At 41.4% G+C, this 72089-nt stretch overlaps 1 protein-coding gene across 4 annotated transcripts; it reads left to right on the top strand.

The window, feature by feature from the left end:
* The first annotated feature begins 19453 nt into the window (after positions 1 to 19453).
* On the top strand, positions 19454 to 53858 carry LOC148022115 (uncharacterized). Of its 4 annotated transcripts, XM_087697748.1 has the most exons (6): positions 19456 to 19799; positions 19999 to 20336; positions 20693 to 21995; positions 22089 to 22388; positions 52056 to 52427; positions 53004 to 53832. In XM_087697748.1, exons 1-6 carry the CDS (start codon positions 19707 to 19709, stop codon positions 53775 to 53777), a joined length of 3180 nt encoding a protein of 1059 aa, XP_087553874.1. In that variant the 5' UTR covers positions 19456 to 19706; the 3' UTR covers positions 53778 to 53832. The 4 variants fall into 4 exon arrangements, with proteins under 4 accessions (XP_087553873.1, XP_087553871.1, XP_087553874.1 ...); XM_087697747.1 differs by having other exon boundaries at positions 19454 to 19799; positions 20693 to 21986; positions 52056 to 53858; XM_087697745.1 differs by having other exon boundaries at positions 19455 to 19799; positions 52056 to 53850.
* The last annotated feature ends 18231 nt before the right edge of the window (positions 53859 to 72089 follow it).

The raw sequence follows: 72089 nt of genomic DNA, 5'->3' as shown, positions 1-72089 counted from the left end.
GGCCTAGCGCTGTTTTTTACATGTCTCATGAAAGGAAACCGTGCCTGCTTCCCAAACTGACATGCAGGGCATACATGACCAAAATCATTATACTTGAATTTAGGTAATCCAAGTACTACTTCTTTCTGCTACATAGATTTCAGCTTTTGTACATTGACATGTCCAATCCGCTTGTGCCAAATCTCTACATCCCGAATGGCACTCTCATCATGTGCAAACATGGTTGCTTTAAGTTCAGGAATGGTCGCTTCCAAAGTAAACATCTTGCCATCCCTTCTGCCCTTGGCAATTGGCTTGCAGCCATTTCCATACTCCTCAATGAAACATCCATCCTTGTTAAACCTCACTTGCAGATTCTGTTCTGCCATTTGACCCACATACAATAAATTCTTTGTTATGGTCGGTACATGTAAGACATCATGCAGGCCTTTCTTCTTGCCATCAGGCATCATCAATGGAACAATCCCTTTATGCTTTATGTCATGTTGGGTATCATCCCCAGTACATACATGACCATGTGTACCTGCAACCATCTCATCAAACCACTCTCCATGCGGGGTCATGTGGTTTGACGCTCTAGAGTCAATGTACCATTTGTCATCTCTATCATATCTCGATGCATTTTTAGATACATGTTGCATGGCAAAGAGTCTATCAATTGACTCATCATGAGCACCATTGGAAGATGCATAGTGCCCATGATGTCTGCCCTTTGCCTTCATATCTCCTTGCTTCTTGTAACAATCCTTTGCAATATGCCTATACCGGCCACAATAATGACAGTCCTTGTCCCTATTGGACTGATCAGACGACTGCCATGAACTAGAACCACCACCTCTACCTCGGGGTGATCTCCCCCTGCCTCTAAACCCACCAGATCCATGCTGGCCTTGTGTATTTGCACCATGCCAATTACTCTGCTGCTACTGCTGTCCATAAGTATTACAAGTGTCACCACGACCTCGAAATGAACCACGACCTCTAGATCCTCTGCCACGCTGGCTAGAGTACAACACAGTGTCTCTACTCTGAGATGCACTAGAACCTATATTCAAACCAAGTTTGACTTCCTCATGCAGCAACAAAGCAACTAGCTCTTCCCAGCTAGGGGGCTCTTCTCTGACAGAAATGGAAGTGTCAAAAGCTTTGTACTCTTTGCCTAAGCCATTCAAAGCAACAGCAATCATATCATCTTCTGATACACTTGAGCCAATAGTAGCAAGTTGATCACTATGGTTTTAATCTCCGTGGTATACGTCTGGATGCTCTTGCCATTCCTTGACATGTTGTTGAACTGCTGTTTCAATTGAATCTTTCTTGCATGTGTCATGGTTCCATAATTTTTCATCAGTATGTCCCAAGCATCCTTCAGAGTCTCACATCCAGTGATTTGAATTACCATAGCATTAGATATACATAAGGAAAACCAATGCAGCACCTTGCATGCTCTTTCATTTCATAGCCTGTAGGTTCTTTTTTGTTCATTTGTTGGATTATGTGCAGGCAACTCAGGAGCAACTTCATCTCCTGTACATAAATCCCAATAACCTCTGCCAACCAGAAAGTTTTTTATTCTGAATTTCCATAATGTAAAGTTCTTATTATCCAACTTCTCTCCAACAATCTGAGTGATATTGTCAGTCCCATGTGCATTAGCCATGATGCAATAGTTTGTCTATCAAGTGCCTGACTCCCTGCAGTCCAATAAGTATGACTGACTAAGTTCAGTCCGTAATAGTTTATGACAGTTTTCTACACTAAATTATAGAAAAAAACCAGGGTATTTCAGCCCACTGACACCCCAAAACAACCCACAAACAAGTGGTCTCAAGTGTAGATATAGCTGTCAATACATAAGCTATGTGTTTGCATCAGCTTAAGCTTATGTAACCTCACTACCAGGGTACATACATGCAGTCTGAAAACTATAAACTGTGAGTAACCAGCAACAATTTCAAGTCCAAAACTGAGTGTGTCAACAAATTCAGTTTCAGGTTGTAGTCAACCAGAATTCATCATACCAAGCTCCAAGCAGCTCCAAAATGTCTTTTGACCATGTCATACATTTACTTTGTAGTGGCAAGTTCAATACATGAGCATCTGAGTAGGCATAGACAACCTATCTTCATTGATCAATGGCATAAACCTCATGAGCTGTTTGTAATTAACCAGGACAGTGTAACTTCATTTATTTCAGCTTCAAAATTCAGTTTTCAATGATGCTCATTGCTTGCTTCAATTCTCCATGCATTCAGCATGTATAGGCCAGTTCATATAGATGATGGAACCCCCAAGATGACTTGTATTGCTTCAGTAATGCCCAGTACTTGTCATTGACCTTGTATGACAGTTTTCAGCCTGTCATTGATTTTCAGATCTGAGTATTCTGAGCAACTGTGTATGACAGTTTTCAGCCTGTCATTGATTTTCATATCTGAGTATTCTGTCATTGACTGTGTATGATAGTTTTCAGCCTGTCATTGATTTTCAGATCTGAGTATTCTATGCAAGAGATCTCAGCTTCAAGACATTTGATCCAATGTATACATGCTTTGACACATTCTTGTGCTCTAAAGATGCCTTTTGAGTGTAGTACAAGGCTCCTGTGTGCCAGTAATGACTGAATGCATGCTGTCCATTCATATTTACAGCAGTTCAGAAATGATTACAGGTCTGTGTCTGTCACTCCAGCTCATAACAGAGCTCCCACACAAGCATTTACTCCTTGCACACTTCAAATACCTTCAATAGTGAGCATACATGCTCTATGAACCTTGTCTAGGTGCCCCACTGAAGATTGACAGGTTACTGTCCACTCAGATCAGCAGGCGCAGATTTTCAGATACAAGTTGCTGTCCATTCAGATCAGCAGGCGCAGATTTTCAGATACAGGTTGCTGTTTTTCAAGAGACAGTCCACAATTTTTAGAAGGCAGTCCACGCTGATTCCTTCCTTTGATTATGGCTTCATTTGCAAGTTGTCATGCCCATTCTCCCACAGCCTCATGGATGAAGCTCTGATACCATGTTCAAAGAGTAGAGAGAGAGAAAGGGAAAGACTCCATGTCCATGAGCCTTCAGGCTCTCAAGCTCATTCCTTCATTTCCACACACTATACTGAAAAGCACACATACTGTCTACAAGATAAAGTGACCTAGTGTAAATGTAGACTAGACTAACTAACTCTAGTCTGGTCCACTGACTGACTACTAACCCGACTTATTTAATGTAGTCACATGTAGACAGTTGTACACACCAGCTGTCATAGATGTCGGTCATAGATGAAGACACACTGATGGTGAGCTTGATTTCTAACAGCTAGAACATTCATACATGCAGCTATAATGGGAGCTCAAGCTCAATTGCTAAGACCCAAGGACCGCTTATTGTTCGAGCGTTCCAAGTGAGCTCTAATGGCTATCTCTCACCTAGCCGATACGCCTTCCAAACTATGAGTGTAGTAAGCTTACCTCGTTCACACACACCAGTAGCTCCACGATCCTAGATGCTAGCTCAATCATCCTCAAGTCTCCCTCAATCAAGCTCCCTCCACCATAGCCGTGTGTGCACAAGAAAAGAGAAGAGGAAGGGAAGAAGAGAAGAGGAGATGGTAAAGAGATTCACCCTCTTGATCCCTCACTCCCACACACTCTCACACTCCCTCTCTCAAGAGCACATACACAAGCAAGGTGATGAGAAGAAGAGAAGGAGATAGGTCTCTTGTTAGCCACACACCAAAGAATGAGCTTTCATTCACTTTTTGAACTTTATATACAAACCCAAAAATCCCAGGGGCACCCATCCCTTTTTACATGACCTGACCATTGTGGCAAGGTCATTATTATTATTTTCCTCTTCCTACTTCATAACTTAAAAGCCTACACCCATCTATTCTTTTACAAATGGCACAGGAGGGATCCTGGCATTGTTTTATAAGAGTTTTTAAAGCTTTTTGAGGCGCCTTCCATTTAAAATTGTGCTTTTTGCCTCAGCTTAGCTTTGGGGCTGCCTCTGCACCTTTGCTCTTTTTCTGTCATTTTTTTGCTCTTTGCTTCATATTTCTGCCATCTTGAACTGAGGTCAACATTACCCCTCTCCAAGATGGGTGCCAGTCCCATGACACTTCAAGCTCTTTGTTGTGGAAGGGTGGGGTCTAGGCAAGTGAGTGGTGGGGTGAGGATAGGACCACATGTGGACTCTTTTGATTGGGAAGCTTGGTAATGATTTAGATGGAGACCCCAAGGTGTGTCAAGCGGATGATGGGGGTCTCTGAAGTTGGCGGGTTGTAGCATCTTATTGTACTTGAAAGGAGAAAGTGCTTGACCTAAGGGGAGTGTCTACCTCATAGTGCATTGCTTTGTGGTCGTGCTAGTGGAACACGGAACTGGGTCTAACCCTAGGTAAGCCTGGGTGATGTCCCATACTTGATGACCATGTTCGTGCAAAGGGAGGTGTGGTATGTATAGCTCAAGGTGACAGGTCTAAACCATAGGTGAGTGCTATCTCCCTTGTCATGCCCTTGAGGTTCCCTAAGTGTGAAGTGGAGAGTCAAAAAGGGCTAGGGGGTTTAGGAATTGAGCGGGCCAACTAAGGTCACCGGACGTGCCTAACTTGAGGACCCCTAGGTGCATGACTGTGAGCTATGTGCCACGACTTGTGTTTGGACATGTTGTGTGCTCCTCTCATTGTTATTTGTTTGCTATCTCTTTTTTTTTCATTTCTTTATTAAAAACTTGCTAAGGTACAGGATTAGTGCAATAGCTAATTGCTAGTTATCATCATTAGAAGGTGGTGGGAAAGGGGATTTAATAGAGTGACTCAAAAATCTTGAGCTCTGCATGTAACCCTTAAGGTTCAAGCGACATGGAGAGAGGTGGTGGAGAGGAATGGGTGGTTACAGTAGGTGAATTTGTTGTCACTCATATCCTCGAGAATAGCTAGGCAGAAGGAGGATAGAAGGCTAGCTCACATAATTAGGTGGGTCATCCTACAGCTATATATGGTGTTAGGATAAAAAAAGAGTGGGGAGAGACCACGTTGTGTTGGGGTGGGATCCTGCTTAAGTAAGATTTTTAATAGCCTAAGGTAGTTGCATGTGGTAATGAAGGTGGGATCGTGACAAGAGGAGAAGTCAGCAATATAGCGGGTCATGGTAGCATCTAGGTTTGTTCAAGGTGAAACTGAGGGCTTGTGCTAAGGTGGTAGTATGGGGGTTATATATGATGGGAAAGTCGTAGCGACCATGGGTGTTTGCATTAAAGTCTACTCCTACCCTACGAGGATACGCCATGAAGGTGTGGTTGTTTCTCTCAAAGGGGAGGGTATTACAAAAAGCCATCGAAGACAACACATTGTTATCGCAAATACGTCTCCGCCACAATGGCTGGCACTCGTATCTAGGCATAAACCAAGGCACTTCAAAAACCTTATTTTGCTAGTACTCAGCATCCTCGGTGTCCTAGAGGGTGGGATTCTTCTCTCTTTCTTCCAGCCATTGTTGGCCTAGCTGACTTCCGATACCAATCACCTCGTCCACTATTTTAAGGGGAAGAACTCTTCACAGGCCGTTGGGAAGGAGGAAGTTGAAGTTAAAAGGTTGTTTCTATTTTTCTTGTCTCTCCTAGACTACGATTTCTACATGGAAACTAGCCAGCAGGTCACCTGGGCATGGTGGAAGAGGTGCGAACGACTATGCCATAAGATTAGCCCTCAATCTTTGTCTAGCTTATTTCACCACTTTCTTTCTCTTCTCCCTCAAGGCGGCTTTTCTCTCCACATATGTGTCCGTTGACTGCCACTATTCTTTAGAGTGGGGTGAAGGGGGTTGTGGGATATCTTCTTCATCGAATCTGCCCATGTCAAATTGTAGTTCAGCTTCACTCCCTGGGAGATCTTCCCACTGTACCTCCTCTACAAACCCCAGTGCATCAATCTCCTAGGGGGTTAGGCCGGCCAACAACAGGTACTTGCGTTGTTCATCAAGGTTTAGCCCAACTGAAACGGATTGTGGGGGCATGTGTAGCGTGCTTGCAGAGCTTTGTGTGCTATGCTTAGCTTCTTCTTTACCACCTCATGGGACTCCCCTTCCTCCGCATGAGTGGCATCCATCAGAGTATTTACGAAAGCTTGTTGTTGAGTATTGAAGCCCACTTGGGCTACATTTGCTCTGCTTTCTGTTAGGACTTTCTCTTTTTCCATGAGAGCCAAGTGCCGTGCCAAGTCCACTATGGGAAATTTCAAAAAAATTTGTTTGTAGCAGTAGAAAGTATCTTCTTCATGCTTCTTTGGCATCTTTCGCTTTCCTTGATCTTGTGTTTTTGATCTTCTTGCATTCTTAGTTGGTCTTCTTTGTCTTCTTGTACTTCCTTTTTCTTTATGTTCTTGTTCTCTGTAAAATCCTTCTAAGCTAGTTCCTCTATTGCATCTTGGCATAGAGTTCCCCAATCTCCAATAAGAGCATCACTATAGTCCAACTACATCCTGTACAAATAAAGCAAGTTCTTTGGATCACAAACCATTGTGAAACCGTCATAGTCAATGATGGAATGATCAGATCTCATATTAGCACACTGTTCAAAATCCATGGTATAGGACATCCCCCCGAGTCAAAGGCAAAGGTCTTCATTCAGATCTTTTCTCATCTTAGTGAGATATTTCAAGGCCTTCTCTGACATAGTGATTGCATGTTTAACACTATGCTCAGCACTTGTGCTGATAGAGCAAGTGTGGTTCAGTGTCCTCCTGAGTAGGCGGAGGCTACTATTGTTTTCTCTTCGAGATGGTAGCCGTATTGCAACAAAGCTGCTGGATAGGTACGAGCCAGTTGAGGCCGATGGCAAGGCCATAAGTGAGCACTCGACAAGCCATAGACACCGCAACATTGGGGGACTTACCAGCATGACAAGACATTGGTGAGGACTCGTTACAACTGTATGTACATCGTGATGCATATAGAAATAACATTATTAATAAGAATTGGGTGAAATATGTGCTAAAAACAAAAAAACATATCGTGAGTTGCAGAATCTAGTGGGACTGTCACGGACACAGTGAGTTTTTGACTATCAATTTCCAGCCCAACAACAATGCCAAGTCATGGGCAAATCGAATGCATACATTCCCAAGACATTCGGGCATCAAGTAGGCCGCATACGGGCATCAAATAGCACAATCGGAATGGAGTGTAAGCAACAAATGCTAATGCCAATGTTGCTGCCCTATTTTCAGCCTATTATGACAATTTATGACAGTCCCAAATATGAAGAAATCAGCCCCGAATGATCAAGACCAATGCCCACAGCTTGAATGACACCAAATATGAAGTCTAATAGCCCTCTTGATCAAGGTAGAGAGTAAGAAGCAATGGCCAAGTGTGGAGCTGAAGTAGACGAGTGCTAACAGCCTGGAAAAATGGTGCAATCTGCCATGTTGGTGCTGAACTTGCTGCTACTCCACGTGGGCTGAAAGGGGGTAATGGGGGGCTCAAGAAGGGCCTATCAAAGGCCTATGACAAGCCTCTTTGAGCCTTGATAGGTGTAAGGCACAATATGAGGGGAATAAGCTTCAAGGGTTTGAAGCCATGGCTGAAAGGGGGTAATGGGGGGCTCAAGAAGGGCCTATCAAAGGCCTATGACAAGCCTCTTTGAGCCTTGATAGGTGTAAGGCACAATATGAGGGGAATAAGCTTCAAGGGTTTGAAGCCATGACTGCCCTTGTTGTTTGCAACCTGTAGATTGAAATAAAACCCTGAAAGAATGATCAAATACCTTAGTACCAATGCCTTGAAAGTGCCTCAATAGGCCGGGAAGGTGCTCGCGGGAAGCCGAGGAGTGACGGGAGCTCAGGGAGATTGGATATGTTGCCGGGATGGAGATCCAATGCATGAAGGGAGTTGATGCAAAGGTAGAGAAGCACCAAGTTGAGCTCAAGCAAGAGGAAGCCAAGCTTTGATACCAGTTGAAAGGTGAGAAGGATCGAAGCTTGCACGCGAGCTATGGCGGGAGAGAAAGAGCAAGAAAGAGAGAGACAAGACATGGGAACTCCAACAGTCACAATGTGTGACCGGGCCTTCCTTTATTTACTAGTCACTAAAATTAATGTAAAGAATAAAGTGACGTGACGGGCGCCCGCCACCTGCAGTGTGCAATGGCGGGTACTGTTAGTGTAGTAATACACGGGGCAGCATGGCGGAGGCGCCTTTACCCCAACAGAAAAATGTCAACTGCTTTGTTTGAGAAATGGACTCAAGAGTTGCAATATAAGTGTATGCATCAATTGCAAAGTTTTGTTGATATGCATGCTAAATTGCAGGTTGAGCATAAATTGTTGTTGGAGAGGTTTCAGCCTCTTAAACATGTTGAAGAGTAGATTTTGAAGAATTTGGAAGTAGATGTGGATGCCCTGGTTGTATTGAAGTCTGAATTTTTTGAGATGCAGCAAGCTTTGATTGGTGATGTTAGAAACAATTGTCAACTGGTGATGGAAAAATTTGACACTTTGGTTTCTAGACATTATAATATGCTTAAAAATGCTTTTGTTCCAGCTGAGTTTGATGCATTAACTTAGGAAAAGGATGCATTGCTTCAGCAAGTTGCAGATTTGCAAGCTGTCAAAGTGGATCTTACTGCTATGTTGTAGTATGCTTTGGATGAGAAGAGAAAAAGTGATGACTATGTAGCATCTCTTTTGCAGCAGAAGGATTTTAAGTTGGAAGATAGGGATGCTACTTTGCAGCAAGTTGTGTATGAGGTGCATGAAGAGATTAAGGTTAATAGTAGTAGATCTGTTGAAGACTATGCTGTTGCACGTTCGGAGTGTCAGATTTCTACTTGCACAGATATTATTCTGTACACTCCTAGTTGGTTTACTACTTGACTTTCATATGTATCTTCTTTTTGCTCATGACATGATGTAATGACCTCTGCTAACACTTAGGATCAATTATGCAACTGCACGAGAGGACTATGAGTATCCTAGAGGGGCTCTACTCATGGTTGCTCAGTGTGGCTTGTCAATGGGTGCAAGGCCTCTAGCAGGGTATAATTGTATTCTCTGGGTTATTTCTTACTTTGTATGCTTTTCATTATATAGCTACATACTTGTGGGTTTGATTCTTGACTGTCCCAGTCATCCATTGGGCTGTGCCAGGTGTTGAGGCTTGAATTGCACTATATTAGTACTTTTATACCTTAGTACTAGCATACATGTAGAACCAACATATGGAAAGTGTCCTAAGATGCCATATGAAGCATTCAGGTTTTTACCTGACATGCATGCGCCTTCCTGATAGTCAGGAGTTCATGTCTTTTGTATTCTTGCATGATGAGAACTGATGTCTTCTTCAGGATGGCGCCAAATTCTGGTCGCTTATGTTTGGTTCTAATAATGTGTATTTGTGTCCTGACTATTTGCATTGTCTACTGCAAGTTATTTGATCAGGAGTGAATATGATGATGATAAACTGTGTGATCGTTTTCAGGACAGTGGTTCAACATTGATGAATAATATGTAGTTCATGTTTGCATATTGTTCTTGAAGATTAAATGTACGACATGGCTGTAAACTGTGTCAGGAAGTTCCCTGCAGTGCAAATTTCCTGCATTTTCTATTATGATCCTGAGGGGCCATAACAGGGGTTGATACCTAAATTCAAAGAAAGGCTTTTCTTGAAAATTAAACAAAAGCAACAAGAGGTTATTGAAGGGAAATCCTTGTAGGTGCACAAAGCTCCTGAAAGTCAAGCAATCATACCAACACCGGTGGATGTGGTATACTATGAGGTTCTAAAAATTCAGGTTGAATATGCTAGAGAAAAGTTTGATGATGTCCAAAACAAGCCACCTTGCTCATATTTGCTATTTGAATCATCATCATCATCATCTTCTTCTATACGAAAAGTAGTAGCAAATTGAGCCTCTTCATCAACAAAATCACCATCATGTCCATCTTTATCCATTAAAATCACGTGTGCTTGTTCTTTGTTGTTGTCGAGACCTCTCCATGATTTCTTATAACTCCACTTACTGCTCATGATTTCAATCCAAATCTCCTCCATCCTCTACTACACATTTACTCATCATCTTCTTCTTCACCCAAATTAGCAGAAAATGGAGCCTCTTTACCAAAGAATTACTCATGTGATCTGCAGAGCAAGAACAAGAGGGGATCATGCATGTTTCTCCATGCTAGCATGATGCCCTATGTTGTGTGAAATAGGTGTCTTCTATCCACATAAAGAGGCCACATCATCTTCATATCCTACATTAGAATAATCATAAACCCCACCTATAGTTGCAAGTGGCAGTGGCCGTGGACGAGATTCTCAGAAATCTTCGTCCAAGTCTTGTGGGAAGTCACGTAGCAAATCCCATGGCAGGAATGCACATGTTACTTGTCACCATTGTGAAAAAAGGGCCATATTAGGCCACAATGCCATGAACTGCGCAATGAAAGGCGCAAAGATAAGGAAAAAGACAAAATGCAGGATAAGTCTTCTGATCGCAGCATAGTGCCTGCAAAGTCCAGTGTTAAAATTGAAGAGATGAATGTTATGCAGCCTGAGGATGTTGATGATGATGATTATATCCTTGCAGCTTCTTCTAGTGCTTCGCATATGACGGAGATATACTCTATGTATGCACAATGTTAGCTCTTGGACTCAGGTGCGTCCTTTCATGTGACACCTTGTCGAGAGTAGTTTCATTTATACCGTACTGTTTCGGGTTCTGTGCGCTTGGCCGATGACAACTCTCTTGATATTGTGGACATTGGTGATGTTAGGCTGCAGTTTCCTTCTGGCGCCAGTTTTGTTATGCAGGATGTACATCATGGACCTGCTTTGACATGCAATCTCATGTCAGCTGGACAGCTTGATGACACAGATTGTCATGTATCTTTTGGAGACTCTCCATGGAAGATCACTCGGCAGACTTGTGATTGCGAGAGGTGCCAAGCCTCTATCCCTTGATTGTATCCGCTTCTTCCCTTGATCATGTTTTTTCTGTGGATTCTATCCCACATGTATCTCTTTGGCATGCCCGTTTGGGCCATATGTCTTTGAAGGGAATGAAAATCCTTTCTGGTTTGTAATACTTACCGCCCCTTGATTATGCATGTTTTGATTCACGTGAGCATTGTCTTTATGGCAAAAAGACTAGGTCTATGCATAAGAAGTCTAGTAGGCCACGCATGAGTGAGCCCTTGGCATTAGTACATTCGGATATCTGTGGGCCCATGCCTTGTCAGTCTATGGGTGGTGCAAAGTCTTTTGTTACGTTCATAGATGATTTTTCATGGAAAGTTTGGGCTTATCCCATTAAGCTGAAATCCAATGTCTTGGCTGTGTTTCAGAGATGGCTTGCATTAGTTGAGAACCAGTCTGGGTATAGGCTAAAATTCCTAAGAATAAATAATGGGGGTGAGTATGTCTCATGTGCTTTTGAGTAGTTATGTGATAAGCAAGGTATTAAGTGTCAATTGATCGCCCCCTACACCCCTTCCTAGAATGGTTTGGCTGAGTGGATGAATAGAACCATCCAAGAGCGTGTACGCAATATGCTTAGCCATGCACGCCTACCACAGAGCTTTTGGGTTGAGGCAGTTATTATAGCTGTGCATGTCATAAACAAATCACCTTCTAGTGGTTTGAATTTCCAAGTTGCAGAGGAGGTATGGACTAGAAAACCTCCCTCTTATATGCATCTCCGTGTCTTTGGATGTGAGGCATTTTGCCATGTGCCCAGGGACAAGAGAAGTAAGCTGGATTCTAAGAGTGTCAAATGCATTTTCCTTGGTTATGGGGATGAAGGCGAGATGGGTTACCGTCTCTGGGATCCTCAGGCATAGAAGTTCATCTGCAATCATGATGTAGTCTTCCATGAAGACAAGATGCATCGACAGCCTGAGAGAGTTGTTGAGATCCGTAAGGTCATATTTCAGGAGGAGCCGAGAGCTCCCGCACAGCCAGTTGGATAGACTACAGCTGTAGCAGATGCTCATGGTCAAGATATTGGACAGGTAGTTGGATAGGCAGTAGAGCCTTGATGGTCTACTAGAGATAGACGTCCACCTGATAGATTTCAGCCCTCGATGCATTATGTCTTGGTTATAGATGCAGGAGAGCCTTTCACCTATGATGAGGCTATGCGCAGGGGTGACAATCACTCCTATGAGAGGGCTATGTAGTCTGAGATAGACTCCTTGCATAAGACTGAGACTTGGGATTTGGTTTCCTTGCCTAAGGGCAAGAAGGCTTTGCCATGCAAGTGGGTGTACAAGCTGAAAAGTACCCCTGGATACCCCAAGCCGGCATACAAGGCTAGATTGGTAGCAAATGGTTTTAAGTAGGAACATGGTGTGGACTTTGATGAGGTCTTTTCTCTTGTGGTTAAGATTACCACCTTGCGCTTAGTCTTGGCTTTGGTTGCTCAGCTTGACTTGGATTTATACCAGATGGATGTCAAGACTGCTTTCTTACATGGAGACTTGCATGATGAGGTTTATATGGAGCAGCCTAAGGGCTTTGTAGAACCTGGTAGGGAGCACCTAGTGTGCAAATTGAAGAAAAATCTTTATAGCTTGAAGCATGCACCTAGGGAGCGGTATCATAATTTGATGCCTTTATGCAGTCATAGGGCTATAGCAGGAGTGCTATGGATCCGTGTCTTTACACGAAGAAAGCCCGTGATGGTTCTTTATTGATTTTGGTACTCTATGTGGATGATATGCTAATAGCAGGGAAAGCTCATGATGATCTAGATGCTCTTAAGGCTCAGCTCAAGAAGAGCTTTGAGATGAAAGATCTGGGACAGGCCACTCACATACTTGGTATGCGCACTAGATGCGACATGCATCAGGGACTCCTCTACTTGTCATAGAGGGAGTACATTCATAAAGTCCTTGAGCACTTCCGCATGTAGGACGTAAAGCCTATTGGCTGTCCATTGCCTTCTTATGTGAAGGTATCACATGCTAATTGTCCACAGACAGATGAGCAGAGGCCCGAGATGGCCAAGATTCCCTATGCATCCGCAGTGGGCAGTCTTATGTATTCCATGATAGCCACTCGTCTAGATATTGCCTTTGCAATTGGTGTTGTGGCAGCTATATGGCTACATCTAGCAAAAAGCATTGGGATGCCGTGAAGGGTATCATGAGGTACCTGAAGGGCACTACAGATATGTGCATATGCTATGGTAGCCAGGATACAAGAGTCGTGGGATACACTAACTTTGATTATGCAGGACATGCAGATAGTAGGAAGTCCACTTCCGGCTATGTATTCACATATGCTGGAGGTGCTGTTTCTTGGATGTCCAGGGTGCAGAAATGCATGGCCGTTTCTACTACAGAAGCCGAGTATGTTGTAGCCATTGAGGCTTGCAAGGAGGCCATTTGGTTGGGTTGTTTGGTTGCTCACCTTGGTATTGATGCTATCCTTACATTGCATTCAGATTCTATGAGTGCTATTCAGTTAGCCAAGTAGCCAAAAATCCGGTCTTCCATGCGAAGACGAAACACATTGAGGTGAGGTATTCCTTCATACGTGGGGTTGTTGAGAACAAGTCTGTTAATCTTGTCAAGATCTCGATTGACCAAAATCCTGCAGATCTACTCACAAAAAGCCTCTTTACAGAACGCTTTGCCTTCCTCAGGAGATTGATGGGCGTGGGATGAGATGACGTCTTTCCTCATCCTGTTGTACATGTGTACATGTTGTACTGTCTTTTTTTTCTTTTTCTTTTTGCTCCTCACTAGGGCAGATTCACCTTTAAGTGGGAGGTTGTTGGGGGTAAAGGCACCTCTGCCTAGCCGCCTGTGTATTACTACACTGACAGTCACTGCCACTGCACACTGCAGGTAGCGAGCGCCCATCACCATCACTTTATTCTTTATTCTTTTAGTGACAGTTTGAATAAAGGAAGGCACGGTCACACATTGTGACTGTTGGAGTTCCAATTTCTTTTCTCTCTCTTTATTGCTCTTGCTCTCCCGCCGTAGCTCTCGAGTGCAAGCTTTGATCCTTCTCACCTTTCACAAGCTTGTCTTGACATTCATAGCAAGAGCATTTTCTTTTCACCACTATTTACCATTTCTTTATACAAATCGTGAGAGGTGAAGCCAACCTAATATTCTATCCTTGCAATATTCTCTATGGTGGGTCTCACTCTCTAACTCTTTATTAAGAAGTCCCATGTACATTTATAGACAAATGCCTTAAATAACGACCTAAACAAACCACCATGCCAATAAAAAAGTCCTAAGCACATAAAGGGACCTACCACTCTATGGGAGTACTACCTATAGTAGAAAAAATTGACTCCCTAGGGATGTTCCCATTTATGTTGAAAACCACTTATGGAGGGAGAAGAGATTTCTTGTAGAATATGAGATGAGACCTAGTTTGATTTATTACTCTCCCCTAATAGTTACCAATTTGCACTTTTAAGCCACTAAAATCCCTCCAATACCCTTAATAACAATCCTCCTAATCCAATCCAAACCACTTCTTTCAGCATAAATTGCTTCGTAAGAGGCCAAGCAAGTTACTCTCCTTGGGGCTAATAGGCATCCTCAAGGAATTCTTTGTAATCTTAGTGCTTAAATTGAGCTTCTCTCTTTGTTGATTCTTTTATATATTTTAGTTTTAATTAGTTTTCCCTTCTTTTTGTGTTACTCTCTTTATTTTTGTTTCTTCTCTTTTGAGGGTTCCCCTTTGAAAGGTCTTTTATAAGGGAATTTAAAAGGTGTAACCTTTTTATCTGGTACAAGTAGATGATCTTAGGGTTTGTAAGATATTTTACTTTTTACTAATCCTGTAACGTGTCCACCTATTGTCTTCAGGACACGTCTTAGCAGTCCATCGGAAAGGTTGTCTAGAAAGCTGCGCTCGGCACTCCCATGGAATGTTACGGGATTTGCGATCTAGGACTTTCCGCGTCTGCCATGTAGTGGAAGTATTCTGGCCGTTCCCACTTAGGACCAACATGAATCAGGGTTTTTTCTATTGGTCATTTCCTAAACGGCAACTAGCGTCGAATCCGAGTGAACTACTTTACGCAGAAACGCCAGGTCCGAAGCGGATTCACGCTGCACTTGGTTCAAGGAGAATGGGAAACGAGAGGGATGCAAGGCTCAACCTCTCTGCATAAGGCATAGTCCCATTTCGTTCCCCTAAAACAACGTAAATCGGGATTATTATAACTTAGACTCTAGGTCAGCGCCCTTGCTGTTTGTGTCCCTTGAAACGATCTTCTTGCTGTCCATCATGATTGACAAAAGTTCCCGACCAACCGGGACTACCCATTCGTAGGACGGACCCATGGCCACATCCACCGCACTTTCCTCAAGTTATTTTAGTTATTTAATTACCTACCACATTTAATTGTACATGCATCAATCAGCTTCCTTAATTAGCCCATTAGGCACTAGTTCCTTCACGTAATCATAGCACTTGACATAGAAAAGCAATGTCAAACATGTTCCTTTTTAACATGTTATCATATTTATCTTTGAAGTATATAAAGTCCAGCCGTAAGCTTATTCATAATTCGCTCGAAGGCTATCCAGCGATCCACATGGATTACTAATCCAAGATTCCGCCAGTAGACTAGTATGCGGGCCTCGAGATCCAATCCCGAGTCACGTTGGCCTCTTCTGCAGGGCTTGAAAGGCGAGGGATTTACAACCAGAGCCTCCTCTGGCACCCAAGCGTCCTCCTGCTCCAAGTATTGCTCAACAGAGAGACCTCTCGCGACAGGTTCGGTCCACCTTCCCGGCGCGGTTAACAACCCCCTTGGTTAGGGTCAGACAGGCAGTCGGGGGTACCCTATTAACCCAACTTAATCAATACCATATGTTATTCCACTTTACTGATTGGTCCTTTGCTTCCAAGCAAATATCTAATCCCCGTATCTTGGTTACTTTACCCAAGAAAGGTACTATATCAGGACAAGTATTCATCCTCTTGGAAGATAAACTTGCGGAAGAATCTGCCAATCTCATTCCGAGGAATTGGCCATTCCCTTGTGATCAAATCACAAGATTATGCGACTCTGCAACTTGTTGCACAAGTGTCGCATCAAAACTGTGGGACTATTTACCCATCGAATGGAGTCTTCTAATCACGAAATCATGATTAGATATAACAATCAGTTCCTGATTGCATTAGGCCGACATTATCGGTCCTAGGGTTCCAAGTTCAAACCGAGTTTCATCTTTTTAACGAGAGATCCTTAGGATAAAAACCCTTGATCATTTCTCGCAAGTATGTCCTATTGTCCCTACATTCCGTGAATGTGGGCAAGTCTTTAGGGTATTGGAGTTTCAGCTTTGGCAATAAGAGCGACTAGGTCACGTTCTCAACGTGTTAAATCCTAGTTAGCTCTTTGGGATATCTTGCATTGAATTAACCCTTCCTAAACGAGTCCCTCACGGTTTTTAGGTGTTTACTTGTCTATTCTTGAAGATAATTACGCTACCATTTGCGTAACCACATGATTCATTACCTACATATGAGTTCATTTACAAACCCTAACTTTTCGGGTTAAGATCAAAGCATAGGTTAAGTTATAGCATAATTCCAATTGATCATCCTATAACATGCAAACAAAATTCATGTTACTAAGCTTTAGGATTTTATGTTTAAACATGCAGCCTTTTTCTACTCTCATTTCTGAATGAATTAGTCATATGCTGAACTTACGCAACCTTTCGTTGATTTGAGTTTTTTAGGCCACTTGCCTAGAGTTAAATCTTCTTCATGTAGCCCTAGCAATTTCCTAAGGTTGCTAGCAACTTTCTTTAAGAATCATTTGGAAAAAGATGTTCAATAATGCGATATGAGGTTTATTCCTTCCATGCTTAATTGAAGTGTACTATCATAATTCCGTTTTGTAAAGATGGGCATTAAATAATCTAATTTCATTACTTTGCAATGCATAAAAACCACTTGCTAGAAATGCATAGAAATCTTATGCTCACTTTATTTTGTTCGTTTTATTGAAAAATACTAATGACCGAATTCTTTCATCGTGAGCTATTTCTTTTAAATTAGTCAAAGTATTTTAATCGAAAAATGCATCTTATCTCCATAAATTATCCATGCACAATTGAATTATAACGACGTAAATCAAAATTAGGAAGAAAAACCTAGACTTGTGGTGAAATGTCCACATGGATGTTAGGAGACGATCCTCCTGCGGTTGCGCCTTGTGCCTTCTTAGGGGCCATCGCGAATTCTGCCTTTTCGCCTTGGACGCAGATTTATGATGTTGGCCAATCTTCTTTGAACGCGAACTCCCTTTGTGACCGCTTGCACCGTCTTTCGGAGTCGGCTTTAAAAGGCTTTATAGGATTCCTCCTTAAACTTCTAGGAAAAAGGGGTGTAAAAGATTTGCTTTGTGAAGGCAAATGGAAATTTTAAAAGATCTCGGGTTAACAAGAACCTGCTTGAGAGGGCAATAGGGAAGGCCCACGGGGAGGGGCTTTAGCACTCAAGCTATTGGGAGCTTGTGGGAAATCCAAGGGGGAAAAAGGGCTTAATGAGCCTTTTTGAAGGCCTAGGATAGGACTCCACGAGAAAGGGGGTATTTAGGGAATTGTAAAAAAAAAGGGGCAAGGGGTGTAAAGGACCTTCTAGAGGGATTTTTGTGGGGGGAGGGGAGAAACCCACAGGAATGGGGTTTGAATCCCGAGGATGGGAAGGTTTTAAAATGCACACGGTGGACAAAAGGGGGGGAAAAGGGTTAAAAAAAAACATTCTAAAGGAAGGCTTTAAGGAAGCCACATGAAGGGGGGCTTAGCTCCTCCCCTTAGAAGCTTCCAAGAAGCTTGCAACACGTGGAGGAAGGGTGGATGATAGTCTAATGGCGGTAGCTGGCAGGTAGACCGGAATGACAGGGCAGATGGCGGCGTGATGGTGGTAGCTTCAACAACGACTGATGGCAATCCCCAGGCAGCTCCACTTCCTCTCTCTCACATGGCATTTGCACCCACGAAGTCTGTTCTCCTTCTTTCTCCCTTCCTCACGGCTAGGCAGCGTTCGTTTCCTCCCCTTCCTAACTACTGACCCCCACGGCATTTATAGCTGAGGGAGGGGACCTTCACGCCCCCACACGGCTCAATGCATGGGATTTACCCCCCTCTGGCATCCAGCAAGGATGCTCAATCATCCTTGCTATATCCCTCTCCTCCACCACGACTGTCGGCTGGGGGAGAGAGGGATAATTAAATAAAAAATTGTCTTATTTCTAAAAAAAATTATCCTTTTGGCCTCCTAAGAGGCGGTTCGTATGAAGAGCACGGGTTTTCAATAATCCATAGTTCTAAGTCTCAATTTAGCCCATGGAGACCGTGTGAATAGCATGGGATTTAGAAATATTATCAAGGAAATATTACAAATCCCTTCAATTTGAAGTTGTTTCTTACTTTCTGTAAAATAAATACCCTAATGGAAAGATCTTCAAGCAAAATGAACTAACAATACACTCTTTACAACTTTAGGCACAATATCAACATAACAAAACTCGAAAGCAAAATGTCCAAAACATGAAAAAGAACAACTTTAAGTTGTTTCCATAACCTTCCATGCACTTAAACAATAACAAAGTAAGAAACATTAGTTACACACTAAGAACTTGACACAACTTTTAAATACACCAAGCAATACTGTGGACTTGACAAACTATTTTTCTATTAAAACAACCATAAAAACAAGAAAAATGACCCTAAATTTAATTAAGAATACAACATGATAACTAAATGGAGAGGCTTAACAAAAAACTTCCTAAAGTGAATCCGCGACCAATACCTACAAGAATGACAACCTAAGGAAGTAATTGGCTCTTGATATACATGAGCTTAACTCTAGGAACACTAAGGGTGGTTACACACCAAATGACAGATGCCCACTTTGTAAGGTTTAACCAATCAAAACAGTTATTTAAGGGTTAGGTGTTCGCATTCCTTTACTCACTAGTTGGTTACTTGCTAAATAGGTGAACTCTCCCCGCTGACTTTTGGATGGGGAGTCTCCCTTGCACACTTTGTAAAGTGACGGACAAAGATGTACTTTTTGCATTCGCAACCAATCAAAAAATTTATAAATTTATTATTTATTTGTAAATTATATCCATTTGGTGTGTAAAAGTATTGTGCTCATATCCTAAACATGCATGCCCACACTCTAAGGAGAGGTTGGACGTCTATCACTTCGTGTATAAGCAGCGTAAAATCTGATGTGAAAATTCTAACGTATCTCCTATTAACAAAAACGCACCCTAACGTGGGAAACAACAAAATGGACACACACCTGAAGGTCCGGAAATACGTAGGGTAGAAAATACACACATTAGATGCGTAAATACCGTGTTGTCAGCGTCACAGTATTTTGGTCAAGCACGCTTCCTTCTCTCAGTATTTTGGTCAAGCACGCTTCCTTCTCTCTCTCTCTCTCTCTCTCTCTCTCTAGCGAGTAACAAACCATCAAATGTTCTCTTCATCATTATAATTTCTTCCTTCTGTTCTTCCTCCTCCTGTTATCTTCATCATCGTCGTCCTGTTTTAATTTCTTCCTTCTGTTCTTCCTCCTGTTATCTTCATCATCGTCGTCATCATCATTTCTTCCTTCTGTTCTTCCTCCTCCTGCTCCTCCTCCTCCTCTTCCTCCTCCTTCGTCGTCCTTAATCTTCGTTGCCCACCACCATTACTATGGCTGGACAGCAGGGGACCATCAACCCTCTTTTCCGCGAGCACCTTACGTCGCTCAGAGAACAATTAAACCTCCGGGAGATCCGTAGCCAGGTAGCATTAATTCATGTCTACTATCATCAATAATCTCATCAAGGTCGCATAAATGGTCACTCCATCAAGTAGATCATTGCAGATTAGCATCATATATTATAATTAACAGTAGCATTCGTGATCTTTCCTGTATGATGACGACGACGACAATGATGGGCTGCTACTGATCAACGAATATCGTTTTGTGACATTGATCCAGCTGCGAGCTGGCGCGTCGGAAACGACGTTCAGCCCGGACGTGGCAAGAGTGCTGACGGAAAGTGCTAGCAAGCTGGCCGGCGTGCTACCATCTCCAGTGGGGTTGGCCCTCCAATCGGTCCTCTTTCTAGCGGAGTCCGGCCTTCAGGCGCATGACAATAAGTCATCTGAAGTGTCGCTGCTCGTCCGATTCCAACAAACGCAAAGGCAGCTTCACAGGCTCGAGGACCTCGGATCGTTGCCTGATACCATTCAAAACGAGTTTGACCGCGTTAACAAGGAGCTACTCGTGATTTCGGCGGTAGTGGATGACCTGCGAAGGCCGACGCCTGCGTCTGGGTTTGTACTGTCCCCCTGATCTGCACCTTCATGTCAAGTTACATGGTGTCGCGCCTGATTTGTGTTCATTCAATTAGTTTCATGCAAGCCCCAAAAACTGGTAACTGTCAGAAGCAGGGGATCTGCAAATATGCTTTCTTTGTGTCACCATTTTTGATTGATCTAATGGCATAGTCTGCTAGCTGCTGCTGAGTATCTATTGGTTATTATAGACTTATGCTTATTAACTTGAATCCGACTTTTGCAGCGAGACAGTGCAAGTATGTTAGAGAGAGAGAGAGAGAGAGAGGCTCTCTAATGATATGCAATGCTAATTGTCTAATGATATGTGATGGTGACGTCGTGTTGTTTCATAGCAGATGGTGGAAATGCACAAGCTACTTGCGTGCTCTGGTATGCGCTAAATGTGATGCGCAAAAACTCCAAGGTGTTGCTGCTAACCTGAGCACGGTTTCGACTAGGATACACTCGATCTTGGACGATGTAATCTCCCTTCGAGTCCCGCGCCCATCTGACAGTTCCCCAGAACTACCGGCCCATCTGGATGCAGGGATGGATCTGCGGATATCGGAGGTGATGCGGTTCCTTAGGACATCAGGGAACGAAAGTGTAAGAGTGGTGGGCCTGCATGGTCAAGGCGGCATTGGAAAGACCACACTCATGAATGCTGTACATCACCATTTGAAGCATGGTACTGTGCCACAGCCGCACAAGATAGCCACCCTAGAGTTGGGGATGACCCCGCCACCTTCCACAAAATTGCAAGAGAGCCTCTTCAGACAGCTCACTCGTGGCTCTAGACTGGAATTCTCCACCCCAGCTCAGGGCAAATCTGAGTTGAAAAGCCTCTTTGCAAGCCACCAATCAGACAAGAAGCCAGTCTGCATCTTCCTAGACAATGTGTGGGAGTGGGAGCATCTGGAGGAGTTGTTGCCAGAGAAGCTTGCCGATGTGCTTCCGGGTGGGAGCTACATTTTGATCACTTCCCGCAATCAGGAGTTGGTGAGACAGCTGGGGCAGATGTGCTTCAAGAGCAAGGAGGAGGTAGAGCGGGGCTACTTGCATTATGAGCTGGAGTTGCTGCGGGAGAAGGATGCGGTGAAGCTGTTTCTGAAGAGCGCGTCCAAGGAAGGGGAGAGCAGGCCACTGTCGAGTGACGATGAGCTGGTGAAAACGCTGGTTCCTCTCTGCAGTGGGCTTCCTTTGGCGCTGGTCGTGTATGGTGGTTTCTTCAAAGACGAGAGCAAGCGTGTGAAAAGTCGTTGGAGACCCGTGTTCGAGAAATTGAGAGCAGCTGAGGACCTGCCGCGTTCGTGTGCAAAGGGCAGGGTGTTCGACAAGCTCAAGGCAAGCATCACGTTCCAGAGCAAGGGGCTCCAAGATGCTTTCTTGGACATCGCTCTATTTTTCAACCGCAACAAGCACTTCAATGTGGACACTGTCAAGTATGCCATGAAGGAAGAGGACTACCTTGAGTCTCTAGTCGAGCAATCACTTGTACGTGTAGACGAGTTCTGGGGAATGAGTCGTTTGGTGGTTCACGATCTGCTGGTTCTTGTGGCCCGACAAATGGCAACGGAGAGAAGCATAGCAATTCTACCTGCGCCAACATCCGAGCATGAATATGATCCATGCGAAAATGGAATGCAGGTGTCACTGGTCAGTTTCTCATGTCCGAGTGTCAATGTTAGTAACCAATGATTTCGTTCATACTAATGACAGAAAACGAAATTTGTCGTGATTTTTTTATAGGTCCGATATTTTAATCTCCAAGAATGGGCAAAGCCGGGTCACTATCCTACCAGTTTTCAAATGAAAGATTGCCGATATCTCATGCTAGAAGATTTAGATTCAAAAGATTTTCCTGTGGACTATTTTTTCGGAACGATCATTAGGCATTGCCACAGAGTACGTCTCTTGCAGCTAGGCAAAGGTCTTTGTGACGAACCACAATTCCAGGAGCTAGTCTTTCCTTGGATAGCAAAGCTCAAAGAGCTGAAAGTTCTTTTCTTGTCGGGTCCAACCACCTTTGCCGTTGCAAGTACCCGAAAGGTATCTCCCTTTATCTGAATACTTTTTTGAGTATCTTAGTAGTTAGGTGTGTCTAAAAGTTATAATGACTAAAAATTTGAAGTCTTGCTTTGACTCATCATATGCATTATAAAAGTCTATTTAAAAGAAAACAGAATCTTGTTTTGTATCTTGTGGATGCTCCATTCCCTCCCATAGGACTATGATGGAATCAAGGATACGTATCCCCTTGACAAGAGCCTTGTGTTCTCTACTTATATACGTGTCTAGATGGCCTCATATGCCAAGGAGAAATTTTAGCTAAATGGAAGAATTTTTCATAGTGATTTAGTGAATATCTTGTGGGTTATAGATCTTCAGGTTGCATAGCAATGTCTTATCCTCGTTTTTATGAATCGGGTTTGTTACTTCTACATTGTTTGGTATTGTGGGTGAGAGCTCCATATGAGAGAGATGCCTTCCACATAGCTAGCATGGGAGGTATGAAAATTTCTTAAAATTCTTGATATAACTCATTTAAAAGAGTCTATCTAGGCCTGGACTTGTACCCTTTTTAAGTTCATCTATAGAGTCATTAAGGTTTGAGGGTGAGAGCGTAGAGTCGTTGCTCTAAGAGGGATACCATAGATGTGAGGATGAGTGTCATGGAGACATGTAAATTTATCACTTAGTTTAATCAACTTGTGCACATGGGAGGTGTACATGTGAAGTGCAAGTTGATTTTGGCACAATGATAGTCCAAAACCCAAGTTGGGCAAAGGGGAACATCAACAAAAGTTGTGACAAGTTATGTCGGATAGGTGCTAGTAGGTGCCTAGTAATAATCTTGATCTTAGACATTGAATAGGCCCTTTAAAATTGAGAATCCAAGGAGCCCAAATTTGTAGGGAGGTTAGTCTACATCTCAATGTGATATAGATTTGTGCAATACAAGTTAAAGAAATACCACAAGGGGTGCCAGCTTTGGGGCCAATCGGGTGTTTGCTATCAAGATTAAAGTACTAAAGTATTTATTTCCGATTTGTGAATTGTTTGCTTGTTGTAATTATTGATGAATTAGGTCATCTAGCACACTATCCAAGAAGAAGAGTTGGCTTGATTGGAATTGATCCTTGGCTTGATTCTCTTTGTTATCCATGAGCAAAGGTAACATCTCTCTTTCTTTTTCTTCAATGGGTCAAACATTTTCTTCGTGGGTTTTTGATCCTCCTTGCCTACCGAGCTCTAATGTAGAGGACTTATCTTGCCTCTATCTCCTCTCCTTGTGGTTCTGCTTGTAAACTCTCGCAAAAGATTTTGTGTTTGCTTCATAGGATGAAGGCATACACGATGGTCATGTTCCAAATTTCCTTCAGACTTTTCTTGACCCAATCAAGTTTGAATAGTCCAAGGTCTCCATGAAACAAGCTAATCGCAATGATTCGGTAAATGTTGGATAGAATCAATTGGCTTGGGTAATTGTCTAGCATGACAATATCCTTAAAAACCTTGAAGAAAGCACTTACATAAGAGGTTAGTATACTAGTTGGCACATTTGCTCTATCTAATGCTGCTTTTTTGAGAGTCTCCCTTGAAGAATTTTTTATAGGCTTGTCCCAACTAGGCTATGGACTGATTTAATATCGAGTCATGACTACTATTTTCCAGCAAATCACATGTCCTACCATATTAAAAGCTTCAATCAGAACGATGGGTATCTAAAAACTTGTTATGAGTCCCAAATTTAATGCCTACTTGAATAGAACAGTTTGCATGAATAGAAACTACAACAAATTCCTCTTCTCCCTCCAAGAGAACAACAATTGATTGATTATTTGCATATTTCAACATCTGAGCTACTATACTTACAAATCCTTGGAGTGGACCCTAATGGGTATTCCATGACTTCAACTTTAAGGAGGTCTATATTTAGGTCCATCTCCACAAGGATTTGAGGACGCATTTTCATGTTAACTTGGTTCATAGGTGTTTGCCCTAGAATTTAACCTAGTGGAGAAGCTATTAACTTTAAGTAAGACTAAAAGTGCATGGACATGTTTTGGTATTTCACCCACATAGATACCCTTGTAGGTTTAGGGCCATTGTGATTAAATTTAGGACACCCCTTGAATAAAGACAAGGGGAAATTTCTAAGCATCTAATAACCAAGGCTAAATTTCTTAAGTGCCATTTCCTTTGTTTCAAAAAGGAATAATTGTGCGGTAAATATTAAGCAAAGATGATCCTTTTTCACAAGCCTTCCTAGTTAAACTTCATCCCATTCCTTAAATATTCTACACGGGGACTTCGCTCGTCATATATCCCAATTAAAGCTTTGTTTAGAAAAGCAAAAGCCCAATGATTAATACCATTCTTGGTGATGGTTATTTGGAGCTTATTGTTTTGGCTGTGGTCAGGTTAGCATTGTTCGTATAGTTCACCTCTTGGTTGGGACCAATAGCATAAGGATGTGATTGTTGGCTATTGTAATTAGAAGCTCATGGATGCTCTCCAATAATTGTAATTATTGCCATGCCATGGCAATAGCATAGTATGAGCAATAGTGATCGATGTTCTATGGCTGATGCCTTTACTTTTTTCAATTTAGTATTGCTTTGCTTTTGTCACCTTACAATGAAATTGCAAGGATTTCAAGGGGGAGGTTTGTCACAAGGAGGTGTATTTGTAATGCTTAGCTTTAGCATTAATAAGTTGTGCACATGTGAGGTGCCATGCAAAGTGCAAGTTAATTAGCTCAAGGTGATGGCATAAGTAACCCAAATGAATAGTGGGGGTGACATTGGCCAAAGTTGTACAAAGTTATGGTGGACAGGTACTTATGGGTGCTTAGTATCAATTTGGGTGTAGGCCATTAATTGGGCCATTAAATGTCCAATGGTGACATTGTGGGACTAGGCATCACTTAATAAATTAATCTAGCCCAAGGCCAATTAATATTGGAACCATTAAACGCACAATCTAAATTCAAAGGATTAATTAATTAATACTGAAATTTAGATTAGAAGGTTGCAAGTTGCAACTTGTCAAAATTACCCATGCAAATTGGGTGAGAGCTATTTGGGGGATTGATTGAGGGTCATTTCAACCAGTTTGTGCATTGTGGAGGTTGACAGAGACAGAGAGTGCTGCTATAGGAGGCACCAGTAGTCCCAGGGCATTTTCAGCCAGTCAAGAGGTGATTCAATGAGAGTGCGCAATGGAAGAAGGAACTCGAACACAGAGGAAGAGATAGAGACAATCTACAAGAGAAGAAGAAAAGAAACCTGCACTGAACAAGGAACAAATGCTGAATATAGAAGGATTGATCAGTCCTTGCATGCATCCCACAGTGTTAGTGAGCGCACCGGATCAGGCCGATGATGACGGCAGCAGCAAAGGCAGAGGAAGATGATGGATTCCGAGTGTGCACCTGCCAAGGAAGGAGGGAAGATGATAATCTGATTGATTGCTAGGTGGGAAATGGCTATAAATAGCCAAAAATCCCAAAAATTGACTGACTTGAAATTTGGGGCCAAAAATATGTCCGACCAGCATTTAATGTTGATAAAAATACCAAAAATGCTCAAAAAAATCCTGAAAAGGGTGGACAATGTCTGATAGGTAAGGCAGGTTGAAGAATGCAGAAACTGCCCTAGAAAATACACATAAAATCTTGAATGGAGGAGAAAATGCACTAAAATGCAATAAATTGAGTGCTCTAGAATGAGCTACCTCCTTTGTCAAAACAAGTGATAGACAAGTTAGAGCTCCTAAAGTCCTCATCCGACTCAGACTGAGGCTTAGAGACAGGAGATTACAAGGCATGACAAACATGATTGCTAAAACCTTCTCTCAGATCCTAAATATGGCAGAAGGCCAAGGGAGAAATGGATTTTGGGATGGCAAGAGGAATGCCAATGTCGATGAAGTCCGTCGATGAAGATTGCCGATGAAGAAGCTCCTCACGATCCTGGAAAATCCCCTTTGAAACACAAGGGGCCAGGAAATCCATAACCTCATCGCTGAGATCATTCCCCTTTGAAAGGGATGGGGGGGACGAGGGAACCACTGAAGGGGAGGGTGGGGGATGGGAAGGAATCTATGGAAAAGAGGGTGCACAAGTGGGAATGAGTGTAGCGATAGACAATTGCATTGGAGGACCCTATATAAGAGAAGGGGAATGGAGCCTATAAAGCCCGCTCTCTTGCCAACTTGTCACGATAACAACCCCTGTAAAAGAATCCTCAATACAAATGGCTTGCTCGGTGAAGACAACCCGGGTACCAAGCCTAGTAAGGCCATAGTCTGAGAGGAGTGGAAAGCCCAAGTCCTGAACATAAAGGGCCTGTGAAAAGGAGCTCGATGCACGGTCGGGAAATAAAGGCAAAGTGCCAACACAACAAATAAGCACCGAAACAATGTCACCAGCAGTGATTGAACCCTCAGAAGGGCATAAATCGTGCAACAAATCACCTTGTGGAGTCATATGACTAGAAGCTCCACTATCAACCAGCCAAGGCCTCTCAAAAGATGAGGCAACCACTGAAGAAGGCTCCTCCAAGTCAACAATATGAAGGAATATGGGTAATCGTTGGAGTAGAGGTAGAAAATACTATCAATTGCTCACGAAGGATGTAGAAGCACCAAAACGTTGATGTGAATGCAATTGCTTGTTCCTCAAAGGTTGTGTTTGGCTGCAAAAGGTAGTTGCCTGGCCAAGAGACAGTCGTCTCCACCCAATAGGCTCCAGATGATGACGCTTGAGCATTAGATGCAGCCGCAAGCTACTAGGAGCTTGCATTTTCAGCAAACGCGGATGTGGATGGCCTCACGAACTCTGTGTCGCTGTTAGATACCATGCTCTGATGCTGTGTGAGTGCGCAATGGAAGAAGGAACTCAAACATAGAGGAAGAGAGAGAGACAATCTACAAGAGAAGAAGAAAAGAAACCTACACTGAACACGGAACAAATGTTGAATACAGGAGGATTGATCAGTCCTTGCACGCAGCCCACAACATCAGTGAGGGTACCAGATCAGGCTGATGATGATGGCAACACCGAAGATGGAGAAAGATGACAGAGTCGGAGTGTGCACTTGCCAAGGAAGGAGGAAAGATGATAATCTAACTGACTGTCAAGTGGGAAATGGCTATAAATATCCCAAAATCCCAAAAACTAATCGACCTGAAATTTGGGGCTAAAAATATGTCTGACCAGCATTTAATGCTGGTAAAAATGCCAAAAATGCTCAAAAAAATCTCGGAAAGGGTGGACAATGTTTGGTAGGTGAGGAAAGCTGAAGAATGCAGAAACTACCCTGGGAAATGCACATAAAATCTCGACTAGAGGAGAAAATGCACTAAAATGTAATAAATTGAGTGCTCTAGAATGAGCTACCTCCTCTGCCAAAACAAGTGATAGACAAGTCAGATCTCCTAAAGTCCTTGTCTGACTCAAACTAAGGCTCAGAGGCTGGAGATGAAAAGACATAACAAACATGACTGCTAACAGATTCCACTTGCTATAGCCATCGCAACTGCCCCACGGATACCACCCTCTCACAATCCCTCTTTGGCATTGGGGAATCGGGAGGGATGATTGCATCACTAACACAAGAAAGTAGCAGAGAAAGGGGCAACTACACCCTTTCCCTCGAAAGAAGATGGACTTTGCCGCACCTTGACCTTTGCATTTGTTGGAGGGTTCATAGGAGGATGAGGATGATGACTTGTTGGAAGAATTTGTATGCTGTTTTTCTTCTTCTCCTCCTTTCACAATGACGCTAGTTCCTTGCAATTTTTACAAAGACCTTCTTATGGCCACTATGTTGAGATGAAAGCCTCCCTTGCAACCTAAAAAATGCCTCATGTTCAAGCAACATGGAGGACATATGAGTAAAACTAATTGGGGTTGATGATTTTTGGGCCCAAAAAGCATTGGCTACTCCATCAAACTTTGGAGTGAGCTTATACAACATAGTTCCCACAAGATGAGCCTTCAAAGGGTAGATTGTATGTGCTAAAGCTGATCTTGCACATGTATAAGACGAAGTAGAAAATATTGAATAGTATAGTATCCTTTGCTCGAACTTTCTTTTGGCAAAACAAAAGTGATTTATTATATTACTTAGAAGATGTTTACAATGAAGTACATATGCTCAACAATTTGGGTGGAGCTAAAATAGAATAAAAAATTAATCAAATGTACAAACCTCTCAAGGAAGTCTGGGGGTTATGGAGGCAAGAAGACAAGGTGTATATCGCCAACTGGGGTTGCTCGCATGCATCATGAAGAACACATCATGGCTGCCCCATGTGAGTAGGAAATGATGATAGGGCTCATGGCAAGCTCAAGAATCACCTTGCACTTGGTTCCAATGAATGCGGCGAGAGTGGATCATGAAAGTCCAAAGCTCGCCCAAGATTGCATATGCTAAGAGGCACTCACCACCAAACATCAGTTGATAGTGTGCCTTCCAAATGTGCGAGCTATCTTGTGAAGCTCCCAATGATTTCCCATACCTGTGAGTGCTCTAGAGTGGAGTCCAATACCTGGCAACTAGACAATGCAATCAAGGCGACCACAATATAGTGGTCCACCTTGATGAGGAAAATCGTGTCGTGGATCTCAACCTTGTGCAATAGGTGATGGCCTTGGTTGATTGCATGCCAATAAAAAGCCCTCCAAGATATATACACCAAGTTGGGCACCAGCAGACAGTGTCATAATACAGTGTGTCCATTAAATAAAACTTACATACTAAATAGAAATACTATGATTTCATCTGTGTGTCATGACTAGTGTATGGCAGGGAAAATGAAAGTTGATTATGTCTTAAAGACTATACGGGGGTATGAGTGATAGTTTGGGATACATCAAAGACTTGTCAAGTGTAAGACGGAGTTTACATAAGTGTATACTTTAAGTTGGTGACCATGTACTTTGCAAAGGTTGTAAATGGTTAGGACCAAAAGTGTCAAGAATAACTGTGTGCCCAAGATAATGTCTAATGCTCATGGGACAAGGCGAAAGTGTCCAAATATAATGAACATGCAAAGGGTGAGAAGGAGAAAAGTGGGACTCTTGTGTGAAGCCAATCATGGACAACCAAAAAGAAAAAAAACTAGTGTAATTTTTTGGCTTGCTTGTGAAAAAAACGTGGAGAGGATTGGAAGGAGATCTGTATGCTTCTTATGCTCAACAAGAAGCTCCCAAGATAGGGCAAAAGGGGAAGCCATCAAAGCTTGTGATAAAAGGACTTGAAGGAGGGTTTTATCTTTGAAGTGTCTTTATTGTCCAACCAGAACATGGCAAAATAGGGTAGCATGCTATGCATGAAGTTCATGAGCTTCAAATAGACTTCTAAATACATTTCTTGATGGAATAAAACTCTTTAACACTAGAGAAGGTTTGAGTACTATCAAAACTCAAGTTTGTAGTGGATTTATGGGCAGGAAGGAGTACTTTCTTCTTATTGTAATAAAATTGTCATACATGGCTGAAGTGGTTTTTGAAGCCCTGTAATGGATAAATAGTGGCTTTGATGGATTTCAATGCTTGGTATCACTTCCTAATATCAATACGCATTCATCTATTACAGAGATTTGGATGTATGTATGGATTTATGGGATGCATGTCTTTGATTTTGGTCCATGTATAGCAGAGATCTTGATGTATGCCAGAGGATTTTTGAGCTATTGGGCGATTGTCCTAAGTGTGTTTGCATGCTTAGTATCTGGGAATCTTATATGGTTGTATTGAGATATAGTGTTGGACCATATATGGAATAGAATCATCAGATTGCGCCTCTATCATTGTCTTTTACTGCATCTAAACACTTAGTACTCTATATTTCTTCCTATTCCTTGACTCACTCTCTCTAAACTCTTTTGTCTCATACCCCTCTAGTAGACCTTTTACCTCCTTACACGCTTGGACAACGGAGAATATGGCAAACTCCTCTCCACACCAACTGTTTTGCCTCGCATGACTAGAGACAATGCTTTGGAGTTTTTAAGCGGCCATGTGAGCAGCGCTTGCAAATTCCATCCTATTGCATCTTGGTCAACTAGCTCTCAATAGCCAAAACTCCATGGGTAAGAAGCCAAAGGAAATATGATACCCTTCGAGCCTCCAACTATCCCATAGGTTTTGCCAAAAAGTTAGTTGGAAGGCATCTGTGATGCTGTATTCCACCCGATGCCTGTTGCACGAGGGCGCCCAATCCATGTCTTTCTGCATTAAAACATGCCTATCGATCCTAGGTGTGTAGGCTAAGAAACTTTGTAGCTTCTTGGTGGCTACTGCGGCCAGTCAATACCACTCTCTTGGTCCCACTCTAGCTCATCTAAAGGTCAACTCTCCCAAATCTAAAGGTGCCATTACCAAAACTCCACTTAGGATACATAGTATTTCAACCTCCAAATCTTCCCTTGGAGTTCTATAAACCCGAGCCTTCCCCTACTGGATGGATAATAGCTCCTCATCTTGTTGACCTCTATCAAGAACTAGCCATCCACCAACTTGTATTGTGTAGAAAACATTGTGAGGGGCACTATCCACTCTGTCTACTATCTATAGAGGAATGCCCACTGGTGAGAACCTAGCTGCCACACCTTTTTAGGCTACATTGGCTCTTTGATTAGAGGGTCAAACCACTCCTCTGGGATCATTGCATCAATCTCCCTCCTCCTAGCCTCAATTCCACCTGATAAGTAGATGCTTATTGTAAAACCGTGTGATCTGCTATCTTGTAAACCTCTTGCCACACCCTAACAGCACGTGCAAGGCGGGGCCTCCCAACCAGCCCACTGGATGTGAGGGTGCTCTCATATTTGAGTCTTGCCACGGTCTCAGACCTAGGGATTCCAAACCATCGATTGGTAGTCTATCTTCTCTTGACACATTGGGGGTGTCTAAAAAGGGGACTTCCACAAGCCTTGCCACACTTGGAGAGAGCTGTGAAGAAAGGAGAATTTGGGTGGTGTGATTTGAGTTGTTATGAAGATCAACCTTAAGGATTGTCTCCACCCCCCACCTAGCATTGGCCTACACTCTTGAAAGCTCTCTTGGAGAAGGACTTTCCATAAGACTACTTGGTGTAACCGTTGAAGCACTAGCTTGCCTAGTAGGGCTAGACTCTAATACTCTGGGTCAATGATCCCTAGTCCCCCCTTAGAGGAGTGCTAGATGATAGTCACCCACACCACCTTGGTATGGAAATCCCTAGACCCATTTGAATCCATCCAGAGAAAATTCCGCACAAGGGAGTGTAGTTGTCCCACACATAACAAGGAGAAACACTAGCAAGAAGCATTGTACCAAGTTATTTCCAAGAGGACTTGGTTGACTATTAGAAACCTTTTTGTCAGGGAGAGGTGGACTGTGCTTGAGTAGGTTAGCTTTCTCGTGATGGAGTTTAGTATTGGGAGGAATTGCTGAGTTGGAGTAATGTCAAGTCCCACCTGGAAACTAAGATATTAGACGGTCTATCACCCATCTAAAACCCAAGCAGATACACTACTCGATGTTGGAGTCTAGATTTGCAAGAAAACGAAATGACTTTTGTTTGTTGATTTTTGCGCTAGCAACATTGCAAACCACCTCCAATGCTTGGCAAAGAGTCTATGCTTTCTCAATGTATCAAATACCTCTCTCACATGCTATAAATGATCTTCCCTATTCTTGCTATAGATGTGTGTCATCGAAAAATATGAGGACTGTTTTGAACAAGAAAGATTGTAGCACTTTATTCATCAATGCTTGGATTGGCCCAAATTGGCATAACCATAAAGTGGTACAGACCTCTTTTAGTCTGAAAGGCTGTTTTGAACTCATCCCCTCCTTCATGTGTATTTGATGATAGCCCGATTTCAGATAAATCTTCTTGAGCATTTTTGGCATTTTTGAAGTCATCCAAAAAGATAATCAATGTGGGGATTGGGTACCTTATCTTCATGGTGCTCTTGTTGATTTCCCAAACGATCACCAAACATTGCTACAGTATACATCTCTTGTAGCTAGGCAAAGATTTTTTGGACGAACCACACTTCAAGCAACATCTCTTTCCTTGGATAGTGAATCTCAAAGAGGTCAAAGTTATTTCCTTGTTTGGTGCAACCACCTTTCCTATTGCAAGTACCCCAAAGGTATCTCCCTTTGCTTGAATAAGGCATGCCAAATCTTACAGGTGTCGTCAACCCATAGGGAATATTTAATTGACTTTTCATTACTGCGAATAGGGCCATTAATTATGTGGTAAATTGATTAAGAACCATTTGTTTATAACAATAATGGAGAGAGATACCTTAGATTTCCACCAGCAATTTATCTTGGATTAACCATCCAAGGGTATTTGTAGTAATGGTAAAAAATAAGGGGTAAGTGGGCGACTCTTCCTTTTATAAATTGGATTTGTGACTTCCTACATTGGTATTGTGGGTGAGAGCTCCATATGGGAGAGATGCCTTTCACACGGCCAGCAAAGGAGATACGAGAATTTCTTTAAAATCTTGATAATACTCATTTAAAAGTCCACCTAGGCTTGGACTTGTACCCTTTTTAAGTTCCATCTATGGAGTCCTTAAGTTTCAAGGGGAAGAGCCTAGAGGCCTTGTTCTAGGAGGGACACCATAGATGTGGGGATGATTGTCACGGGGACATGTAAATTTATTGCTTAGCTTAATCAAGTTGTGCATGTGATTGCAAGTTAATTTTGGCACAGTGATAGTCCAAAACCCAAGTTGGGCAATGGGAAATGTGGGCAAAAGCTGTGACAAGTTATGTTGGATAGGAACTAGTAGGTAACCGAGACTTTGTGTTTGCGTCAGACCATGTAGAAGCTAGGGAAGGTATACACATGAAGGCCATGTTCCAAGTTTCCTTCAAACTTTTCTTGACCTTGTCAAGTTTGTATAGTCCAAGGTCACCATGAAACAAGCCAGTGGTAATGATTTGGTAAATGTTGGATAGTATCAACCGGATTGGTAATTAACTAGCATGACAATATTCTTAAAAACCTTGAAGGAAGCACTTACATAAGAGGTTAGGATACTAGTTGACACATATGCTTTATCTAATCTTGCTAGTGGTGGCAGTCGTGGCGGACCGATGACCAGTTTATGAATCCAAATCGACCTAGAATCCAGATTCGTCTCCATCGTTCTTTTAAAAGCCAGGCTGTAATTTGAGTTCTAAAAGAGATGCTTGTTAATGCATTTTTATTTGCTAACATTTTATGCCAATACGTTTTGTGCTAATGTTTTATTTGCTAACGTTTTTATGGGAACGAAAACGTAAAACGTTTTAACTAGCACAAAACGAAATACGCACGAAACGAGGCAAAACGAAACGTTTTAACCAGCCGCAACCCAAAAACGTCCACAACAATTGAGAGTCGAGACGAAGCGTTTCGGCACCCCCGACCATCATGCCTTGAAACGGCAGCCGAAACGTTTTCGCAAGGGACCTGAAATGCCCCGTGGCGCTTGACCGAAACGTCTCGCCCCTGTCGAGAGCCCCCCCTTTTGTTTATTGAAGCATGCGAAGAATCTTTTACAGTCTTGTCCGAATGAGGCTATGGATTGATTTAATATCTAGTCATGAGTACTTCCATTCTCCAGCAAATCACACGTCCTACCATATTAAGGGCTCCAATTAGAACAATGGGTATCTCAAAACTTGTTATGAGTCCCAAATTTAATGCCCACTTGAAGAAAACAATTCGCATAAATAGAAACTACAACAAATCTCTCTTCTAACTTCAAGGAAACAACAATTGATTGATTATTTGCATGTTTCGATATCTTTGTTAGCATACTTACGAATCCTTGAGTGGACCCTAATCATTAATGGTTGTTCCACGACTTTGACTTTAGGGAGGCCTGTATTTAGGTCTATCTCCGCAAGGATCACAGGATGCCATCTGAGATTAACTTGGTTCACAGGTGTTTGCCCCAGAATTTTACCTAGTGGAGAAGCTATTAACTTTAAGTAAGGCTGAAAGTGCATGGGCATGTTTAGGAATTCCATCCACATAGGCACCCTTGTAGGTTCAAGGCCATTCGGATTAAATTTAGGAGACCACTTGAATAAAGACAAGGGGGGATTTCTAAGCATCCAATAACCATGACTAAGTTTCTTAAGTGCCATTTCCTCTATTTCAGAGAGAAGGAAGAACTAATTGTGCAACAAATATTAAGCGAAGAAGATCTTCCTCCCAAGCCTTCCAAGTTGAATTTCACTCAATTCTTTGAATATTTTGTAGGGGGACTTGGCCCATTACGCATCCCAATTAAAGCTTTGTTTAGAAAAGTAAAAGCCCAATGATTAATACCATTCTTGGGGATTGTGATTCTGAGCTTACCGTTTTTGTTGTTTATTAGATTAGACATGAGCTTACTGTTTTTGTTGTTTATTAGATTAGACATTGTTCCTATAGTTCAGGCTGGCACTTGCAGCGTAACTTTTGTGGATGTGATTGCTTGTTATTGGGGTTAGAAGCTCATGGACGCTCTCCAAACATTGTTATTATTGCCATGCCATGGCAATAGCATAGTATGAACAACAACAACGATTGATGTTCTATGATCAATGCCTTTACTTTTTCCAATTTAGTATTGCTTTGCTTTTGTCACCTTGTAGTGCAATTGCAAGGATTCCAAGGGGGAGGTCTCTCATGAGGGCGTGCATTTTTAACTCTTAGCTTTGGCATTATTACGTTGTGCACATGTGAGGTGCACATGTGAAGTGCAAGTTAACTAACTCATGGTGATGATCTAAGTAACCCAAATGAATAGTGGGTGACATTGGCGAAGTTGTACAAAGTTATGCTGGATAGGTACTTATGGGGTGCCTGGTGTCACTTTCGGTCTAGGCTATTAATTGGGACATTAAATGTCCAGTGGTGACATTGTGGGACTAGGCATCGAATAATAAATTAATGCTAATCTAAGGCCAATTAATATTGGAACCATTAAATGTCCCATGGGATTAATACATTAATTGTGAATAGGCACTAGCTAGGGTAGGGTCAAATGGATAATTAGTTAGTTTTCAAAATTTAAACCCTGAGAATTAATTGATTAATGAAAAATATTAGATTAGAAGGCCGAGTGGCAAAACAAGCTGCCACTTATATCAAAATTACCTATGGGTGAGAGCTCTTTGGGAGCTCGTTGAGGATCAATCCAGCTAGTTTGTGCATTGTGGGGGTTGAGAGAGATAGAGAGCATGCTGCTATAATAGCTGCTAGCAGCCCCAGGGCATTTCCAGCCAGTTCGGAGGTGATTGTGGAGGCTGAGAGAGACAGAGCATGCTGCTACAATAGGTGCCAGCAGCTTCAAGGCATTTCATTTTGCTATAGCCATCAAGAGGTCAAGGAGTAGCACAGGCGACAAGTTGACTAGACTTTCCAAAGCAGAAAGTCAACATTTTGGGGCTAGTGACAGCCAGCTGGAGATTCTAGATTAGTAGATGAGAGCATTTTTGCTATCCTTGATTAAGGCAGCAACCGGTCTAGGCACTTGTATGTGATAGAATTGAAAAATTTCTTCTTTGTAGCTTCCTCTCTCTCATCTTTTGACAACCCCTCAACAGTTCTCAGCCATTTCCAGCTTGGGGTAAAGAGCAATTATAGAAGTTTCTGTTGAAACCCTCATTTACAGTAGAAATCAGGGTTTCCACAGCCACCTTGGGATCTATGCCTATTTATGAAGACCCACATACTTGGTATAGTAGCTAAAGATATTAATTTGTAGCTGATCCAAGGGGTAGTCCATTTCCAAATTATTGTGGCTGTATGCGAGGGATTGAAGACCCGATTTGAGCTTGGATTGTTCTACAATCAAGGGGAAAATCATGCCCAAGAAGTATTGGTCGATTATGACAGCCATTGCATTGAAGATTGAAGGAGATCAGTCTATATCTTAGTGTACTTCAACCTTATAGCAAGGCAAGATAAATAAATACTTCCAGGGGCACTAGTGGTTGGGGGCGAATCAGGTGCTGACTATGCAAGTTTAAGTCTCATCATAGCACATACAACAATGACCATTAGAATGGACCATGGATACCTTCGTGGTGAGCGATCAAGCCATTACCAAGGTGTCTTAGAGAGAACCTAATGTCAATATTTAATTATAGTAGCTCTTGACAATAATAAGGAGTCATAGTAGCTCTATTGCATCTGCAGTAGTATACGTGACCATGCATTTTCCACCTTTGCCAGACTATTGAAGCATCCTCCTCATGTGAGCCTGAGCTAGGAGCAAATCCCAATCTTTGTTAAGTAAAAAAACCCATTATGAACATGGATGTCAATCCCAACTCCACGATATCAAAACTTGTCAAACTTTGTCGATGTGGAAGGGAAGCGCCTCTTTGGGTCCTTTGTACTTGTATGCAAAGTATAGATGAGGTGCAATTGCTCCACCTCCACCACCCTCTCACACTCCCTCTTGGGCATTAGGGAGTCGCGAGGGATGATTGAATCACTAGTAGTAGAAAGTAGTAGAGAAAGAGGTAGTTATGGCCTTTCTTTTCTCTGAAAAATATGAACCTTGCTATACCTTGACCTTTGCATTCACTGGAGAGTTTAAAGGAGGATGAGGGCAATGACTCATCAGAAGAGTTTGTATCCTGCTTCTTCTTCTCCTCCTTTTGCAATGAGGCTCGGTCCGTGCAATCCTTGCAAAGATGGCTCTTCTTACCACAATGATAACGATGGGCCTTTATCTTCTTTCTTTTTTTAAGAGAAAAGTAAAAATACTATTAATGCACCTCAAAATAAAGTTTTCCAAGGCAAAAAACCAAGTACAAAGCAACCTTGTAAGGGACTTCCATATCAAGAATTATATAACAAGGGGAAGTCTATTACAAAGCTGGAGTTGTAACGTGCTTGAATGAGAAGCCCTCAGTGACACGATTTTAGTGGCCCATCAAGAGATATTCCTAAGTGACGCCACCTAATACTCCTTAGAATAACATAGGGTTTGTCACCTAGGTTTGCTTGAGTCCACTTCACAATGGAAGGTTCTGGCCGTAACCCACAAGGCTCAACTTGAATCTAGGTTCTTAGAGTAGAACAAAGTCACCTATTGGTTCATCTAGCATTGGTCTTTGAGCGTCCATTTTAGACCAGATCACCTAACGACCCATTTCACACTTGGTTCGAAGAGAGTGAGAAACGAGGGGGAATGTAGTATGCCAACCCCTGTACCCATAAGCCATAGTCTTACTCCAATTCCCTAAAACAACACGAAGTCAGGGTTCTACTAGATTTCCTAATTGATCAATGTGCAATTTCCTAACTAACGCAACTTTGAAGAAAATATCTCGGCTAACTAAGACCATCCATCCGTAGGATGGATCTGTCGGGGGTTTTGTCCTCTTGCTTTCCTCGATGGTGTGTTTTAGTTATTTAATTAAAACCTAACACATTTATGTTGACATGTAAAGACAACTTTCTTCACTAGCCTATAGCACACGATTCGTTCACGTAATTTACACACAAACACACTACAAAATCAAACAGCCTTTAGAAGATAATAATGATAATATATTTATCCACACCTTTTCGAAGGTGAAACACCAATCCAATGTTCCGTCCCTTATATTGAGACCCGTATCTGAAGCATCTAGATACTCGTGTCCAAATCCCATGGACACAATCCATAATCCACTCTTTATCTAGTATAGGGTTTTCCAATGTCCAAAGATGCTAGGCCACGAAGGTTTTCCAACTCCATCCTAGGCCCCATGAGCGGTGTCCAAAGCATTCATGACTTGCAAAATGTTCCACGGTGGCCTTCTCACCACTCAACATTTAGACAATGTATCAAGTAGTGTAGTTTCAGGTTCCTTGCCTTTATTCGCATCTTTTCATGGAATGCGATCATGGAGGTGACCCACTTGCGCATCAGACCCTTTTCTAACAAATCCTCGGGACAAGTAAACTCTCCCCCTTAAGGGGTTCTCATGATTCTAACAAAAAGAAGGTAAACAACCTATCTTTAAACTAAAACAAGCAATCTTTTTTCATAACAAGTATACCATCTCTTCAAGACCAATAGAATTCAATTAACTTGAGAAATGATATATATATCAATCACATTTATACTTAGATTGTGAGTTGAGATAATACATTTCAAGCCTTCCCATATAACATAAATCTTCCCACCAACATGTGCAAGTCTTAACCATGCACAATCATTTTCTTATAGCATCACAAGGCATCTACCTTTGCATCTAGTTCAACCTAGGGATCACTTGGTCCCTTGTAGATTCATCTTATGTTTTAGGACATAATCTGGATGACTTTAGATTCTAGTTATTGTTTCACTTATTTCTAAGGGGATCTACGATTTCTTCCCTTTCCAAGTTGAGGTCCTAAGTCGTATGAGAAAAAATCCAATCCTCGTATATATCACTCACCCTTCCAATCCTCTTTTTGTAGGATGATGAGCTTTCAAAAAGGTTGGCACACTTCCTCTCTTGCTCTCTCTCTCTCTCTCCTTCTACCTCCTCTCTCTCTCTCTCTATCTATCTATACCTCTCTCCCTCTCTCTCTCTCTCTCACTACCACTACCTCTCTCTCTCTCTCACACACACACACACACCCTCTCTATCTGTTAGCCTGTCACTTTTAGTGTTAGTCTATCATCTCTTGATTATGAGCTCCTGCTAGAGTCTAATAAAGACATGGGAGCTCTAGAATTTTATCATGCATATCTCTTGTTTTAGGCCCTTTTTTTATGTCTGTTAGTTTGATTGCACCTCTTGTTGGTCATAGATTGTCCAGCATGCCATGACATTATTCATGGCATTTTTCTATGTAGTTGGACTGCATTTATTACAGTCCTATGGTCGGCTTGATCTCGCTCTCACTCTGAATATTGCAACAGCCAGATTTGGACTGCATTTATGCTGGTTGGCCAGATCTGGGAGACTTTAGCTATATATAGCTGGTCCCTCCACACTTTGACCATCATCTTTTTGCAGGCTGCTCCTCTGACTTTGGACACTCCATCTCCGATGCTGCTATTGCCATCATTATCTTCAGCCAGATTTCATGTCCTCATTGACACCTCGAGCTGTGTGCCTCCACACTTTGACCATCATCTTTTTGCACGCTGCTCCTTTGACTTCGGACACTCCATCTCCGATGCTGCTATTGCCATCATTATCTTCAGCCAGATTTCATGTCCTCATTGACACCTCGAGCTATGTGCAAGGATTGATCAGTCTTGTTTGTATTTAGCATTTATTTCAGTCAGTACAAATCTCTTTCTTCCTTCATCTTTTTATTGTCTTCTTCTCTTTGTGTGCCTATTTCTTCTCTTGTTGCACACTCTCACATGGTATCATGCCTAACGAGAGATCATGAAGATGATTTTCATCGCAAAGACCACTCCAGATTGCCAGGCAACCCCCTCCGGATCTGGATTTGCTGCAATGCAACCTTCTTGGGACTAGGCTGTTGCAATATTAGAGTGAGAGCAAGAGAAATTGTGCACAAGAGGGAGAGAGAGCTCAAGTACAACAAGAAGATCTTGCTTAATGAGTTGTTCAGAAGTATAACTGGTATACTCTCCCACAATTTGAGACTATTTAAATAGCCTTTGGTTGGCTAGGGTTAGGGTTTTTCGTTGCCCTCCACATTCATTCACAACCAACTACCCTTATCCACCCTTGCATACATAGGGTTCACGTGCCTATCTCTTAACACCCCCCCTCAATGCTAGAGTGGCATTGGACTATAAGATATGTTAATGTGTCCCCTCATCAAATGGGATGTCTTTATAAATCAGGCTATAAGAATGCTTATGAGTAGAGGATTTATAGATGTAGAAAAGTCAATCATCAGGTATTTTGGAGACAAAGTTGGCCTCGAATTCTACTTCAAGAGTGGTAGGACATTTACTGGTAATATGCCTTGTCCTCTTACACTTTCATTTTGTCAAGATATTTTTTCCAACAGTTGCTGACAAGATGTCTCTTCTTATTGTAAAAGGAGTAGTTGGTGGAGATAGTATGAGCCAAGAGTTGCTCATGGGCTGTTGAAGTAGATGCTTGATTGGTGATGCCTTCTTTTTTATTTCTTTCCTCCTAATCTAAATAAGATAGGATGGTACTTTCCAAGATTGGATTAGGGATATTTGTAAGAGTAGTTACAAGGATTGGGAATATCTTCTTTAAGCTTTCAAGAGAATTGCAATGGCATCTTCATCATGAATTGGGGCTTGCACTGAGGATAGCTCTGTCATGAGCCCCTTTATGTGAGAGATGAAGTTACCTAGGTCTTCTTCTTCCTTATACTCCAGGCTAAACAATTCGATCTGAAGGAAAATTTTAGAGTTCTTTCCTTTAGTGCCATAAAGCTTTTCAAGCTCATCCCATTTCTCCTTGGGAGTGGAGAGATGGTCAATGTGATGAATCAAGCATTCATCCAGATGAAGTATGCTATGGCTTGGATTCTTTTATCATCTTCTACATCAGGTGGGTTTGATAGGTCAATAACCTTGGTCCCTTTGATGAAGGGCTAGTAGCCCTGTTCCATCATTTTATACTTCACTGATACCTATAATGGATGAAAGTCTTTTCCATCAAACTTATGGATTTGAGGCCTAATATCGGCATAGGCCATGGCCATAATAGGCAGGTCTTACCAATTGCACTAGGCAATCATAGTGTCTATCATTTACACAACAACCAATAAGTGCGGAAGCAAAAGAGACGATTAATAAGTAGCAAGCTTAAATATGATATGTTATAAGACGAGATGAGGAATTAGGACAATGGTGTATGTGTTTATAACCTTCTCATAACCTTACAATGACAGTTAAGCACTCAATACATATGCTTAAGATAGAGACTAATCTCCTCAGGATTGAGATTTAGTGTAAAACATCTTCTAGTAATGATTAGAACTAAAATCATGACTATGAATTGTAGCATTAGTGCTTACAAGCACTCATCTCATAGTGTATGTTTACAAGTCGGCTTTCTTATGAGCTTAATGATATCCACAAGGTGCGTTTGAACTTGAGTTGAGTTGAAGCTTTTAGATCTGCAACAAACTCCATAGGACTTAAATTAGTAATTAAAATCACTGTTGATGATTTCAATGAGTGGAAAAATTAAAAAAAACCAACGTTTACACAGTTAGGGTTTTGCTCTGTGTGAGCAGTAGGGAAGGAATTTCAAGAAACCATCAATTCAATCTCCACATTGTCAAAAATTGCACTGATCTAAGAAAACACGCAATGCTGCCTTCCTTGTTGCCCAATGTTGGAGTTTGTCGTGGCGTGCTAAAGCGCCTTGAGTTGGGGAGCAACTCTCTAGAAGAAAGCCAAGTAAGATATGCTCTTTTTTGTTCTCTTTAGGTCCTCCAACAAAGGTAGATATGATTGACAGCATGGAGGTGAAGGGATATTATGAGAAAATTGCATGCTCATGTGCACTTAGTGGGAAATGGAGTTGAAGAAAGCTTGTTGGATTAGAGATGGCTCTGATACCATGTTGCAATATCAGAGTGAGATTAAGAGAAAGTGTGCACAAGAGGAAGAGAGAGCTCAAGTACAAGAAGATCTTGCTTAATGAGTTGTTCACAAGTACAACTGGCACACTCTCCCTTAATTTGAGAGTGACCTCTTGGCTGTCTAAATAGCCTCTGGATGGCTAGAGTTAGGGTTTCCCCTTATCCACCCTTGCATACATAGGGTTCACATGCCTATCTCTCAACATAGGCAACAACATTTGGCTACATCAGACACCCTCTGCTGCCCAGGTGACAGCTCTCATGACAAGATGATAGCATATGGCTGAACATACGTTTTTCTGCTTCCTAGCGATAGTTTCTCCTCGGTGACAGTCCTTGATTGTAGGCGATAGCATCTATGTGTAGGCCATAGCCTTTCTAGTGCAGGCGGCACATCTACATCTTGATTGTAGCTGATTTCCTCTTGTTTCAGTGATGCTGATTGTCAAACAAAGCTTTTCTGAGTAATTACAAGTTTAGAATATGTCTCAATACTAGTTTTTCGACTTTACTGACTCAGAGGATGAGGCCTCTTATCATTTCTTTGAGCGACAGTGAGACTTGGAGGTCAGAGTTCCTCACTCGGACTCCTTGTTCGGAGCACCCCTCTCTTTTTCCCTTGAAGTAGGTGATTGATTGCGGATATGGACCATAGTAGTCACAATCTCAACCCATAAGGAATGGGGAAGTACCATGTGCTCCAATGTTGATCGGGCCATCTCAAGGATGGACCGATTGGCATACTCCACCACATCATTTTTAGATGGTGTTTTTGGATGGGAATATTCCACCCGAATACCTTGATCCCAGTAAAACTCGGAAAATAGGTTAGAACAAAACTCACCACCATGATCAGCTAAAACATTGCGAACTTTGAGGGAGGTTTACTTCTCCACAAACGCTGCTCCACAAATGCCTTCCACTTGCACACATAGGAGTACTCCAACAAGTAGGGCTACAGATGACAACTAAAGTCGTCAACAATCAACAAAAGGTACTTGGCCTTTTCAAAGGGAGGCCATGCCCATCAGTATGCAAAGGTTGGTGTGAACCAACTCTAGTGGTGTAGATGCCCTCCGAGTAGCTACCTGTGGATGAGGTTGCCTATGCTGCTTGCCCTTAAGAAGCTGGGACTTAGTATGTAAATGGGAGGAAAAGGTGAAAGTCCCTCAACCATCCTTCTCCTTGAAGCCCGCCATATAGCATCAAGATTCAAATGCCCATAATGAGCATGCCGAAGTAATCCAAGCTCGTGGAAGACCAGTAGCAAGGGCTCTGAGTGTGTAGAGTCCACCGTCCTGTGTACCTGTCCAAAGAGTAGCTTCTGGCTGAAGAAGAATGTCGATCAGGCAACAAGGGAATGGCCTCCACTCCACGCACAGGCATTGAAGAGTTGCCACCAATGGTTATGGATCCCCCTCTTGATCACATATCTTGAAGCCAATCCTGGCGATAAGTCATGTGGGAAGAGGCCCTAGTATTCTCGATGGCTATTGACTATGCAACGCACTCTAGTCAGGAAGTGGTATTGGTCCAATTAGATGTGGAAAAGGCTTTTGACTATTTAGACTGGTCTTTCATTGCAGAACTTATGTCTACCATGGGCTTTGGTACTCCAATGTCCTGCTTGATCTACACCATTAGTGCTACGGCTTCTTCGCGAGTTATGATAAATGGCGGTGTTACAGAGCCCTTTGTCCTTGCACGCTCTGTGAGACGGGGTTATCCTCTGAGTCCTCTCTTCTTTGCCCTGGCGACTCATCCGGTTCTTTTGATGTTATCCTCCATGGCAGCTTCTGCTCCATTGGCCGGATTGTCTCTTCCTTTTGGTTAGTACTTCATTAGTCAGTCTTTGGCTGATGACAGCTTTATGATTTTACGTGCAGACAAGGACAATATTCACAAAGCATTAGATGTCTGGATGCTCTTTTGCCAGGCTTTTGGTCTTCATATCAATACTTGCAAATCAGCCATTCTCAGTTGCACGGAGCCCGATTTACAGTCACTGGGTTGGTAGGGCTAGGTTATTCCCCGTGGTTCCATTGTCAGGCATCTTGGGTACCCTTTGGATGTTGATGTTCGGCCAAAACAACTACTACAGTGGATTTCACAGAAATTGGTAGTGAAGTTTCTGTATTGGAAGTCGCAAGCTTGGCCCTTCCATGTTCGCCTCAAAGTGGCCCAGATAATTATGTTGCCAATGCTCACATATTTCTTGCCATTGCTGCCTTGGACTCCTACCACTTTGAATGCTCTCATGCGGCCCATTCGTTTCATGTTATGGAAGAAGAAGTCATTGCAGGTAGGTATTTCGTGGATTTCGTGGTCGCATACATGTACTTCCAAACACCTGGGTGGGGGGGCATTTTGGATGCCGAAACTCATATGATGGCCCTTCGTTGGTCTCTTTTTCGTGCCGTGTGTGGAGCATCACCCGTGGGCCGTGATAGCCCGTTATTTTCTTGAGGACCGCGGGCTTCTACATGGTAATACACAAATTCGAAGCTCTTGGTGGCATGTTCTTAATGCAGACTCTCGGTTTTCGAGTTCTTCTTCATCCCTGCTTGTTCACTTGGTTGGCTCTTGGCAATTGGTTCTCTAGAAGGCGTGTTGGCATCCAACGGAGGCCCGCTTACATACTAACTCTTTTCAACTGGAATTGTTGGCAGCCTCAAGATTACTTTCATGGGAAGGCAAACAAAAGCTCAGGCCAAAATTTAATCGCATGGCCCGATTGGGCTTGACTTCTGTTGCAGATGCAACCCTTGCCAGTCGTAATGTCTTCATATCGTTTCGCACTGCTAGGCGGCTTTTCTGAATCCCTCCAAGATACCATGATTTGTGGGAACAGCTTTTGTTAGTCCTCCAGAGCAGGCAACCCTTTCCTGCCCTTGTTGTGGATCGCCCTTGGCAGGATTGGGTCTTGGCAGGCCGGTTGAATTCGGAAAAGGCCTCGGCTAACTAGGTGTACCATCTTTTGATTAAAGATCATCAATGGCTGGTCACTAAAGCCAATACTGTATGGGGGTTGTGGAAATCTCACTCATGGTAGAAGGCAACTATGATGGAGGGTTGGGTAAACAAGACACCTTTCAAATGCAAGGTCTTTCTTTGGAGGGTGATGATTGGTGGTCTTCCTCTTGCCTCGGCCCTTTCCAAGCTTCGAATCTCTAATGGCAATTGTTTCTTCCGCACCACCACGGTGGAAACAACCTGTCATCGATTTATCTCTTGCCCTCTTGTGGTTTGTTAGATGAATTTAAAGATGTGTTTCCATCTGACTTACCTATGTCAGAAGTGGAGCAGCGGTGGAAGCATAAACATGTGCTGAAATAAACTGCTGAAACACAAGACAAAAAGAGAAAATAAAAGAACACGATACAGATGAGAACTCACGGGAAATGGAATCCATATATCTGAACATGAGACAGTCGCATACAACAGTGAGTCACTGGCTGCGTTGGCACTGGCACTGGCACTGGCTCCTCTCTCCACAGAGTCTGCAGATGGCGAAGATGAAGTGACTGACTGAGGAGGAGCCACTGAGTATAAATAGGCTGAAAAAGTGGGGAGCAATAATGCTGGTCGGACATTATTAAAGCTGGCCGACTGGTGCATAAAATGCTCCACTAGCATAAAATGCCACACCAGAAAAATACCTAAAATACCTAATAAAAAATGCCCAGCCCAGATCGAGCTCAGACTCACACATGAGCTGACAAATACTCTGCTAACACCCTCTCTCAGATCATGAGTGATCTGATACAATACAATAGTACAATAAAAAGGGATCAGAAACTATACAACATAGAACCACCAAGTAGAACCATGGATACCCAAGCAGTGGGTGATCAAGCCACCACCAAGGTGCCTCGGAGAGAACCTGATGTCGATGTCGATCGTACCAAACACCTGAAAATAGAGAAGATCATAGAATGTCTCTGTGTCCATCACCAATGTCTCGCAGTAGCATACAAGACCATCCTGTTAAAAATGCCTCTGAACATAGGTGACCATGGATTCTCTGCCTTTGGCCAGACCGCCAAAGTGTCCCCTCATGTGAGCTCCAGACGAAAGCCTCCCGCTCTCTGTCAGATAACTAGCTCAGCATGAACCTGGATGTCAATCCCAGCTCTAGGATTTGATTCCGCCAGACTGAAGTCGATGCGTCAGGGACGTCCCTCTCTGGAACCTGTGCACTGTATAAAAATATAGATGAGGCGAGGTTGCCCCATCTGAACACCCGCTCACACTCCCTCTCTGGCACAAGAGAGTCGTGAGGGATGACCTCATCACCACCACTAGAAAGCAGCCGAGGAAGGGGCCACCAAGCCCTTCCCGCGATCCAAAGAAGAGGATCCCTTCCGCGCCTTGGACTTCACCTTGGTCGGAGGATCGGAGTCGGAGTCTGAGGAAGGAGAGGACTCATCGGTAGAGTCAGCATCCCGCTTTGTCTTCTGCTCCTTCCTGGAAGGCGCTAACTTCTTGCAGGCCTTCCGCAAATGTCCCTTCTTGCCACAGTGGTAACACTGGGCCTTCGACTTCTTCTTCCCGTCACCCCTCTCTGAAGCTACATAAGCCTCACCTCCATAATGTGCTGGAAGCCGCCCCTGTAATCTCAAGGATGCCTCATGCTTATCATCAGTGGAAGTGCACGAAGGAGCCATATGGAGAGGATAAGAAGAGAAGTAGAGAAGAGATGGAATTGAGAGAGGAAACACAGCCAAAACACAAGCACAGATTACAGAAAATGAGAGTTCACATGCAATAGAACCCAAAATCTGATCAATAGAAGACAAAATCTGCTGCAGAAAGACAAAAAATCAGTCAAAAACTGCCAAAAACAGCAAAAACGGCCTGAAGGAACAGCCACCCAGCCGCGAGAGATGCTGAATCAGCAAAACGCAGGCTGTAAACTGGAGAAAACAGGTAGAAAACTGTCGCCAGCAGCTGCAGATGAAAAATGCAGGCAGCAGAGGGTGCGTAGGCAACAGAGGGTGCGGAGGCAGCAGGCGATGGCAAAACTGCAAAAAACGCAGGCTGAAAACAGCCCCAAAACAGGTCGCCTGGCTGCGACAGCAGTCATCTGATCAGCAGGGGTACAAAACAGTCCTGAAATCAGCAAGAAAACACAGCAGAAACACAAATCCTGAAAACTGATACCATGTCAGAAGTGGAGCAGCGGTGGAAGCATAAACATGTGCTGAAATAAACTGCTGAAACACAAGACAAAAAGAGAAAAGAAAAGAACACGATACAGATGAGAACTCAGATGTATGCACGGGAAATGGAATCCATATATCTGAACATGAGACAGTCGCATACAACAGTGAGTCACTGGCTGCGTGGGCACTGGCACTGGCACTGGCTCCTCTCTCCACAGAGTCTGCAGATGGTGAAGATGAAGTGACTGACTGAGGAGGAGCCACTGAGTATAAATAGGCTGAAAAAGTGGGAAGCAATAATGCTGGTCAGACAGCATTAAAGCTGGCCGACTGGTGCATAAAATGCTCCACTGGCATAAAATGCCACACCAGAAAAATACCTAAAATACCTAATAAAAAATGCCCAGCCCAGATCAAGCTCAGACTCACACATGAGCTGACAAATACTCTGCTAACAACCTAGTGGCCTTCCACCAGATAGGGGTGATGGAAATCACCCAATTGACATAGATAGGGATACCCGCCCTGTTTCTTAACCACCTTACATGCTAAGTGAAACACAGCACCAAGAAGTTGAAAGACAAATCAAGGATTACCTTGATAAGGGGTTTATATAACCCAGCAATTCACCTTGGGCTTCGCCAATTTTATTGGTGAAGAAAAAAGATGGTTCTATGCGACTTTGTATTGATTATAGAGCACTTAATAAAATAACGGTGAAGAATAAATTTCCTATGCCCAGAATGTAAGATCTTTTTGATCAGTTACAAGGGGCAAAATTCTTCACAAAGATTAATTTAAGATAAAGCTATCACCAAGTAAGAATTAAGGCCCAAGATGTTCCTAAGACAACATTTTGTACAAGATATGGATATTATGATTTTTTGGTAATGCCTTTTGGCCTCACTAATGCACCAACTACTTTTATGAAGGTGATGAATAGTGTGTTACGACTCTTTCCAGGACACTTTGTAGTAGTCTTCTTGGATGATATCTTAATCTTTAGTAAATCAAGAGAAGAACATTTGGAACACTTACGGTTAGTATTCCAATTGTTAAGAATCCATTTCCTTTATTTGAAGAAAACTAAATGTGAATTCTTCACACAAGAGGTCAAATATTTGGGGCATATTATCTCGAAAGAGGAAATCAAGATGGATCCAAAAGAAGTAAGGGTAATTATTGAATGGCCATCTCCAAGGAACCTGAAAGAGCTACAGATCTTCCTATGTTTATTTGGATTTTATCGTAGATTTATTCGAGATTATGCCAAGATAGCTTTCCAATGACGGACCAACTTAAAGGGAAAGGGAAGAGATTTAATTGGGGAACAGAACAAAACGAAAGTTTTCAAAAACTTAAGGTAGCTATTGCTACAGCTCTAGTACTATTAATTGTGGATCCCAATAAACCATTCTTGGTTGAAGCTGATGCCAGTGATAGGGCAGTAGGCGCGGTCTTATTACAAGAGGGTTGATCGGTTGCTTTTGAAAGCAAGAAATTAGACCGTTCAAAACGGAATTATTCCGTTTATGAGAGGGAGCTGTATGCAATGTACATGCAATGAAGAAATGGAGGCACTATTTTTATGGTGCCAAACTTTTGATCTTGTCGGATCATGAAAGCATTAAGTGGCTTAATGACCAACCGGATCTACAAGGGCGTAAAGCTAGATGGGCCGAACTCCTCCAAGAGTTCGACTATGAGATAAGATATAGAAAATGAAAGTATAATATAGTGGCTGATGCACTCAACAGAATGCCCATCATAAATGAATTGAGTTTTACTCAGTTCAATTCCGATTTGCTTGAATCCTTAAAAGGAAAATGCCAGGTTGATCCGGCATATTTCAACATATGGGAAGCAATAGAAAATGGGGATCCAAGTGGAAGAGCCTCCACTGAGGAAGAAACATCTGAGGATGTTTAACAACGAAATGGAGCATCAGGGGTTGCTCAAATGGGATTCAAGTGGAAGAATTTTACCATTGATAATGGTTATTTACTCTACAAGGGTAGGATATGTGTCTCGAAAGATGAAGAAATAAGGCACCAGATACTCTTTGAGTGTCATGACACCCCTTGTGCGGGACATCTAGGAGTTAATAAGACTTATAGTCTTATTAAAAGGCAGTTCTATTGGCCTAGAATGAATAAGGACGTCCTTGACTATGTGGTCAAATGTAATAAATGCGAGGTTAATAAAGCTGAAAGATTGAAAAGAGGAGGACTTCTCCACCCATTAGAGATTCCTTCGAGAAAATGAGAGAGCATCTCCATGGACTTTATTGTCGCGTTACCCAGGACACAGAGGGGGCACGACTCTGTGTGGGTAATTGTGGATAGGTTAACCAAATTGGCTAGGTTTATTCCAACTTCAACTGATGTTAAAACATTAGAATTGACTAGATTGTTCATAGAGAACATATACCGAGTGTATGGCCTTCCGGCAAATATAGTTTTTGATTGGGATAGAAAATTTGATAGTCAATTTCGGCATGTTGTATTTAGGAAGTTGGATACTAAACTTAGTAGAGCACAGCGGAGCACCCGCAAACTGATGGGCAAACTGAAAGAGTTAACCAAATCCTTAAAGATATGTTGAGAGCATATATAAGTAAAAGGCAAACTAATTGGGAAGAGTATTTACCGATAGCAGAGTTTACATATAATAGTGCCAAACAGTCTTCCACTGGATATAGTCCATTTATGCTTATGTATGGGTTTCAGCCCAGAGCTCCCTATGCAATAGGATTGCATAAGGAAAGGGTTCAGGCAGTAAAGGATTTTTTGGAGGATATGAATAGTATGGTAAAATTTGCTCAAGAAAATATTAAGAAAGCTTAAGATCGAGCTAGAGCTTATGCAGATCCTCATCGAAGAGACATCTCCTTTGAGGAAGGGGAATCGGTCTATCTTAAGGTGCCTGAAAAAAATTAAAACCATGAAAATGGGACGATGTCTAAAGCTTTCACTTGGGTATTGTGGTCCTTTCACAATACTTAAGAGGGTGGGTAACAGACCAAGAAGAAATACTATTTATCAAGAATATATGGTGAAATGGAAAGATTATTCAGAAGAAAGCTGAACATGGGAGCGAGTAAGTACTTTAAGAAAAAGGTTTTCCAATTTACAGTTGGACCTCCCAAGTATCGTTTTCGAGGACGAAACCGATTCTTAAGGGGGAGGAAATGTTACATTAATGCATGTAACTTATGGGAAAACAACACGAGAGATGATCGTCTAGGAGCCTTGGGCGCCCGTACGGGGTTCGGGGGGCTTAGGAATGAAAGTAGGAACAAAGCAATTCGAAAGAGAGTTATTAATTAGTACAACTCCTAAGAAATTGACAGCTGGCAAACATGCTAGACACGCATGGTTCCTGAATTCTCCTAAGCATGGCTGGGTGGAAAAACCGAGGATACCTCTCGTGCTTGAAGGGAAGATAGTTGGTAGAAGACAGTGGCGCAATAATTTAATACTCAAGCTTTCTCATCAAGGCTTAGGTATGAATGTGAGTACTTAGCCCTTATACCATGTGAAGGATACACATTGATGTAGAAACTCAAGATGCAAAATGCACAGATGAATGAATGGATTGGGGATGACATACTTGGGGGTTTCAAACCTCTATGTCTCCAGGATCGGGGATGAGTTGAGCTGAGAGTGGTGTTGGAGGAGCCATGAATAGCTTTGAGAGTGTGTTGTACTCATGATGGATCCTAAAATTTAGTAACAATAGTTCACTAGGCTAGATGATGATGTTGATTACAGCAGAGGGAGCAAAATGCAATCATCCATAGTCAGTCAGATGCTGGAATAATAAGTGGTGGTAAAACATAGGACAATGGCTAAGAAATGGAGCTTTGGTGATGAAGACAGTGATATCACTAGATCATAAAGCATGTGATAGTGATGGCTTTAGCTCAGTGGCATGTGTAGGCTGAAAATGAAAAACAGAAAAGCAACTTGGAGTAGTCTGTGATAATGTTGATAGTAGATGACAACTGCTACTGAAGGTTCATGATAGGGGTTGGCTAGCAGACTGGATGAAGCTGTCCATTGGTGATGATATCCTTTAAGCAGGTGGCAGCATGTAGGAATAGTAGTCACAACTGAATAATGTCGAGCAACAGCTCCAAATGGGGGGTGGACAGTAGTGTGAGGGCAAAAATAGAATGAATCAAAGATGAATGGGATGTAACAAGAAAATAATGCTTTTTGGGTCTTTTTAGGAAGACAAAATTGGGATTCACGCACAATGTTATCTCTAGTCCAACCCTAATTTTGGTGGCTCAGAAAGCAGCCCATGAACATCCCGATGCAAGAATTAACCACAGTAACATGCTCCATCATACCCCCTATGTTTTGAGCCGCTCTTTGCGTATCCAACTCCTCTACCACAAACTTCGGTATATGGCCTCTTGTGTGTCATATATCATTGTCTGCTCTCTACCAAGATGTGCATTGAAGTCTCTAGATGCAAAATATTTCCATGCTAGTGACCCTCATGATATTCTCATACATCGGCATGTATGAGCACTCTCCCAATTTACTGCACCTCAATAAGTGGGTGGAAAATTGCAAATAGCCGCACACAACACAACTCTCTTAAGTACATCCATGCATATCGGTACCCAAATGTATTGGGCCTCTGTATCCAAACTACAACATGCATCGTACTGTCTCTTAGGTCTTGCCTATTTAAAAATACCATCCCCTTGATCCTTTGGCCCCTTGATTCAAGGAGAACATGATTGTAATCATGCTATGCTAGTGAACATGGCTTTTGTATGTTGGTCAGATGGCCTCTTGTACATCTAATTATTCTTGACTTTCAGCAATATTTGTGGGTGTGTGTGTGTGTGAGAGAGAGAGAGAGAGAGAGTTGAAAATACTAACCATTACCTGAAACAAAGTGAACTTTGAAGTGGGTTTGTATAAGCATCTATTTGCTAATATGTTAAATAAAGAATTTTGTTAGTAACTTAGTTTCTTTTGATGCAGATTCAACAACTTTCCATGCTTGGCGGAAGCCTGGCGGGGCTGCCCCCGGAGATCGGGCAGCTGACCGCCCTGACGGGCCTGGACCTGTCCGGGTGCGGGAGCCTGGCGGGGCTGCCCCCGGAGATCGGGCAGCTGACCGCCCTGACGGGCCTGGACCTGTCCGGGTGCGGGAGCCTGGCGGGGCTGCCCCCGGAGATCGGGCAGCTGACCGCCCTGACGGGCCTGGACCTGTCCGGGTGCGGGAGCCTGGCGGGGCTGCCCCCGGAGATCGGGCAGCTGACCGCCCTGACGCGCCTGGACCTGTACGGGTGCGGGAGCCTGGCGGGGCTGCCCCCGGAGATCGGGCAGCTGACCGCCCTGACGGGCCTGGACCTGCTCGGGTGCGGGAGCCTGGCGGGGCTGCCCCCGGAGATCGGGCAGCTGACCGCCCTGACGCGCCTGGAGCTGTCCGGGTGCGGGAGCCTGGCAGGGCTGCCCCCGGAGATCGGGCAGCTGACCGCCCTGACGGGCCTGCACCTGTACGGGTGCGGGAGCCTGGCGGGGCTGCCCCCGGAGATCGGGCAGCTGACCGCCCTGACGGGCCTGCACCTGTACGGGTGCGGGAGCCTGGCGGGGCTGCCCCCGGAGATCGGGCAGCTGACCGCCCTGACGGGCCTGAAGCTGCTCGGGTGCGGGAGCCTGGCGGGGCTGCCCCCGGAGATCGGGCAGCTGACCGCCCTGACGCGCCTGGACCTGTACGGGTGCGGGAGCCTGGGGGGGCTGCCCCCGGAGATCGCGCAGCTTACCGCCCTGACAGGCCTAAAGCTGTACGAGTGCGGGAGCCTGGCGGGGCTGCCCCCGGAGATCGGGCAGCTGACCGCCCTGACGGGCCTGCACCTGTCCGGGTGCGGGAGCCTGGCGGGGCTGCCCCCGGAGATCGGGCAGCTGACCGCGCTGACGCGCCTGCACCTGTCCGGGTGCGGGAGCCTGGCGGGGCTGCCCCCGGAGATCGGGCAGCTGACCGCCCTGACGCGCCTGCACCTGTCCGGGTGCGGGAGCCTGGCGGGGCTGCCCCCGGAGATCGGGCAGCTGACCGCCGTGACGCGCCTGGAGCTGTACGAGTGCGGGAGCCTGGCGGGGCTGCCCCCGGAGATCGGGCAGCTGACCGCCCTGACGCGCCTGAAGCTGTACGAGTGCGGGAGCCTGGCGGGGCTGCCCCCGGAGATCGGGCAGCTGACCGCCCTGACGGAGCTGCGCCTGCTCGGGTGCGGGAGCCTGGCGGGGCTGCCCCCGGAGATCGGGCAGCTGACCGCCCTGACGCGCCTGCACCTGTCCCATTGCGGGAGCCTGGCGGGGCTGCCCCCGGAGATCGGGCAGCTGACCGCCCTGACGGAGCTGCGCCTGCTCGGGTGCGGGAGCCTGGCGGGGCTGCCCCCGGAGATCGGGCAGCTGACCGCCCTGACGCGCCTGGCGTTGTCCGGGTGCGGGAGCCTGGCGGGGCTGCCCCCGGAGATCGGGCAGCTGACCGCCCTGACGGAGCTGGACCTGTCTGGGTGCGGGAGCCTGGCGGGGCTGCCCCCGGAGATCGGGCAGCTGATCGCCCTGACGCGCCTGCACCTGTCCGGGTGCGGGAGCGTGGCGGGGCTGCCCCCGGAGATCGGGCAGCTGACTGCCCTGACGAACCTGAGCCTGGCGGGGCTGCCCCCGGAGATCGGGCAGCTGAGCAGGGGGGGTGGGGTGTGAGAGCCTGGCGGGGCTTCCTCGCTCGATGGGGGGGGGCTCACCCGCAGGCACAGAATTGGGCCTCGGAGGAACTTGCACACATTAAGGATGGTTCCTTTTGGGGAGAGCAGGCATCGAACTCATACACCCTTGGTGGTAGTTGTAAGCCTTAACCAAGTGGACTAAGCCCTTGAAATATATTAGAATTTACGTAACATTTTACTAATTTTTATGATCTATCAATAAAGTAACATCAAGTTAATTGAACAATTTACAAGGTAAAATCGAGTTAGTTGAATTTATATATCTCGAAGGCTCGCATGATTATGGATTGATTGTCTCAACGATCTTTTGATTTTTTGCTTGGAAAATCAATCTTATGTTTTATAACGGGACTTGAACCTCTCCCCTTGAAAAGTTGAGAAATGTGGTTACAAGGCTTTCATCTTCAAAGAACTCGCACGAGTCTTTATTTACATAATTTAAAATCAGATAAACAAAGTTGAAGGAAGATATTGCATGGCATTTTGCACCGCTATCATGCATTTCCTAGAAAGAAGAAGTTAAATATCTCCCAATGTACCGGGCAAGGTGAGGTTTATATGATTTGGAAAATAGTTATGTTTGTTATACTAAAGGCTAAAAGAGTTTGAAAAGAAGATTGTGTACAAAAAAGCTAGAAAATTGCATGTGACATCATTTCTTGCATACTCATTTGATGGGTTGAAAAATCCTAGAGCAAGCAATGAACTCTTTATCAAATCTTTATTTATGAGGGCAATGAATGGTGATAAAGATATATCAAAATGCCAAAATTTCTAAAGATGTGAAATGTTCCCCAAGTTCTTTACAAAATTGCAAGCAATCATACAAAGATAGATGATGGAAAGGAAACATGCAAGGATGTGCTAGTTCTCTAAGCTATGTAGCTTGTATGAGACAATAGCATAACAAAATAGAAGACACTTGAAATATTTGACTTTTGGTAAAAGAGTATGCACCTTCTTCCTCTGACTTGATGATACAATAGGTATTCTATGGAAAAGTGTTTCATGAAAGGGTACATTGCTAATAAAGTTTTCATTGAAATCATACAAAACCTCTAAATCAAGTATTCACTAGTTTGGATAGCACAAATGTAGCAAATTGCTCATGGAGTACAATAAGAAGACATGTATGGAATATCATATACCGTAATGTTGGCGGCATGTGGTATATGGTAGTGTACAAAGGACATAGGTTGTATGACACTTTTGCTATATAGCACACTTTGTAGGTTTTTAGTGAGTAGACTATTAGATAGTTGCGCTATTGAGCATACATTGTTTGTGCACCATATAGAACTCCAAGTTTGAAAGTAAACATTGCAATATAAAAGAGTATCACAATTTATAGTAGCCACAACCACGTAGTAGTTCACTTTTGGTTACGTCACATTCATTGTGTTGTCTCATCTCTCCTTAGCGGGTTCACACTTTGTAACCACATGTACATATGTTTTAATATATTCATATTGATCCTTTATTATGTTGTACACGAAGGTTTTTTTGTGGAAGAAGAAGAAATAAGAAGGAATTTCAACCCTACTTCTTTGTGTGCTTAATTCTTCATTGTGATTATGCTCGTGTTTCATCTCTCTTCCCTTTTGTTTGTTTACATTTTTTTGTTTATATCCTTTTGGAAATATAAAGAGCACGATGGTGGATCTCCAACTATACTAGAAATGATTCTCAAACTCGATGGATTGGATGACTCTCAGAAGGTTCAAGGTTTCATTCAAGCTTAGATAATGAGTACAAGACCAAGGTGAAAACTCGTGACACGTTGGATAAAAAAATATTTGTATATGCATTTGCACATTCAAAGTCTATATTGACATTAGCAATTAATAAGATTAGGAAGATAATGTTTAGTATTACATTAAAAGATAATAACGCTAAGAAGCCCAAAGGGGCTAGGGGGGCACTCTCAAGTGAAGAGCTTGCAAGAAGATGTGTGAGCCATGAGAGGGAAAACCCTATCCACAACCCGATGAGAAGAGAAAAAGAAGTGCTGGTGATAGTGTTGTGGTTTGGTGTTAAGGCTCAAGAAGTTCATATTTTTTTCACAATGGTCTACTTGGAAATGAAGAAGAATACAAATGATGAGTACCCAGCAATACTGGCCCCAATATCACCATCTAGCCACCAAACAAATGGATTCAAGATCTTCTATCAAATGGGGATCCACGTGGAATAACCCATCAAGATAATTATACACATGCAAGTGACATATTCTCGAATTAAGGTGAGCATGCTTGTATTCATCTGCTACCAAGAGACAACATGAAGCAATCTCCAAGGATTGTGAAGCATCAATAACATTTAGTAGACTAGAAGTAAGAGTTTCATGTACCATCAAGGTATCATTGAAGACTCACCATAATCTACAAACTCCCTTAAGAATGTTTCATAAATTCATAGCACTATAAATGTTTTCTAAACTATACATTATACGGGACATTTTCCATGGAGCATGAAAGGCCCATAATGCCTTGTTTTGAATTGGCAAATTGATGCAAAAAGAGATGGCAGTTAGATGAAACAAGATTGTAAATTGATGCACCAATCTCGAAGGAGAAATCTCAAAAGCTGGGGTGGCTCCTCGTGATCCTTTACAAGCCACTCTTTCAACTTCCCTCTCACTACCACTTATGATTTATGCTCTTGTCGTCCTTTCTAGTCAAGGTCTCAGGCTTCTAAAACCATTATAGGCTAGTGATGACCCTACTCTTTTGGCCTTATCAATCTTCTTATAGCGGCTTAACTCCATTGGTCATGCAACCGTTGCCTTGTAAGTATAATGGATAGACAATTTCTATTCTAAGTAGCTGCCCTGTTGAGGTTTCCTCCCATAAGAATTATAAGGTCGTTCGAATATATAGATATATACATCGTGGTATTTTGCATTTTGTAAAATTTTGTGGGCCTTGGGTATGCTATTGTATCCGTTGATTATTAAAACCTCAAAGTATGTGCTTATGGGTAACTCTCAGTCAAAAATCAATATTTTGATGTTGCTCCTTACTTAATGCCTTTTTGGGATCCATTCATTATATGTTGAAGTCAAATTTATGATTATTGCTCAAGGAGTCCCCTTATAAGAAATCATCCATATAACGTGCATTCAAAGAATATTAAGAAACACCCTTTCTTTACATGTTATAAGGCTTTAAATTGATCCCTTTTACTTTACTAAACTTATTGTAATTGTTTAAAAAAATACATTTTGTAAATATAATCCTATAGAATTTACTAAATATAATACCCTTTCTTTTGAACTCACGTAGTATCTTACATGTTCTATAAGGTGGACCCCCCCCCCCCCCCTCGAGATCATTGAAGACCTTAAGGACTCTCAATAAAAATTGATGCTATCTATTCGGGGGAGTTTTTGGCTTATTTAGAGTAGATACAGCTTTGTTGAAAAACACATAACAATGTAATGGTTTCAAAATTTTAGGTCCTCATGAATGTAAGTATTGTCTACAACTCAATGGCAACGAGGTTGAAAAAAGCAAGGAAAAAAAAAACAATGTAGATGGTGCAAGCGCTTCTTTGGAGGCTTGCTTGAAGTATTCAGTTGTATAAGCTAGCCACTAGGCTCGTGAGCATGAGTGTTGCTAGATTACCTCTCCATGTCAATCTGCACTTGGTCCCCATGAGTTGTTATATATGCATGCCATGATTGACAAACAATGAGTTCATATTGTTGTGGATAACAGATCAACTCACAATTTTCTTAACTATGCACTGTGGTTGAGAAACTATGTTTACCTCATGTACTGTACGCTCATATATATCTTGTTTCTCTTATGAATGTTAGTGAGAAGAATGTATGGGCTACAAAAGTTTGTGATGTTTGGTTATAGGTGAAAGGTTATACTATGAAACTCAATTTCAAAGTTATGAACATGACAATGGTAGATGTGGTCCCAGGCCAAGAGTGTTTGCACAACTTGGGTAGCTTGTTAAAATGTAGTCATGAGAAGATCATTGTTGCATTTAAGGATAATGGTGCATATTTTTTTGCTAGATGAGCAAAATGTTTTGCCATCTTCTCTTATATGTTTGATTGAACTTAATTATTTAGCTAAACATAATGAAATTAAGCATATTTACTTTTGTTGTGTATTGTCTTTGCTTTCTCTTTGAACAAGTTTGTGTCTTTCATTGATGATGATGTATCTCTTTAGATCGATATTCCATTAAAAATTGAATTATTTGGCCAAACATAATGAGACTAAATATTTCTACTTTTATTAGGTATTGTTTTCCTTTTCTCTTTGCACAAGTTTGTGTCTTACATTGATGATGTTGTGAGTATTTTTTAAATGGAATCTAGTGAGAAATTAAGTATATGTAGCATTCTCTCATAGACTCTTCTTCTCTTTCTCGGTCACATGTTCATGATAAGATGCAATAGCTACCAAAGAAATCTAACAAAATGTTTCCTCCTAGTTTTTTCATCATGCTCTCTCTTCTTAAATATATTGTAATGTACAGAATGGAAGTTCTTATAAGGAGTAAATCCATTAGTCAACCACCTTATTCAACTTATGCTAGTGGAGCTACCCACATGGAGAAGTAATCGATCGATAATATCTAACAAGGGTTTATTAACCCTAGTTCTTCTCAATGGGTTGCATTAGTATTGTTGGTGAAGAATAAGGACGGGCCCATGCATAATCTATCATGGTCTAATGTGATCAGACTAAAGAATAAGTATCTACTTCCTTGTGTTGATGAGTTGCTTAATCAACTTAAAGGAGCATGATATCTCACCAAGATTGACTTGAGGTCAGGGTACCATCAAATTGAAATACACATAGAGGATGTATCTTAAAAAATATTTTGAATGTGTTTCAACAATTATGATTTTGGTTATGCCCTTTGGTGTAACTAATGCTCTTGCAACATTTAGTCACTTATGGATGGTGTCTTATACCCACATTTGGGAAAATTTGTTGTCATTTTTCTTGATGATATCCTTATTTACAGTTGTTCTAAAGTAGAAGATTGGGAACATCTTTACTCAGCCTTTGAGTTGCTTAGGGAGCATAAAGTCTTTACGAAGGAAAGTAAATGTGAATTTTTCAATGTAAAGGATGATGCTAAACTTGATGTTGTTAGAGGGGTCATTATGGATATGGAGAAAGAGGAATCTATGCCTAGTGTTATGATGGTAGATGTTGACATGCATGTAGTCCATGCTATGAAACATGTTATTGGATAGCATATAGAGCCAAGTGCTAGGAGGAGTTCTATACTTTGCAATGAGGTTTCACTTTAGGTATCTAAGCATAAGCATGTGTTGCTTGTGGCTAGAGATGACTATATGGATACTTCAGCTTTATGCAAGGCCTTGGTGCCTTATGTGCCATCTAGTTTCATATGATCACTAGTACATATGTTATATCTTTTTTGTATACCTATGCATAGCATGTTAGAACTTTTTGTAGTCAATCTTTTCTATGTAATCTAGCTTCTAGAAACTATAATGTAACTACACAAGGATTGTGGATATCCTAGAGGGGCTCTATCCACAGTTTCTTAGTGTAGCTCATCAAGAGGTGCAAGGATTCTAATGGAACAGAATAGGGTTCTTTAAGTCACCTATTGATAAGTCATCTTGAGGGTTCAAGTTTTGACTATGCCCAGTCAACCACTAGGTTGTACAAGGTTTTAAGGCTTAGTTTATGACTATATAATCTTAGTCTTTGTGTGTATTCATGCTAGGTGTAAAGAAATTTTAGTCTTTGTGTGTATTCATGCTAGGTGTAAAGAAATTGATATATTGCAACAAACATGTTGTCCACAAGGAACTAATTATAATGTATGGTTTCTTGATCTTGGCATAATGAAAGATGATCATGATAGTGCATTTTCTCTGATTTTGCGACATGTTTTGAATTTCTAATCTATTTTTTTGAAGTTTTTTTTTTGGTTTACTATCATTTCCTAATTAAAAAAATCTTTGGGTCGAAGTATAAATCTCTATGTGTAGTAAAGTCACATTTGATATTGGCTATTATTATTGCTTTTATTTTATTGCTATTATTATTACATAGTTAGAAGACAACTTTGTGGTTTCTTTTTGCTAACAATCTAATGAAGCATGATACAAGTTGATGGGTAAAAGATGGGAAGTAATGTTATTATTGAGAGAGAAAAAAGTTAAAGAAGTATCCTCAAGAGAACCTATGGGTATAGTGAGTGTATGGAGTTTATAGTCATGTTCTTATATGAACCATCAACTACTAGAAGTTGCAGTACTAAGTGATTACCAATAGTTCGTCTTACTACATTTCATTCTTTTAAATTGGGATATTTGAGAAGGAAATCAAAGAATTGTACCAAGTATGATGGTCCAACCCTCAGAGACCCGCTTGGGACCCCGTCTAGGCCCTCGGGCAGCACTAGACCCTTCGTGTAACTTTTGCATTTTGACCCCTCAACGCGTCACGGGGCATCTCAACACGCCACGGAATGCGACATGCAACATAACACGACGCGAGATTTTCCAAAGGGCCCATCTTGGGGGCTACAAGTCATATTCAAAGGTAGAAAGCATTTACAAGCTTGCCGGGCTCAGTAAGGGACCATGTTACGGTGGGTGGGTGGAGCTATCAATGCACTACAACACAACAACCAAACCGTGGGGTGAGGGAGCTATGCAAGCACCTCAAGGAGACAAGTCTAATCGTAGGGAGACAAGCCGAGATTCCCTAGGTATGTCTTGCCCTTGATTTGCCCTAAGATCTCAAGGGGATTTACTATATATATATGCTCTATATCACATGTATTCAAGATCTATTTATAAATATTATTATATGTGAATTTTTCATGAATAAAAAACACCCCTTATATTCAATTTGTAAGTAACCCCTTTATATGGCATCCTTTTGTATGTAGAAATTGTATTAAAATTGTATTTGAAAAACCCCTTATATTAAAACCATGTGATATAGACATGAACTATTTTGATTGGGTAATCCAGGCCACCAGATGTATCTGGCTTGAGGGTCCCTAGGTGTGTTACTATGTATACTATCATATGGTTCTATATTCAATGGTTGAAAATATGAGTGTGCAATGGAAGAAGGAACTCAAGCACAAAGGATGAGAGACGATCTAAAAGAAATGAAGAAAAAAAATCTATATTGAATAATGAGTAAATGTTGAATATAGAAGGACTGATCAATACTTGTATGCAACCCACAGTATCAGTGAGGGCACCAAATTAGACTGTGATAACTATAGTACCGGAGATAGAGAAAGATAACATAGTCGTAGAGTGTATTTGCCAAGGAAGGAGGAAAGAAGAAGATATATATGATTGCCAAGTGAAAAACGGCTATAAATAGTCAAATATCCCAAAAACTAGCCAACTTGAAATTTGGGGTTAAAAATATGATTGACTAGTATTTAATGCTGGTAAAAATGCTAGAAATGCTTAGAAAAATCTAAAAAAGGATGGACAATGCAAAAATTGCCTGGGAAACGTACAATATTATCCGTTCTACACATTAATTGAAGCATTCACAATTGTTAGAAAATAATAAAATTAAATTGACAAAAGTGAATACCTAGCAGTCTTCAACTATAAAATAAATAAATAGGTTGGAACTCCATCTTAACCTTAATTTAATACGAGTGTCCTCTAAACTCATAAACGTCCATTAATTTAAATATGTATTTTATGGAATCACCCGCTATGGAGTCACCCACGTGCATATTAAATTAACATGACGCTCGGAAAGGACAAACGTCCCCGTCAACTTCTCGCACAAGGAATTCACATTGTGTACGAGCCCCGATAAATAAATATAGTTTTATAGAATCCACTGTAAAACCTCACGAAATCCGCCATGGAATAAAAACTCACAATTCATCGTGGAATATGCCTCTTGGCATTATATCCTCGGGGTGGGATAGCAATTGTCCTCAATTGCTATTAGCTTTATGTGGAGCGAGCAGTGAAGGGAAGTACTTAGGTCGTTACAGTGTATCGAATGGGTCTCTTCAACATGATGATTTTTAAACTTAACCAAATATCTGGAATATCTGTGACTAGTTCTAGTGGTCATAAAGTCTATCTAAAATAGTTTAAGGTTCAAGGATTTCAGTTTCTTCTTCTAACAAATGAGGGTTTTCATAGGCAACGTGAACATGTAATTGGCCTCTAAAAGGTCATAATAAACTCATATAAAAAGTATTGTGGATTTTTTAGTGTTGGGATAATTCTAATTTAAATGCATTATTATTGATTTTGTGAATAATCTTGAAAGATTCGTAAAATCTAGGGGCTAACTTAACAACATGATGTTTCTCAACACTTTATAATTTTCTCTTTTCAATGGGTAACCAAACATAATCATCAATTTTGAAACTCATAGCTTTTATTTTCTTGTTAGCTTATTTAGGGTACGATTGCTGAGCTTTTGCAATCATGTCTTTGACTTCAGTAAAAATAATAACATGCATATTGGTAATATTATCAGCAGCTTTCACTTTGTTTGACAATGATGTAACATGTGTAGGCAATCTATTTTCATAAATGATTTCAAAAGGCACTTTCGTTGTAGCTATATGTGGTGTATTATTGTATGTAAATTGAAGTAAATATATGTGTATTTTATATTTGTGGTTTTGAAATTGTGTATGCACGCAAAAGATTTAAAATTGTACTGTTAGTACATTGTGTTTGTTCATTTGTTTCAGGATGAAATGTAGATGAGAAATGAATCTTTGTATCTAAATTAGTAAACAAAGTAGTCCAAAAATTATTGTAAAATTTAGAATCACGGTAAAAAATAATATCTTTTGGCAAACCATGATTAGTGAAAATAGTTTTCGAAAACAATTGAGTAGCTTGAGATGTAGTTAATGCTTTTTTGCGTGGAATAAAATATGCTTGTTTGTTAAATTAATCTACAATAGTCAAATCATATCATGATTAGCTTGGGTATTAGACAAACCAATAATAAAATCCATTGAAACATGTTTCCATGGTCGTTTAGAAATTGGTAAATGTATTAATAAATCATATTGCTTACCATGGTATCGCTTAACTGCTTGACAAATTAAACACTCAGATATAAAGTTAGAAACATCAGATTTCATATGTGGCTAGTAAAAATCTTCAACCAATGTATGTAAAGTAGAAATAATACCTCTATGGCCTTGATATGGGAGACAATGAATTTTATATAACATAAATGATCGAAATGGAACAGTTATACAACACATTTTTCATAAAACATAAATTCATCAGAATAACACAATGAATCAATTGAAATCTTGTTATTTGGGACTAATTTATTCAAATCAGCTTAAAAACTGGGGTCTTGGTCATATGTATCTTTCATAGAGAAGAGAATCAAAAGATATGACATAGATATTATGAATAATTAGTCTTCTACTCAAAGCATCGGCAATAACATTCTATTTTTTCGATTGATATTGGATAAGTTGATGAAAAATTTGAATAGAAGTAGTTCATTTAATATGACAGTCGGAAAATTGTGGCTGATTAAGGGGATGTTTGATTGTTGGTCAGTTTTGATTATGAATTCAGACCTCATTAAATAGTGTTTTCATTGACGTAAAGCTTGTACTACATCTAGCAATTCCTTATCATAGGTAGAATACTTGAGTTTAGATGGTTTTAGTTTGCAGCTAGAGTAGGCTATGGAATGTGAATCTTACATAAGGATAGCTCCTATTTCAAATCCACTAGTATTAGTGACTACTAGAAAGAATGATCTATTAAAGTCAGGTAGTTGCAATACAGTGACATTGAGGGCTGAAATGATGAACGGGTTGCCTCTTACCCATTCAACCTCCAATCCTCACTAAGAGAACTAAAGAGGGGCACCACCTAGCCAGAGGGAGGATGGGCTAGGACATCCATTTTCTCAAAGAGAATCAAGAGAACCAAGACACAAATTTACAAGAGAGAATATATGTACTAGACACCATATTGAAATATAAGAGAGAGAGATGAGAGGAGAGGGAGACAAGAGGAGAAGAGGTAGAAGAAGCTTGCCATTATGCTACATGGAATGAGAAGATGAGAAGAGAGGGAGATAATAGGAGAAGAGGTAGAAGAAGCTTGCCTTATGCTACATAATAAAAGAACTCACTCATAGCTTCCCTCAAAGAGATGAGGGTATTCTAGAATGCTCTCATGGACTTGTCATTCTCCCCCTCTCATTCTCCATGGGCTCTTTATATAGCCTCCATGAGGGATTAGATTAATCTAATCTTCTTGATTTACATAATCCTAGATGATGTATGGCATCTTTGAAAATATGGAGAGTAGTGGATGGGACAAGTCCCCTACCTTGATCATCATGCAAGAAGCCAAGGGTGGTGGTAGAAAAAATAGAGAAATGGAGCTAGATTACAAGAGGTGGGTGCCCAAAGCACATTATTATAATATATTTACAAGAAGGATAGAGTGGAAAGTTGGTGTGGTGAAAGAGAGAAGAAAATTGCATGTAGCCAGCAGTCTGCGCCTTCGTAACTTCAAATCCGTGAGGAATTTGAAAAAAGTTTCTTCTGCAACTTTGTAGACCAGGTCGAAACCGATCGGACTCACTGAAATTTTCTTGAAATTCGCTTTTTCTTGGGAGTTATTGAGATTATAAAAAATGGCTTCCAAAAGCTGCTTTGACTTTAGTATCCCATATGTATATAAATACATATAAGCATGTGACAAAAGGGATCCATGCTTGTAAGCTTTTGTGCAAGATCCAAATAACACCATGATGTGGATATTGACTTGTGTGCAAGGGTGAGGTGTCCTCTAATGATGGTGATAGATTCCAAATCTTAGTGATGCAGACGGGGCCCATGTGTAGTTGGAGGCTAGTCCTTTGAAAAATCTATGCATTCACTCAACTCCTAGGTGTAATCCATTTTCATCTTCACTAAGATAAGCATCCCTTTTACCCTTTACATTGACATGCCTCCTAAGAACTTGTTCCCCCCATTTGCTAGAGTTATCGTAATCGAGAAGCAATGTAGCATACCTAGTGCTTGAAGAGTAAACCCAGAGTGATATGGTAGGCTCTTGATAGGGGCTTTGGCCAAAATTTTGTGATAATAATCCGGGTTGTAAAAAACCCGGATCAACATATATTAAGGCATGTTTCAGTAAGTCAAAAGACTTTTGTTGATTATCAAACCAATGATACAATATTTCTTTAATAATTTTGTCAAAGGCAATAAAATCAATGAAAAATTTCTCAAAAATTTACTGTAAAAGCTAGCAAGACCTAAGAAAGAATGTAATTCATATACATTTTTAGGTATCGGTTAATTCAAAATTGCTTCTATCTTTTTAGGATAAACTTTAATACTGTAAGATGAAACAATATATCTTAAAGTATTCAATGTGGATTTAAAAAAATTCACTCTTTTCAGGATCAACATATAATTGATTCTCTTTTAATAATTTAAAAACCAAGGATAAATGTTCATAATGCTCGGTCTCATTTTTACTGAAAATCAATATGTCATCAAAGAAAACAATGACACAATGTTGATGCTTTAATAATATGCAATTCATCATATGATTGAATGTGGTTGGTGCATTAGTTAGATCAAAAGGCATAACAATGAATTCATAATGTCCAAATTGAGTTCTAAATGCAATTTTGAAAATATAAGGTGTATCCAATCGTACTTAATGGTATCCAGATTTAAGATCTATCTTGCTAAATATTATGGTCCCTTGTAGTTTATTCATGAGGTCATCTACCCTAGGTATCAAATATCTATTTTTGACAGTGATCTTATTTAGGGTACGATAATCAATACACATCCTATAGGTATTATTTTTTAAAAAACTAATAGAACAGATGCACCAAAAGGAAAACTACTGGGCCTAATGAGTCCCCGGGTTAAGAATTCTTCAACTTGGGTTTGAATTTTTTTTTGTTCAATTTGATTATGTCGATAAGGTGCTTTACATGGTGGTTGAGAACCTGGTATTAAATCTATTTTATGATCTTTAGGGTGCGTAGGTGATAAGCTAGGTGGTGAGTCAATATCAAAATAATGTTTAAATTGTGAAAGAAATTGTGTATACCTAGGATGCATCTGATTTATCATAGCTTCAATTTCATTCACCCATACTAAATAGGTTTTGCTACCTTTTCTTAATGCACATTTAGCTTATGTGTGACTAAGCAATGAAAAATTATCTAAAGTATGTGTACCATGTAATGTAATTTGTTTTTCATTAGAATGAATCTTCATTGAATGCGTGGAATAATCTATATCCAGATTAAATTTATGACACCAAGGCATTTATAAGATAATGTTCTTAGATTGTAAAGGCACAATTAAGAAATTTTTGCGCTCAGCATAATCATCAATTTTAATTTCTAAGTCATGAACTTCTTGTGTTTCATTGTATCTAGTGCTTAAGAATGCAGCCTTGATGTGATAATGAGTCGAAACAGTATATAAATTCAATTCTTTGACTAATTTTGTAGAAATAAAATTGTGTGTGCTCCCATCATAATGTAAAAAAATCTTTTCTCTACCGTGCACAAGACATTTCATTGTTATTAAAGAATGATGATTTGATACACTTGGTAAAGTATCTAAAGTAGTACCGGTATTGTCATGGTCTTCTATGAAATTAGGTATTTTTTCATGGTCTTCATCTTCAATTACTCCCAAGTAGTTGATGTGAACATTTGGCTTTTTGGATTGATAATTCACCGCTAGATGTTTAGGTTGATGGTACTTGTAGCGGACTATGGGTTTGGCTTTGGAAACATTATTGGTAATGACTGGGAGTTTAGGAATGTTGGGATTGGGCTAGAAAGATGGCTTAGGATTTGGATTTGTGTTTGATGGTAAAGTAGGGGGTCGTGTCCAAGATTCACGGAAAGAAGATGGAACAAAGCGATTTTGATTGAATCTTCGAAAGTTAGAATTGAATTGCTTTGTACCGAAGTTACCATTGGTTGAGAATTGTTGTGGTCACTTCTATCATCCTCAAATTTTGTCTTTAGCATCGTGGGCCAAAGAAATTGCATCCTCGAGAGTCGTTGGCTTGAATATGTTTATCTCCGCATAAAGTGACCAGCAAATCAGATGTAAACTTGTGCTTGTGGATCGTCTCAGGTATATCTTCGAGGATTCAAAGTTGCAATAATACATTTCAAAAATGCTTGGTATATTGTGAAATAGGCTCACGATCTCTTTGTTGCAGAAGATCCCACTGTTTGATTACTTTTTCGTGGAATTGAGGTGGCAGAAAATTCTACAAAAATTTCTTTTGAAAAGCCTCTTAAGTAGTGGAAAAATCAATACTTTTGCAGACAACAGTCCACCATAGCGATGCTTTGTCCACTAAATGGTTAGTGACACACTTGAGTTTGTCTTTTTTGGTATACTGTTCTTCATGGAAATAATCATCAAACTGATTGATAAAAGAAAGAACACTCTTTCCATCACGTAGCCCATTAAAAGTACGGAATTTGAAATTTCTTTTACTTATCTTGGCTTTTTTTGGGATAGATTGTGTTTAGAGTATCGCATTGATCGTACGTTGTATAACATATTCGGGTTGCGGCTCATCTTGTTCGACAGTAGATTGTTGAAGAGTGGCCAGTTGAGCTTGCAAAGTTTGACGTGCTCTTCGTTTCTCTTGAAGCTGCATCATAATTAGGTCCAATTTTTGCTTCACCATTGGTTCCAGTAAATCACCTTCGATCATAAAATCTTTCATATTTTGATCAGTCATTCTGCAAAAATTGGACCATAAAATCTTTCATATTTTGATCACTCGAAATCTTGTCAGCGGGATGAGCGTAGCTCAAAGTCGGATTTACAAGGCTTGCTTCTCTTTTTTAAAAAAATGGTTTTTTTTGCTTTCTTTCTCCTTTTTGTGGGTATGGAAATTGATGAATGTCTTATTCAACGAATACTTTGCCTATGTAGACTGCGCATAGCAATCCGTTTGCTGAAAATTCTCTTTGTCACAGCACGGGTGTGGACAGAGGCTTCCAGGGAGTTATAAAATCGATTCAGGATTGATTCAATGGGAACTGCTACTATGGAGAAGATTTAAGCTTGAAATTTTGAAACTTTAGTATAAGCTTAAAACCTTAAGTTTAAGCTTTTAAAGAAAAAGCTTTGACTAATCGTCTGATCTGCGACAGGACAAGAGGACATTGATGCCGAAGTCATCGCCAGGGAGTACATACTGCCGCCATGGACGTCGAGTTTTAGAAAAGCTTAAGATTTTCTTAAGCTTTTTAAGCTTAATAAACTTAAACTTAATGAAATTTTCTTCTTTGTTCTCTGTTATATCCAAGAGACTTATAAAGGATCTTTTCACGTGGTCCTCCATCAGTCTTTGCATTCTAATAGCACAACAGGGGGTTCTTCACCACCAAGAACACGTTGGTATTGACGGATTGTTGCGAGACTAACTGTAGAGCCCGTTTGTTCTAGGAGCTTCGCCTTCGCGCGAGATAGTAAGCGATTGGAAGCCCTTGATCTCAGCTTCGCTCTAATGCCACTGGTACACAAATCGGATGTTGGATGCATGCGTAGCAAGCGCCGGAAGGTCCCCAAGAACAAAGAACTCTACTTTAAGCTAAAAAATCAAGAGAATAGACTTGTACGACATGAGGCAAAAAGACCAATCGGATACAATCTCCCCCATACCTTGTGTAAGCGCTCCACAAGACATGTATTTATAAATTTATTCATCTCAAAGCTAAAAAATACCCCAATTTTACAAATAAGTATGCTTTAGCTTTTGTGTTTACTTTTGTCTAAATAAAGAATAAAGCGGTTGGGTGGCCCAAGAGTCCGGCTGTGCCTAAATACAATGTCCAATAATAAAATATCTAAACCATGCGTCCATACGCATACAAAATAATAAGTATTTGTAAAATGCTTCAATAATTAAGCACGCCTAAATAAATATTAGTGTCACGTCTTTAATGATAAGATGCACGCCTATTAAAAATGATAATTTTTTTAAATTAATTTAAATACACGCTATCACCCAGTGCTTTTCAACGCCACCGTTGCTTGCTCTACACATCAATTGCAGCATTCACAATTGTTAGAAAATAATAAAATTAAACTAACAAAAGTAAATACCTACCAGTCTTCAGCTATAAAATAAATAAATAGGTTGAAACTCCGTCCTAACCTTAACTTAATACGAGTGCACTTTAAGCTCATAAACGTCCATTAATTTAAATATGTATTTTACAGAATTACTTGCTGTGGAGTCATCCACGTACACATTAAATTAGCATGACATCCAAAAAGGACAGATGTCCTTGTTAACTTCTCGCACAAGGAATTCACCTTGTGTACGAGACCCAATAAATAAATATAGTTTTATAGAATCCATCGTGGAATAAAAACTAACAGAATCCACTGTGGTCTCATGGAATCCACCGTAGAATATGTCTCCTGGCATCATAGCCAGACCTCCTATACTCACCTAAATAACCCCATGGCCTTGCGGCCAAGAGGGTATAGACACTATGAACCAATTTATCAAAAGAATGCATTTGTAGATGGAATCTCTAGATTGTAATCAAACGTGATGTCCTTCTCGACTTCAAGCAGAGGGAGTATCTAAACATATTGGTACTCTAGATTGTAATCCAACGTGATGTTCTTCTCAATTGTAATTCAAGCAGAGGGAGTACCTAAACTATTCCGTGTTACTATATCTCTTAATACTTAAAATAAGAGTGAAGCGCATATGAAATGCGCAACAAATAAATCAGATTTTGAATCATATTCAACACATAAAATCCCCTCTCTTTACCGTTTAGAGTTTTACTTGCAATGGGTAGATTGAGAGGTGTTTCCATGTATGTTTGTGTATTGTATTATAAAAAAAATAAGCATGTATTAAAACATACAAACGGGGTAAATCAAGGCAAACCCTTATGCTTTACCTTCATTATATTTGTACAAATATACCCCCAATGTTTATACACAATTTTTTTAAAAAATTTTTTGATCTCAAAATCATATTGTTGGTATTTTTTATTTTTAATATAAAATGTTGTATTAAAAATATTTTTTTTCTTAAAACACACATTTCAAGTTTTTAAAAAGTAATAACTCACAATTACAGATACATTTTATATTCTGTGATCCATAGCCCTTAAATACATCACAATTAAGCTTTAAACAAATTTTCATCACATTTGAATAAGATTTGTACAATTACATGTAAAAAATAATCCAAATTTTCATTAAAAAAAGAGGCTTATCACCATTTATCATGTTTCGGGTCTCATGAATTGATTTTATGGACAGTGATTGGACCCACCATTGGTTTTCAAATAGTGTTGGTCATCACTCCTTAGTGTCGGCATGATTTCACAACAATCCGATTCAAGCCAAGACAAAAACCGATCTCCATTCCGATCTTCTCACAAGAATTCTTACATGAACATCCTTTGGAGAATAGAGAGGGAGGAGAGAGAGACTGAATTTGTATCTCCATAATCAGGCTATCATTTTCAGAGCCAAGAATGGCAACATGAAGTGAAAAAATTGAGGAGCATCTTGGTATAATTAGTTTATATAGTTCTTCTTTGCCACATAGGCCCTCCTCTTTGTTTTTCATGGCGTCGTGTCAAAATGGCATCTTTTTTTTTCACGCCGCCTAAAGAAATGCTCACCTCTCCCTACATGCAATTTTTTTTTTGGAGGCTTAAGGCCCCATGTTATGGTATTTTGAGAAGGCTGTAGAAAACACAAGTGTTGGCTACTATTTTTTGGTGGATATTGTTTTTGTGGAGCCTCAGTGCATTATTTTTGGGCACTTGGTTTATAAATGGATTTCATGGACTTCATCACATTATCATGGATGCATTACTTTGTGAGAGTTGGGCTCACTCTTGTGTACATTGTATTCACCACTCACAATTGTATTTATCGCACCCACAAGTGTTGTGTGGGTTGCACAAATGTATTTGTGATTAGAATATCTTAGGCTTGGTCTAATTAGGCTAACATTGAAGCATGCAATGATGATTGACTAGCCTAGAGCCCACAAAGTGGGTAGGATGTCCAAGAGGGGCACAAACCCTAAACGTAAAACACAAATGATAGGATAAGAAAAAACACAAAACATAAAAAAGAAACAAAAACAAAAACACACAAAAAAACTCAAAATCAAATCTCAAACACAAAACAAAAACTCAAGGTACTCTTCTTGTTGGGCATGCCGTGTAGCAAGGTTGCTTGATTGCTTTGCCCTCATGGGTGGTTCCATACCACATGTTCATGATTAAATGCAAATCAAATCTATTGCTTACCCTCGTACTTGTCTCATGAAGCTCTTGTCTTGTTGAGGTAGAGAAAGAAGTGTAGAAGGTATAGAGGGATTAGGTGAAAAGAGTAAGAAGAAGAAGGTAGAAGAACATGGTGATAGAAGGAGAAGAAGAGGAAGATGACGAGAAAAAGAAGAGTAGTTATTTTTTTGTTAAAAAAAAGAAAAAAAAAACAAGATTGGTATTAGGTGTTATATATATATATATGTATATATATATATTGGCTCTCTCTTTCTCTCTTTGTGTTGGCTCTCGTTCCCCTTCTCTCTCTCTCTCTGACGACGACAGGCCGGGGTGGTTGGACAACTGGTAGGTTGTGCGACATCTGGTGGCAGCATGGTGTTTGGTGGCGACGATAAGCTATACTGGCGGTGCAACGTGACAACATGACAGGGGGTAAGTTTTTCTTTTTATTTTTTATTTGTTTTCTTTAAATAAATTGTTCTCCCTTTCTTCTTACTCCCTACCACTAACACACCCACACACATACATAACACTAACACATCCACATATACAAACAAACACACACACACACACACACACACACACATAGACACACACACATACTAATACACATCTTAACACACCCAAACACTAACACAATTACACACATAAACACACACTAACTCACACCCAAACACACACACACACACACACACACCCCGAAACACACACATTGATACACACACACACACACACACACACACACACACACACACACACACACACACACACACACACACACACACACACAATATACTAGCACTCCCAAACAGAGACATGAACACACGCTAACATTAACACACATATTCCAATACACTCATAACCACACAAAGACACACACATTAATATGTCACTCAGAACCACTCACTCATCCTCACTCATTAGTCATCCCTCACTCACTCATACCACATCCACTCACTCATCCACGCACATTCTTTCAT

The sequence above is a fragment of the Lygodium microphyllum genome, chromosome 17 (assembly GCF_053477565.2).
Source record: "Lygodium microphyllum isolate KBCC chromosome 17, Lygodium_microphyllum_v1.1.10, whole genome shotgun sequence".
In the NCBI taxonomy this organism is placed as follows: domain Eukaryota; kingdom Viridiplantae; phylum Streptophyta; class Polypodiopsida; order Schizaeales; family Lygodiaceae; genus Lygodium; species Lygodium microphyllum.
Note: the sequence above shows the minus strand (reverse complement) of the source record. Positions and strands in the feature narration are given on the sequence as shown.

Bases quoted from the DNA above. Each gene is read 5' to 3' on its own strand.
- LOC148022115 (XM_087697745.1), top strand. From the start codon at position 19,707: ATGGCTGGACAGCAGGGGACCATCAACCCTCTTTTCCGCGAGCACCTT. The intron at 20,337-20,692 runs GTTTGTACTGTC...GTTGTTTCATAG, and splicing joins AGGCCGACGCCTGCGTCTGG to CAGATGGTGGAAATGCACAA. The intron at 22,389-52,055 runs GTATCTCCCTTT...CTTTTGATGCAG, and splicing joins CCGTTGCAAGTACCCGAAAG to ATTCAACAACTTTCCATGCT.